The sequence below is a fragment of the Polypterus senegalus genome, chromosome 1 (assembly GCF_016835505.1).
Source record: "Polypterus senegalus isolate Bchr_013 chromosome 1, ASM1683550v1, whole genome shotgun sequence".
Taxonomy (NCBI): Eukaryota; Metazoa; Chordata; class Cladistia; order Polypteriformes; family Polypteridae; genus Polypterus; species Polypterus senegalus.
In genome coordinates, this window is record NC_053154.1 from 188,045,645 (window position 1) to 188,117,733 (window position 72,089).

General features: G+C 39.9%; 1 protein-coding gene and 1 pseudogene across 2 annotated transcripts; one reads left to right on the forward strand and one right to left on the reverse strand.

Moving 5' to 3' along the window:
• Positions 1 to 19,730: 19,730 nt before the first annotated feature.
• Positions 19,731 to 59,490, reverse strand: hykk.2 (hydroxylysine kinase, tandem duplicate 2). 2 transcript variants are annotated; one of them, XM_039764605.1, is made up of 5 exons: positions 59,388 to 59,490; positions 21,124 to 21,432; positions 20,773 to 20,915; positions 20,487 to 20,667; positions 19,731 to 20,336 (listed from the first exon to the last, which is right to left on the reverse strand). In XM_039764605.1, exons 1-5 carry the CDS (start codon positions 59,407 to 59,409, stop codon positions 19,891 to 19,893), a joined length of 1,101 nt encoding a protein of 366 aa, XP_039620539.1. In that variant the 5' UTR covers positions 59,410 to 59,490; the 3' UTR covers positions 19,731 to 19,890. The 2 variants fall into 2 exon arrangements, with proteins under 2 accessions (XP_039620539.1, XP_039620547.1); XM_039764613.1 differs by lacking the exon at positions 59,388 to 59,490 and adding an exon at positions 41,686 to 42,678.
• Positions 23,655 to 23,783, forward strand: LOC120520032 (annotated as a pseudogene).
• Positions 59,491 to 72,089: the final 12,599 nt, after the last annotated feature.

Genomic DNA, 72,089 nt, shown 5'->3' on the forward strand with positions numbered 1-72,089 from the left:
CTGCTAGTGATCTCTAAAGTCATTTCCTTTTTTTACAGCCCCTCATCACCCTGTGTTGCTGCCTTATCCAATGATTTCCTATCTCCACCACTCCAGTAAATTATCCTAAGCCCCATCTATCTCATACTGCTGCACTCTGCTGCCTTTACTGCTGCCTCCATCCACTGACTCGTGCTTTTCCCCTATGCTAGGATTCTCCAAATGTTACCCCACTCCCCTACCCTGTGCCACCCTCACATACTTGTTACCCTATTGCTCTTAATGCTGTGTCACTTCACTCTGCCACCCTGATGGTACTGCTGGAGCCTTCCATTGCCTTCTGCTCTTCCCTTACTCTATCGTGGCCCCACTGCCTCATCCTGCTGTTTCACTAGGTGACCCCTACAGTCTCATCCCTTTCTCCTTCTGATAAATTTTCTGTTGACTCACTCCATTCCTTTATCCTATGCTCCTCTCCACACACTACTGTACCACACTGTCCTACTGATGTCCCTATCATGACTGATCGTTGGGATGATTAATTACCCTACACGTACTTTTTATGTCCATTCTGCTAGTACGAGGTGAGACACAAAAATAACCTGGAAAACCGTCTGGAGTTCGGCCGGATGTGAACCATAGAACTATATCCCATCCTACAAACCCTCTCAAACCGCAGACCGGCTAGGTATATCCTGTGAATGGCCCAGTCAATATTTGCACAACAGTCGCTACACGAGTTACCATGACAATGTTGGGTGAAAAAATCGAACAACAAATCAACATCAAATTTCTTGCGAATTTTCTCCTTTTCAGTAAAGCAGTTTTTGACTGCCGAAAACATTCCTGTCCTCGATCATCCTCCCTTTTCACCCGATTTAGCTCCCTATGATTTTTACTTTTTCCTGAAAATCAAAAGTGACCTAAAGGGAACTAATTTTTCTTCAATGGAAGAAGTGTAGAAAAAAACAGCAAGCCTGTTGAAGAGCCTCAAGCAAGAAGACTTTCAGCACTGTTTCAATCAATGGAAGATGCGTATGGAGCAGTGTAGAGATCGGGAGGGGGAGTAAATAGAAGATGACAATGTTTAGAATGCTATAATTCATAATACTTTTTTTTTTTTTACCAATCCAGTTATTTTTGTGTCTCACCTCGTATACTTGTTATTTTGAGTTTTACTGTTATGCTTTGTTTCATGGGCACCATAATTTTCAGTTGTTCTTTTCTGGTTGCAGCCATCTATTGATAGCAGTGACCTCTTGTTGCTAGTCACATGACCAGACATTAACAAACATGACATCATCAAGTCATCCTAACTGTTTGATTAAACAATTTTTTATCATTTTTAAAGAGAGCGAATAAGGGGAACAGCAGGGTAAGAAAACTGTCACATCAAAAAAAGAATAAAGTCCAATCGGCACCACCACCCTATTTGGAAATGGCTGGAAAAAAAATAGCTAGCAGCATACCCTATACATCCTAATTAGAACAAAATAAGTCATCCTCACTGAAGATGGCAGCATATACCTCTAAACATCCTCTTTTTGGTTATTTTACCAAATTTCTACAATCTCTTTATTTTTAATCCTTAATGCTAGAGGAAGTCAAAAACTGATTCCAAGAAGACTTTAGCATAAGGACTTTCTGCTTGTACCTTCAGACTTTATTTTGAGCTCTTGCATATACAATACAATACAATACAGTTTATTTTTGTATAGCCCAAAATCACACAGGAAGTGCCGCAATGGGCTTTAACAGGCCCTGCCTCTTGACAGCCCCCAGCCTTGACTCTCTGAGAAGACAAGGAAAAACTCCCAAAAAACCTTGTAGGAAAATGGAAGAAACCTCGGGAAAGGCAGTTCAAAGAGAGACCCCTTTCCAGGTAGGTTGGGCGTGCAGTGGGTGTCAAAAGAAGGGGGTCATTAAAATACAATACTCAGAACAGAACAAATCTTTAATACAGCATAATAATAAAAATTTTAGAAGTATGGAGCAGAATTTAACAGTAGATGATATCACATAATAAGATTTGGATATTTTTAGAGTCCCGGAGACCTCATCCATCAAGCTGCCTCCCCATTTGGCCATTCCACGGCTGAAACGATGCTCGGCCAGCCAATCCGATGAAAGGACCCCTTTTCCCCATGATTCCTGTGATCCTCCATCAGGGATGACTTTACCATAGGCATGCAAACAACTTGTCAGGTGGGCCGTGGCACCAATTGCCACATTTGAGTACCGAGAACAGAAACAGAATAGGTGAGGGTTAGTAACAAATTATAACAATCATGTTACTTATGTTTTAGTGCTAATGACTAACAGAGATGCAGCTCTAGTCAGGATATGCTAGACTGAAGTAGTGAGTCTTCAGCCGAGATTTAAAAGCTGAGACTGAGGGGCATCTCTTATAGAAGCAGGAAGACCATTCCACAGTTTAGGGGCTCTGTAACTAAAAGCTCGACCTCCCACTGTTATTTTATTAATACTTGGAATCATAAGCAGACCGGCATCTTGAGATCTTAATGTGCGCTCAGGTTTGTAAGTCATGACAAGTTCAGACAAGTAAGCCAGACCTCGGCCATTTAATGCTTTATATGTTAAAAGGAGGATTTGGAAATCTGCCCTGAACTTAACCGGGAGCCAGTGTAAGGATTTAGGAACTGGAGTTATGTGTTCATATTTTCTTGTTCTTGTAATAATTCTTGCAGCTGCATTTTGCTGAAGGCTGTATAGAGAACAGTTTGGACAGCCAGTGAACACCGCATTGCAGTAGTCAATCCTACTAGAGATAAATGCATGAATTCATTTCTCAGAATCCTGTTTATTTAGAAAGCACCTTAATTTCCTAACATTTTTAAGATGGAAGAAACATGTTTTGGACAACTTTGTAATATGTGCTTTAAATGACATGCTAGAGTCAAAGATAACTCCTAGATTGTGGGCTGATTCAGTAAAATTAATTGGGATTCCAACTGAGTTAAATGATGACAAAATATTGCTGTGATCAGCGTCATTCCCTCCAACAATTAACATCTCTGTTTTATCTGTATTTAAAGACGAGTAGTTCTCATTCATCCATTCCTTTAATTCACTAACACAACTAATTAAAGACAACATCGGAGAAACTTCATTTTAGGATTAGTCATTTTTTTATTTAGTTTTCTTTGTCTTCAGATCTTTTTACCTTGGCCCCAAAGGTTTTGTTTCAGCTTTACGATGTACTCCTTCATCTCTGTGTCCTTTGAAATCTCTCCAGCCCTTCTCTCTTGAAAATCCCACCTCTGTGTTTCACCCTACTCTTTCACCTTGCCTCATCACCTTACCCATGCTACTCCATTTCCCAAGTGACCTTTCTCACTCCTTTTATCTCTTTACCCTCTCAACTCCATCTCACTCTCTTGTTTCACCCCATGACTCTGTGCGTTCCCAACTTCCTCATCTCCTCTAAGATAGCATTCAATGAGGGATTACAGACTTTCTTTATGTCAGTCCACTTTGAGCCTGCCTTCTTTGTCTACTGCTCAGGCTGGCAGAGCACCCTGTGCTGACCAGGCCTGCACATCTGCATCTTTGAAGCAAGTGAAAGTTGTGGACGAGTGAAGACAATGGCCTGCCTAGGTGTTACTGGCCCTTCTGTCCTGCACTGACCACAACACGCTCCCTCTGGGAGTGAAGGTCACCAGCAGCAGGAGACCCTCAGCTACTACCAGGGAGCCCATCTGCAGTCAGATACAATCTAGAGGTTGTAGGCTTCAAGAAACCCCATTAATCTCAGTGCTCAGTTTATTAGCTTCAGGCTCAGCTGTCCGTGAGGTTTCAACTCATCCTTTACCCTGGACCCTCACACTGCCATCCATCTCTAGGCTCTCTCTCCTCCTTGTTCCACCCCATGACCTCCTTCTCATGCCTCAGGCTACAATTTCCCAATGGCCCCACTGCATTCCCTTCCTCTGCAATTCCTCACCTCATCTGTCTCTTCTGCTGTCTCACCCAACAGCATCATGATCACCCCATGGACCCCCACCACTGCCTACCACGTGTTGCTTGTATAAGTAACTCACCTCTCTAGCTTCACGTTTCCAGTAGACACATTTTTTTTAATTTGTGGATTGAATAACATCCCAGACTTGATCCGCTCTCTGCATATTTCACAAGTACTTCAGGACGAGCAGCCCAGCTTGATCTGATATTCCTTCATGGCCACAGGCAAGGCCAAGTATCAGGTGTTTGCAGTGGATGCCTGTGCGCCAATGAGAGCCAGATGAAGGCCCCTCCAGAGCTCCTGTGCCAGTGATCCACAGTTCACCCTCTGCGTTCTTCTGCAGATTGCAACCTCTCCTTCTTCCTCCTCTGTTAACTGAGACTCTCTGACTGGAATTTATACTCCTTGCCCCAATTTTGAGAGTTCTGGTGATGGCAGGACAGGAACAGACATGGATATGCTCAATTGATACTCCTCCACCTTGGGCTGTAAAAGGACATTACTATTAAGTGTTGTTAGCCACCCTCCTGGCTCGTCTTCCCTTAGGTCAGTCAGTTAGAGCAGGTGATTATTTTCAGTGTTCGCTGACCGCACTTCAGACTGCACGCCTTGAAAGTCAAGTGAGGCATGCAGTTTCCCTCACAGCTCTTTTTCCTTCTTAATGGCACACAGACTTGTTCCAAGAGAGGAAGCCTGCATGGAGGCTTGGAGGAAGCTGTTGGTACTCATGACTTCCCTGCGTTGGAAATTTTCACCAAACAGTGCAACACTAGGTTCTGATTATAAGGAGCTATACAAATATTCAAAGAACAGACATGTCTGATTCTACATTACACATGTTCAGGGGATTGTGCATTCTGTGAAAGGTGCTATATAAAATAATAATCTTAATATCTCCTATCAGCACTCTGTAGATTTCTAGAGGGCTGCACTCACTATAAAAGGTTCTCAGTTAAAAAAGATGGCTTGAGAAGTCAGTCACACGTGTTCACTCAGACTTTGGTTATAAATGATCTTTTTACATGGAGTATGTCTATTAAAGTTTCAGGTGAGGCTGATCCTCTTGTATTATTGTATTTTAAAGGTATTATAATTGCCTCAGTGACAGTTGCATGCCATTCAAGAACAAATTAATTTAAATAGCGCCACCTGCAGGGGACTTGGGAGGTAAACGTCAACAAAGTTGGAGTAGGCTCTGCTACCAAGTTGTGTTTTGCATTTTTGTATATATCAGTTTACAGTCAATTAAAAGTCATTATTGTCTAAACTTTTAATAATCATTATTGTCAAAAATTGCTTCAGCTTCATGTGTTTTTTTGCTGTTGTCCCTGGTCTTTGAGAGAAGCCTTTACATGATTTGTGCTTTTTTGGGAAATAGGTGGGAAAGAAATATAGTTAGTAGTCTGCACTTCAAGCACCTCTAAGCACCCAGATGCTCAGATGCCTCACCAGTAGTGTTCATTCGAGGAGGCTGTGCCTGTCCACTTACTCCGCTAGGCTGCATCAAGCTTGGAGATAATGTGTTCCAGGTGCTTCCGCTACAGGACAGAAAGAGGAAGGTTGGTAGCTTGTGACCGTGCCGGCTTCTGTCTCCAAGACCTCTTTGTGCCTCCAATATTGAGTCAGAGTGAAGGAATGGGAAAGTAAAGCCATTCATGCTACTAACTTCCAGTCTATGTTCATCTGTGCACCCACTTCCAGCAAAGTTTTCCAAACTTACAGTAACCAAATGCATCCAAGTAAAAACCCTGAAAGGTGGGCACTGCCCTCACTCTCTGACCAACAGTGCCCACTCCAGAGTGCAGTTTCTAAATGCACAGCCACCATTGGCATTTACCAGACCCTTCAACACTCAGGATGACCTCACCTGAGGGTCTCCTCAGCTATATAACAAAACATTGGATCAGACATGCCTCCTTTAGCTGTTGCCATGGCGATGCCCTTCTGCCACCTTTCATTCCTCTGAATTCTGATCACCCACAACCCAGCTTTCTTACTTTCCTGTCTTTTGCTCAAAGCACCAGGATTCCCTTGGGCACAAGTGCCACATATATATATATATATATATATATATATATATATATATATATATATATATATATATATATATATATATATATATATATATATATATATTCTATTCTATATATTCTATTGTATAAATGGGATCTGACAGCAAGTCATTTACCTTGTAAAAAGTAATAGTTCCATTATGCTAAAATCAGACAACTGATAAATTGTCAATGCTCTTATTACTCATCAGTCCAGACCAATCTGATCATTAAAACATACCTAAATACAAAAAAGATTAAAGTCACACTAACATGAAAAAGACTCAATCGCTTATTTTATATCTTCTTACAAACACACTTACAAGTTACTTAACCTGAGCATAAAGCTCATACAATCTATTGTCATGGCACTATACAAGCATATGCTTTTGCAATTGCATAACTCCCATCAGCCATCAGACCTTTCCTTTCTTTTTCAGCAGTATACATATTGCAAACATTCTTTATTAAGACACTTGCATAGCCCAGCAATGTCAAACTACTGGCAAACGCAAAATCAATCTCAAAGCTAGCCTTTCCATTTGGGGCTCTGCATTCCTGTTTCAGATTAAATCTTCAGATTTTATTCACCTATAAGCGGTATCTCAAAAGTTCTATATTCTTAAATCAACACAGCACAAAAATATAAATATTATGCATCTCATTTCCACAAAATGTAAAAAGCATTAGAACATGTGTCTGCTGCAAATGGGCTAATAAACATGCAACATGTCTTCACCAGGTATATATATCGTGATGGGTGGCCATTACCCAGCCGGGATGCTAACTAGATGGAAGGACCAGGGCAGAGAGCATCCACAAGGCACTACTTTCCCCAAGGTCACTAGAGGACAGCCCTCCGGGGCAGGTGTGGCGCCACAGATTCCCGCATAGCACTCTGGGAGTTGGAGTCTGGCACAACCTTGTTGGGGTCCATGAGGGGTGCCAGGGGTAGTTGTAGAACCCTATTTTGGGTTTCCATCACACCTGGGAATAGTTCCAGTTAATCCTGAAGAGCCACTTGGAGTACTCCCAGGTGTAACATATTTGTAACATAAAAGGAGTCACCTCACTCCATTCGTGGAGCCAGCATCGGGTGGAAGAGCGTGTCCCTGAAGACGACACAGGAGTGCTTAAAGAGGCTTGGTGCAGGACTCTCCACCCACGCAGTGACAGCTGTAAGGTGAGTGTTACCTGCACCATAAATAAACCTCTAGCCAATTGACCTCGGATGGTTCTGAACAGAGTTGAGTAGCAGGGATTCCAACAGTTGATCGTGGTATGATGACCAATTGTGCGGTGGGGGCAGAAACAACTAGGGTGCATGAAAGGGACAAGATTGTATGTGCCGGCGCCCAGAGTCTAAAAGGGTGCAGACAGCATGAGATCTCTCTGTATACTACAGAGGGGGCAGAGAGACAAGCCAACCTCAGTTGGGCGTGAGGTGGAGCAGGGCTTCCCACACTGCTTCCATGACCACAGGGCGTGGACATGAGGAGAGGAGTAACAGTAATACAAGTGTCACCATCTGGGACATGGGTGGAAGCGTTGTCCCAGTAAGATGCCAACAGATGCCTGGAGATGGCGTCAGTGCAGCACCTCCCAGTCCCTTTCTTGTCTTTTCATTTCAGGAATGAGCTGTGGACCAGACAAGATTGACCCGCCATCCTAAAGAACAGCAACTCTCGTAGGACAGGACGCTTCACCCTATAAGGCTCAGCTGAGGGAAGGGCACTGTGACAAGCAGCCATGGCCATTACCCAGCTGGGACACCGGCTGGATGGAAGGACCAAGGAAGAGAGCATCCACAAGGCACTACCTTTCCAGGGACACTAGTGGGCAACTGTGGCACCACAGATTCCCACAGGGCACGCTGGCAGTTGGAGTTTGGAACAGCCCTGTTAGGTTCTGTGGGGGCCACCAGGGGGAGCTATAAAACCCTACTCTGGGTTTCCATCACACCTGGAACTACTCCCAGGTGTGAAATAAAAGAAGCCGCCTCGCTCCATTCATGGAGCCAGAGTCGGGAGAAAAAGGGACAAAGCTTGACCGTGCAGAAGTGGAGGCAAAAAGAAGAGGAAAAGAAGACAGAAAGGACTGTATATTTGGTGTTCTTTGTACTGTGCTGTTGTGGGTTGTGAGGGAAAAGCACTACCTCACTTGTAAATAAACATGTGCTGTGCTGGAACTCATGTCTCTGCCTGTCTGTGTCAGGGTTGGGGCAGCAGGGGCACCCCTGGTTTCCACAATATATATAAACTGTATATTTAGAAATCCACAAAGAGAGAAAATGAATTATATATCTTAAAACGGTCTTTTATTTCTGAGCTTTCAACACCTATCAGGTATCATCATTAGAGAAATATGATTACATACAAAGGAATCAAAGGTAATATATAGCAACTGAGGAAGGGCGTAAGTGGGTGTAAGAGAGGTGGATTAGTAAGGTTGGGTTCAGAGGTTCTTGGTCTTAAAGTATTTTTTATCATTTGGATGTTCTTCTTTTTAAGCCCGCATATACTGGGTTCATATCCAAGTGTTTGTTAATGGGGTTTTCATTTGACAGCCACAATTCAGCAGCTCTCTGGCTCTCTTAGTAATTGCCCTGAATCTTACCATTTCACAGTTAAATATGTGTCAAAAGGGCAGAGAAGATGGAGTTCCTGCAATCTCAGTGAAATAACTAGAGAGCAGCCTTGATAGGCAGTGTCTTTATTTGCTAGAACACCAGAGGGCAATGTTTTTGTTTGTACTCGTGCCATCAAGTGCTGTTTAATTTTGTTTTTTCAAGTAAACGGTAAAGCCAGATTGCCATCCCAACACTCATCTTGCCCTTCAACCCGTCATTCCTTCATACGACTGCAATATAAATGTGATCTGAAGCAGACATGCCACGCTTTTACAAATCTGAGGTGCCCTCTTTAGTCAAAGCTACACATTCCCTCTGCTGAGAAGCAACTGGTTACCATTAGTCTGATGGGCCAAACTTTTTGGAATCTAAACTACCAGATTAACAGTTTTCTGTGACAGAACTGCCAGGCTTTGTGAATTCAAGGTGCCAGTTTCTAATTAGTGTGAGGGCATCAATTCCCAGTACACACCACGCACTATGAAAGTGACTTGTTTACTCGCCATAGAGAGAAACGCCAGGCTCCTCTAAGTTCTAGGGTCTATGGTTGTTAAAGGTCAGGTTTTCATTGGCCTGAGACGGGCTCCAGGCTTAAGTGTCATGTTTGTGTGTTTAGTTACTAAAAGTATGAGAGGCCACATTTACACCAGAATTTCTTCATATAAATGGCGATAAGTTTCATACCAAAAATTATAAGTAGAAGAGTAACAAAGTGTGAGTGAGAGTGGATCAGAAAGGAGAAAAGAAAAAATAAAAGACTAGAATGTCATTGTTTAGGTAGAGTAATTGCCCAGGTTTATGTTTTTTGTTTTTTTTTTTATATTTGTGTTGTCTTTCAATTATTATTTCTCATGTGTTTCACATTTATATATATATATTTATATATATATATATATATATATATATATATATATATATATATATATATATATATATATATATATATATATATAGTTATTACTGTGTTATTTAAATGTTGTTTATGTTATGTGTTTACATGTGTTTGTGTTTTATTGTTATTTTTGAATCATTACTATTATTGGCATATTTTTATGCATTTTCTGCAATTATGTACATACATTTCTTGTGCTTTTTGGATGGATCCGAGGAGGCAGGGCCTCTGCAACATCACCACTCCTGATCCATTCCCCATCCCCGCAACCCAAATCCCCCACCCCTACCCCTTCCCCGACGATTTAACCAGAGCAGTCCTGGCTCAGAAGCCAAACACTGTGAAGGTGCTTTGTAAGTATTGCTGTTTATGTTGGGTTGTCCAGTCCTCTTTCATTTCATTTTACTTCTGTCCTTCATTTTCTCTTCTGGATTGTGGATTTGGACCTGTTTGCTTAGGACTGCCTTTTAGGCAATTCCTCTTTGCATTTTTTCCTCTTTTGAGCATTTTACTCATATTTTTGAGTTTATTCTAATAAATCCTTAATTTCCAAAGCTTGTTGGCCCTGTTCAAACAAAACTGATGGTTTATTGTCATTCTTCTTCTGGTGGGGCTTTTGTTATATTTTGGGACTTTACTGGTTATTTCATTCTGCGTCCAATTTGTGAAGTCTGTGAGGCCAGAAGAATACAGGTAGCAGTTTTGAGGTTAGTTGCGTTTAGGGTGTTTTCTTGGGCAGGTTGTTTAGGTTTTGGTGCTGCCTTTATGGTCCTTTAAGGCGGCCTCACTTCCATTTATTATGTTTGGGACTCCTAATCATAACAGTTTAATTATTTCCTATGTCATTTCATTTGAGTGTATTCCATGTATTTTGTGGATGGAACACCAAGACACAGGGTCTTCCTTATGTCATTACTGAAGTACCACCCTCATCCTTCATATTCTTACGCTTGGAAGTTGTTCCTTCACTGGTTCCTTGAAGCTCATAGAGCTCATTTTCTGTGGTGCACGTGGCAACATGCTGTATTAGTGCATGTTCCCAACCTACCTTACAACCTTTCACTTCTCTTCTTGTTTTGATTATTGGGTTACATATTGGGACTTGTTTGCTCTGGATTACCCTTTTAGGCAAATACTTTTAGCCTTTTACAGTTCCTCTCCCTTGAAGAGTATTCATAATATATTTTGGGATATTTAAGTTGTTTTGTAAAGTCAGGGACCCATTTTAGGCCTGTACAGGTCAAAGTTTGCCTGTGAACTGTGGGGCCTGGTTTCCTGGGGTGAGGCCTAGTTGTGGGTCTTTTACAGCCTCCGCAAATATATTTGGAGTGCACTCCAGTCTCAACAGGGACACCTGCCTGCTAACAATATTGAGAATAATCACAATATGTGAGGACAACACGGTACAGCGAGCATTGCTGTTTTGTAATTTTAATGTTTTTACTCTTTATCGTTACTTTGCCATTTTTGCTGCTATTTTGTGTGATAGCTGGCACACTTATGGTTCCTAATGTGTTGTGTTTCCATGATACATCACATGTAACATATTTGCATTCCCGTTATAAAACATAGTTGAGGTCTTGTCTGAATTTCTGAATATTTTTAAGCTGCATCTTAGCAAGACTAGATACAAGTTTTATTTTTCTTATTTCTTTGGTTTAGGAAAAATCTGAACTTGTTCTCATTAGATTGTTCTTTTTGGGAAATCCCTTTTTGCTGTTTTGAACATTTTGTCATATCTTTTTATTGTGTTCTTATCTGGAGATACGAAAATGACAAAAGTGGGGTGTAAAGCCTCCTAAAGATCTATGAAGCAGGCCTGGCCTAGAAGATACTCAGCTCAGCCATCCCTTTACTGCTAACTACAGGTGTAAAAAATGAGGAGAAGTAAGGCAGAAAGGACTTGCCTAAAAGTCAATCTGTTGAACAAACCCCACAGGCACAGGCATAAAACAGTCTATGAAAAACAAGGAAAAAAATCAACAAATAACAATACTTACTTTTAAACTCCAAAATTAAAATCAATAGTCCACTTGTGGGTCTCCTCCTCCTCCACCACCTGGGGCACCACCCACAAAGCACATGGGATGACAGCACATTTAAAGATATAGAATGCAAATTCTAAACAAATCTAACAAACAAAACACAAAAAAAGCAATTTGAAATTAAAACAAACAAACAGAAAACAGAACATAAATAGAAACCAAGGAAAAACACAAAAAGTGTACCATGTGATAGGCTGGAACCTTGATTCCCATCTTGTGCCCAGTGCTGCCAGGATAAGTTGTTGCCCACTAAGACCCTGAATTGGATTACGAGAATGTTATGAGATTAGGGTAATTTGTATATAGAGAATAAGACAAAAGAGAAGATGGAGAAGACCATCCGATTCTGTCAGTATTTTAGTGGTGAGATGGAAGCCAAGGGAGAGCTGAAGTGCACTAAGAATAAAGAGGATACTGATAAGAAAACAGTAGAAATGCTTAATTCTTACTCTTCTGAAAAAATCACTCTAGAAAAGGTGGGGGACATAACCAAAGTTGAAGAGAATCTTTGGGTTATATTAACTTCTGATAGTAGCACAGGACACTCAATTGTCCATAATTTATTGAACAAGTTTCATCCTGTTTGGGGTCTGGACGCAGAGCATATCTTAGCAACATCAGGTGTAGTGTGCTAAGCATTCCTGACCAGAATTCCAGTTCATATCCTGGCACATCCACAACCGGCGAGTTTGCCGTCTTAAGGATGTCAGAGTACCTGAAAGAAGACCCACGTGGATAGAGGGAGAATTTGTAAAGACCAATCTGACAAATACTGGGCCAGGATTTGAATCCAGGACTTTGAAGCTGTGAAACAGCAGTGCCAATCTCTGTGCCACCCAAGCATTTATCATGATATTAATAACGCTTTTGATAAGAGATGTAACCATCAGAAGTGAAGAAACAAGGATTCAGGGTGCAGTGGGCAGATGGGAGAAGAACTGCCTTCAACACAGAAAAATAAAATGCTGTGGTGGGAGGAATGTTTTCTGAATTCTGTATTCTAAAAATAAGACCTTGCAAAGTACAGAGCCGGGCGGCTGCTCTTTATAGTTTATAGAAAAAATGTAATTAACAAGTTGATTAAATCTGAAGATAACAGTGAAGTAGCAGTAGAATCACGGGACACAATTCAGATAAGGCTAGGCTCATGTTAGATGTGTTTTAATTCAAATAAATGTAAATTTGATGTAAGTAATTTAATGTAAATGCAAATGTATTGTGAATAAATGGAAATTCGTACTTGTAGGCAGTTCAAGCATGAAGCCTTATTGGAACTTCAGAATTTGACTTCATGAGAAGACCTCAGGAGTTATAGCAGACTCGTCCCCATCCACCTCCAAGTGATGTGCAGAGAGGATATCAGGTTACAAGGCTCACTGTAAATGCTGGCTATGTGTCAGACACACACCTTGAATATTAGTTGCAGTTTGGTCTGCACATTACAAAAGTGATACAACAGTGCTAGAGAAGTCTAAGGAAGAGTGACTAGACTGATTCTAGGACTGCGAGATATGAGCAAAGACTGAAGGAGTTCCTCATGTCTAGAAGACCAAGAAGACCTGATAGAAGAGTTCCAAATAACATTAGCTGTTCAAATCTGTGAGTTGTGAAAGCACTGGGCACAAGGCACGAAGCAGCTTCACAGGGCTCACTCACACACACACACACACACACACACACACTGCCAGTTTGGAATTGCTAATCAGCCAAACACCACATTTTTGGAACCATGGAAAAAAAATCCACAGAGAGCATACAGAGAGAACATTCAAACTCTACACGAACAACTAGATGCAGGATTTCAACACAGAACAATAGGTCTGTGAAGTAGCAATGCTGGCCACTGTACCATGCAGAGGTATTTAAAATTATGAAGGAAATAATTAGGATTTATTGCTGCTATTACTTTTAAAGAAATTCTTCAGCTAGAACATGGGCAAAAATACCGTAGAAACCGAATGAGAGTAAATTTTGTACCAATGTTAGAAAGATTTTTTTTTGCTTGGAGAACCACAGATACACAGGATAAGATGCCAGGGAGCATAGTAGGTAGAAGTACTTTTGGGACCTTCAGGTCTAAACTTGATGATAGCTTGATGAAAATTTAAGATAAGTAGTGCTGTGAAAAAGTATTTAACCACCCCCCCCAACCCCCCCCAAATTCCTCTGTCATATTGTAAGAGTGCAAATAAATGAGGTTTATATTGAGCAGTGCTGGCTGTAATCAAGCCAGTCCATGTTCAAATATAACATTCATTTGACTAGGGTGTGTTTTCTTTTTCACAAAGTGCTATATAATTTTGTTCACTCGACAGAAAACATAAGTTAAAACTTGATTTGATTTAGGTGCCCTTCCTCTAATATTTGATTTTGCTTAAAGACCTGAAAACAGTTACAATCAATAAGGGGGTTCGTTTTGTAGCTCATCAGTCCCCATTCATCTAGCACTTCATGCTCATTCCTGCCTTGCCTTCAGTGCTTCCAGGGTAGGCTTTGGCTCACACAGTTCTACCACAGGGCCTTACCACCTACTAGGTGCTGCTTGCCAAATTCACATAGGAATCTGTTCTTCCTGTGTAAAGAAAACCTTTCTGAAGTGAGTGTGAAATTCATCTTCTTACTGGTTCAATTTGTGCCCATGTTCTAGCTAACTAATTTATTTTAAAGTAAAAGCTTCTATCAATCCGGCCTTGATAATTCCAATTGCTTCTGGGGGGCACGGTGGGTAGCACTGCCACCTCTCAGATACAGTGTTCTTGTTCAAATGCCATGTTCAGTTGTTGTCTGTATGGAGTTTGCATGTCTCCCCAAATGTGGATGACTGGCAATTCTAAATAAACCCAGTGTGTGCATCAGAGAACCCTGCAAAAGCCTGGCACCCTATCTGGTGTTGTTTCCTACCTTATGCCTAGCACAGATTCTTCCTTGTGGCACTGAAAGCTTTGCTGATTGGCCTGTTCTGTTCATATTTTTAATGCACTAGATGTTAGCATCCCGTGTTACTCTAACATGCAAGGCTCCTAACTGTTGAGATTCTCATCTCGCGCTGTTCTGAAGTTCCACATTCCTACCAGTTTGAGGTGCCAGGTTCCCAATGATTTGAAGAGACATATTAGCACTGGTTTGATGTGCCAGGCCCTAACTAGTGGGCTGTGCCAGTTTGCTAATGTTCAAGGGAGCTAGGCTGCCAGTAGTTTGAGGTGCCAAGTTCCCACTCATCTAAGGTGCCAGACACTCACTACTTTGCCAGCCTACCACTAGTTTTAGGTTTCCGTCTCACAGTAGCCCGAAGCACCAAGTGCTCAGCAGTTTGACTAGCAGTTCTATAAATCTGAAGTGCCATCTTCCCTTGAGCCCAGTGTGCCAAACCCCATATGTGAGATGAAGAGGCGCCAGGTTGCCTGCAGCGTGAGAATGTGCCGCCTCAGTGCACACACTCCTCCAAAAAAGCAGATGACACTTGGATTCTGAATGTTTATAAGAAGTTGAAGAAAAACAGAGGGCCTGACAGAAATATGGAGTGTAGCTCAGAATCCAGGCCGACTTTAGCACTGAGATGTTGTAAGCATCCAAGATCAACTAGTGAAAATGCAATAATCAGAGTAGACACCAATCAGTGCAGACTCGGAACTGGGGTCCGTGAAGTGCCAACTGAAATTGGGATATAGGGTCAATGGCAACCCTTTTCAGTCTTTCTCAACTGATCCACTCCCATCTATCTAACCTTTTATTTTTTTCCACTAGACTCAACATGCAAGGTCAATTGTCAAGCCATTAGGACCAAGCTAGCTGATGAGAGAATTAGCACACACCTCATACTGCCTGATCTATTAGACTGCAATTTATTGATTTCCTATTTGACTGATGCCTTTATATATGCTGACTTACAACATTGGAGATACAGGTTGCATTTCTTTTGTTTATTCCTCCAAATGGAGCACAGGCAGATGAAGTGATTTGCTCGTGGTCACACAGGATCAGTAGCCACATTTGAACCCACAACCTCAGGGGCTGAAGTTCAATGCCTGAACCACTAGCATGCATTTCAATAGTGTAATCTTTCATTTTTTTTCTTTTACATCTGCAGTTGTCTGACCTAGACCCCCACTGAGAAAAAAAAACAGAGGCTGGCACCCCAGGCTGTTGAAGCTAACCCATCCAAACCCTTTAGCCCCTTTCTGGATTCATCCTTTCCTTATTTTTCCATGAAGAACACCATTTGTGAATTCCTGAATGTTTTTAACCGACACCAACATGGCTCCTGTCATGACACAGGCATCTATGACTGCCAGAGCCTTGGCTTCCTGCCACCGCTCAGCCTATGATGGTAGTCACAGTGATTGGTATCAAGTGACCGATTGGAAGACAGCTCTCAGGAAGCACTTGGCGTTCTCCCCTGATGTGATGACCCCTGGAATCTCGGACCATTGTCTCAGGCTGCTTCCTCCTTCCGGGCAAACGGCTCATTAGAATTTATTAGGTGATGAAAACGGCCAGAGGACGAGAGAGACAGCTCTGAGCACACTGGGTCGTCAGCAGCTTTAAGGAGTTGAGCAAACAAAACTGCTGTCCCCTGGGAGGGAAGGGGAGGGGTGGCGCTAAAGAGAGACAAATGTGTGGGGCCGCTGCTGTTCAGACTGGACAGCAGCACTTCTGCGACTCACCATGTTGGACATGGCAGCAGCTGAGATTGTGGTGGGGGAAGACATGACATGGTGTTCTGTAAGCCATTGGCCCCTTCTTTCCTTTAGTGGAGTCACTCTATTCAGCCATTGTTTTTCGTTGGGACAGCAGAGTCATGGGGATACTGAACCTATCCAAGCAGGACTAGGATCCAGTCCGTTACAGGGAGCAGGCTTTTCAACTGTCATTCTTACCAGGCCACTTCAGAATCGCCAATCGTCAAACCCCAAATGTCTTTGTGAAGTCAACATGGGTGGGATGGGGGGTGCACACCATACATACTAGTCAGGACCATTAAAAGAATTTGATTCAGCGACAGTGTAAAATACTTGGCTATCATAACACCCCCCCATGTCATACTGGGTATATTTCAGGTGCAGAAGCACTGTTATTCTAGACGTCTCAAGAGGGGTCACTCTGGGCTTTTCTGAGTATCTGTTATGGCGTCCGACACCCACGGAGTTGTCACGCTGGCTTTCTGTATATCTGTCGGCCTCTCTCAAGTTTCATTCACCATAACTGTTCGGGGCCTGTGATCCCTGCCAAACAGACTCTCTTTGTATCAATTGATGCCAACGGGATTTTCCTGCTCTCACTGTCAGGCTTGTTTGCCATCCAAATGAGGGGCTCAGCAGGGGCAGCATCACAGCAGAGTGTCTGCCGTACTGGCACAGTGCCCAGCCAGCAGCGTCTTCACCTTGAGCGGCAGATTCATTCATAAGCCGGCAAGAGAAAATCCTGCTCCTTGTAAAGTGCCGCCCGGGAATTATCTCTGTAGAAGATGGCTACATCCGTAAAAGGCTACCAGAATGTGGAAGGGTCAGAGGCCTTTCAGTTGTCATCTGTGTGAACTGCCAGCTGGACAAGAGCCTGCCCAGCTCTGGAGAAGTGTGAAACTCAATTCCAATGAAACTGGGACAAGACAATACAGAAGGACTTCACATGAACTTGGTCTCGAGACTTTGGGGGTGGGGGGTTATATTAACGGGATCTGTGTCTGAACAAAACATCCACTCAGACAAGGCCAAGATCCACCATGACCCCTGATGGGCGTGGGCACTTCTGTCCTGGCAACTCATACTTTGATGAAAGATGAACCCACAGTACAACAGGCGCCAAACAAAGAGGGTTTCCGGGAGTCAGCCAGGGTCACCCAACAGATTGTAGCAAAGGCCAGACAACACCAATCCCCTTGAAAGCAGACTCGGGATATGAAATCACTTAATATCTGCCTGCCCCCAAGCTAAAAGGGGACCTTATTGCACGTTCCCAAATACTGTACAAAACAGTACCCCACAATGCTGGTGGGCTATTTATACAAAGTCTCCAAAAACAAGGCCACAAATACAAAAATGCTAACCCCAGCAGTTTCAGCCCCACCATCCCAGGGTCTTTTTTGGATTTGTACCCCCCAGGGTAAAACACATCACTAAGGAGTCCCGTACAATAAAAAGGCTTTATTCAAAGGGTCCTCATGCCAATAGTAGCACTGCAGGACCTAAAATCTAAATGTCTGCTTACCTGGTGCTTTGGCATTTCCTCTGACCACCTAGCATTCAGGTTTTTTTTTGGAATTTCCCCTGTGTCACTGCTATAATTTGTCTTTAGGTACGCCCACATTAGACCACCACTGTGTGCACTTTTCTAGGCTATGTCATATCTAGATGGAATCCCACAATTTTGTTTTTGGGGTCTTCTTCATCTGGCTGGTATTCCATCCTTAACAAAGTGACAGATTTATTCTTTTGTTTAGCTTGTAATTACATTAAGGGCTTCGTGCTTCTTAGAAAGCAGGAAGAGAGGCATTGTTCTGATGGAACTCCAGTGACCCCTTGTGGAGTCAAGCAGTTTTGCAGGCTCAGATCCTGCAAAGAAACAACAGACCTAAAAGTTACAAAAATAAAAGCAACATGAAGGAGATGCCTTCCATGTGTAGAACAGATACCACATGTATATCAATGTATACCACATTGACTGCCAGTACTGAGCTTAGCTAACACTCCCACACATACAGGAGACAACCCCCAATATATTGAACAGGCTGCCTGTCAGATTACTAAGTACTGGTATACAGGTTAGAGCCACCAGTGCAGAGGCCAAATCTCAGTGAGGAGCCCCTCCCTGCAGACCACACCGAGAGTATGCCGCTTCAAATTTCAGCATGCATGGTTGGTGGGGAGGATGGGGTAAAATGCAATACTCCTCTCTCCTGCAGGAATCTGGGGATCCTAGGCAAGACATAAGTCAGAGACAGGCTATGGACATAGAGATCCTGGGACAGGACACTGTCTGTCACTCAGCTTTGGTTTATTGTACTGCCACATATTCGCCTTAAGACTCCTTAGCATGACACTACACATCTCCTTCATGTACAGCCTCACAACAATGCTGAAGTGGGAGCTGCTTCACTACAATCTGTTATTCTCAGCTTCTTTTCCTCTGGAAGCTCAAAGCGTTGTCAGACATGTCACCTCTATGGACTGTTTCTCTTCTATCTGTCTACCACAGTGCTCACTAATGAAATGGGCAATCCAAGCTGAAAAATGCCAGGAGCCACGTGACTCATTTTTTGAGCTGCTGCCTAGATTCCATTAGCAGTGCTGCCATTGGGGGTCCATAGCAACAGCTGCTGCCTTAATGAAGGCCCACTTCCTAAAAACAACGGGCATGTGGGCGCCAGGAAGCTTAACAAGCTACCACCTGCTTCAGCTGACAGCAACTAAGACTTGTCACGTAAGTAGCAAGGTTTGCCCACAAAAGTGACCTCTTATTGGGCCTTTGTTCCTCGCCTTTCCATAATACCCTGTCATTGTCCACCATCATATCACACCTAACCATTAAATATGTGACTGAGTTCCTCATGAGCTCATCCATCTCCTTTACCACTTGAGGTCATTTACATGATAAGTGATATCATATGTGTTCCATGCGATGGTGTCACCATCAGAGGATACCCATCTGTTGTGTTGGATATCTTGTGGACACTGATCCATTCTGATCAATGAACAGCTCTATGTGATGATGCTTGAACAGTGACCTGTTCAGAAAGATAACTCCCAAGGATGATTTCATGCTCAATGATGGCACCCTTCACCCGTTAAGCAACGTGACCCATGAAGACAACAAGTAGCAATGAGAAATGATGCCACCTACTGTATGTGTACACTCATCAGTCGAGTGGTGATATTATCTCTCAATGACAGTGACCTGTCCGGAGTGATTTACTTGCACAATCACTCAGATCAGATCTGTGTCCTCAATAGTTGCCTTTTGTTGCTGTAAGAATGTAGACACATTTTGTAAGTTTATGCCCTCAGGCAGTGATGTCATCTCACTGGGCAGATGATATCATAATTTAAACACTTAAATGTCAACACCTGAAGCTGCTGACTTGCCCAGAGTCATATCACTTCGTCAGGACATTGAGTGGTGTCACCCCTCAGGATGCTATTGTGCTTAATAAGAGCCCTCACAATATTAAGACTAAGTAACTGGCTTCCCAAGAATGTAAATCGGGACACATTTTATAACTCCTTATTTTATCTGGAATTACCAGGAAAGACAGCCATTAGCTAAAATCGGGAGCAAGAGATTCAGATGTGTTTCAGGTATTTTGGAAGGCTGTCCATTCAGATGTCTGCCTTATGTGGCCGAAACCACAACTCCTCTGCAGCCTCCTTTCCCATTTTCCAAAGTTGCAACAGGAGTCTCCAGCCCGAGCGAGCAGTAATCATCAGATACTCCTCATTTTCTGGATGTAGAACCACATTGTAGCTGGCCATCACTAAGGACTGACAGAAGCGGCAAAGAACCAGAAGGTATAAGGCATCCCTCTCAGCAGCATTCAGTGGTATCATACTCTCATAGCCTGCAAGAACAGGACTTCCAACATTTAGGGGCTCTGGACTCTCAATCATCATGTACATGATAACTATGGCAACCTCAAACACATAGAAACCATAGCTCATGTCACCAAAGTCCAGGATCCCTGAGATTTTATACACAGGCTTATCTAAACCATCCTCCTCAGGCATCACTAAGATGTTGTGGTCATTCAGGTCCCCATGATTGACACCTGCAACAATAAATAAATAAAACAGCATGGTCAGTACTAGTGTAAAGGCACTAGTGGGTCATGTTATAGTGCAACGCGTCCAGCCTGATCTTGGGAGAAAATCTCCCACATATCTGCTGTAGTCCAAATCTCAAAGCCTCAGTGCCTCACATTTACGAAAACCTGGCAAATTAGGCTCTATCCTCTCCTTAAATTGCTGGATAACAGCGGCCACCACCTCCCTCAATGTGTTGTCCTTGATGTGCCACAGGTATTGCTCCAGCAGTGGGACATTGGTGAGGTTCCAAATGAAATCATTACGGCTCAGGGCCTTCACATAAGAGCTGTCCAGCTGGTGAGAGAAAGAGACTGAATTGGTAGTATGTAGTTCTGCCCTGAACAATAACCAGCTTGACACCACAAAAAAACAGCAACAAGAAACCAGGGAGGTCTGTACCTCTGTCAGGACACTGTCCACTCTTGCTGCCATCCTTCCAATTTCATACAAGAGCTGAGGGCTAGACTTGATCTTTGCAATGGGTGTTCCTTGCAGGTATGTAAGCATTACCACCATGTGCTGATGAGAGTTAGAGCTGTACTCTGCCAGAAGAGAGTTGGACCAAAGGTTAGTTGAAATGCAGGGACACAGTAACATTTGACTAAAAGCCCAGGCCAACCAGCAAATTCTATCAGCATAAAACCCACTGGACATGACATATAGAGACAATCCAAGTAGACATGTCACTGTCTGCCATTTCAATGACGGAGAAGGAAAGACAGGTTCGGCCAATTCCTGACCTTGACATACCAATGGACTCCACAGAGACACGCTTCCCATCCAAGGAGGTCTGGGGGACTGGAGTGGGCAGCCCTTTCTCATTTAGCTTCATCATGGCACTCAGCATGCCTTCAAGCACCTCTGGATTACGACCCTCCAAATAGTTAATGATCTTCAGCACAAAGTCTCCTAAGCCAGCAACCTCCAGGTGGAAATTCTGATCCAAATAGCTGGGCAAGGGCTTGACCGTAGATGGGACAAGGCCATAAACACGCTTCACCAGCTCCACTACCTGAGCATCACTGGAATAGGGACAGTTCACCACACTCGACATGTCACCTAGAAGACAGCAAGGAGAGGGTTATACTGATCTAACCAGCAACTTCTAGGCTGTGCCCACTTGCACACTCATTGTATCCTGCGCTCCAATGGGCATGCACACACAAACACAGAGTCAGTTCTGTTTTGATTCAAATTAGTTGATTTTCCTGACTAATTTTCTCAAAGTTACTGTATTCTACACTACATGACAGTGCAGGCAAGTTTGACCAATGACTCCAAACTGTGCTGATACAACATGGTGTTGTATGCAAATAAGTGTGCCTGCAATGGATTGGGGTACAGTCACAGTGTTGTTCCCTTCCTTGCTCCAAATAGGCTCCTAAATTGGAATAAACAGACTTGATGGATATACTCATCACAGGATAATATAATAAATATAATAATATAACAAAATGGAGAGACACACAAGCATCCTTAAACATGAGCACAGCTTCAAAACAACATTTGTTTATATAAATGCGTTCAAGTACAACACTGTTCTCAGAAAATAGCCTTAGGACTCCTAAAAAATTCCAGAGGTACAAAAAGAACAAAATACAAAATCAGACATTTAAATGGATAAACTTACATGCCTAATTAAATAGATAATAATAACTACCCATCCAACCATGTTCAAACTTGCTTAATCCAACTTAGGACTGCAAGTGTGGACAACTTACACAGTAGCATTATAAGTAAATTAGGAATCTCCCCTGGAAGGGATGCCAGTCCATCAAAGGGCACTCTGACACACACCCTTTCTCATTCTCTTGGGGACTATTTAGTGTTCCCATTTAAATAAACCTGAGCATCTTTGGGACTTGGGAGAAAAGCCATATCTATGCCAACATGCAAACCATGTATATTAAGAGATTAAAAATATTTATAAATATTGTTTGCAATGCTCCAAAAATGTGCAATTTAGGAAATATTAGTCTAGTAAATGAAGCAAAATTTAGGGATATAACAGAAATGATATTCTAGGAAGACCTGGCCTTTATACATTGGCTCCAACACCACAGACGATCACATGCCTACACACAAGTGCCTCCCTGTAGCCATTTGGGTAAATTTAGGTATACATGTAGCACTCTGTGCCACTCTCTACATGCCTACATGTGCCTTATATTACACTACTTCCCAAATTCTGTCCAGGAGCAATGCTGTGCCAATCAATTTATCAATGATGATTTTCTACTGCAGCCCATAACTGAACATCCATGTAGTTTCTACAGTAAATATGCCAATACAGAAACCCTTTACTTAATATATGTAAATTGGTATTAACCTGATTAAGCTTGCAGACAACTCTAAACTTGATGGAAGTAGATAACCCAGCATCTGTAAAATACAGGTAGCCCTGGGCAGAATTCAGACTTGAGCAGATAAGTGGCAGATCAGTTTTATGCAACATCTTGCATCTAGGAAGTGAAATAATCATTACACAATGGGGTGTCTGACACTTTTAAATACACTCTACGAGAAGGACTAAAGAGTTGTGCAGAACATTTCACTGTCCACATCCAAGTGGGCATAAGAAACTAAGAGGGCAAATAGAATGTTACAGAGCTGCTATGTTCAGAACAAATCAATGGGGTGTTCTTAGCTGTATAACACTCTTTTGAAGACACATCTGGAAAACTGAGTGTAGTTATGGTGTTCATATTATTAAAAAAAGATATCGTCAAACTTGAGAAAGTCCAGAGAAGAGCAATTAGAGTAATTAGGCTGATTCTAGGGCTGAGGGATATGAGCTATGAGGAAAGATGGAAAGGGTTGAATTTTTTCCACCTAAGCAAGCAGAAATTAGGAGCAGACTGCACAGAGTTATGATGGGTTTTAGTGAAGAAGATGTCAGCTGTTACTATAAAATGAATTCTTCATCTTTGTTTTTCAAACTGAGAATTATGAATTTTATGAGACTAAGTAACAGCATGTTGGAGACCATCAAATATCAGCTCTGTTATATTCTGCCATATGTCAGATGAATAGTAAACATGAAACTACACTGGCGAAATAGTATGTTCTCATCTGAACATTTATAAACAGAGGTTGGGAGCATGTGCTGAAAGTGCGTTCCCCCACCCAGTGAACCACCTGGATTGGGACCCGAGTGCAGTGGGTGACACCTCAGCACCACACTGCAAAAGTGTGAGGGTGTTTATAGGGTGGCTGTAGTGCCAATCCTGACACCAGTTCCTAAGTTTTCCCTGTACGTTGGACATGCTTGCATATATTATAGCTTTGCACAGTGACAGTATCATAGCCAATTAGGTTTATCCAAGGGACGATTATCGCTAATTGAAAACTTTACCCAAAAAACATTTATACAGCTTTAAAAAAAAATAATTCATTATGGAATTTAAGTTACAAAATTTTCGCATTTAGGCATGTTTTGAATTTTGCATGTTAAAGTTAGCTTAGAATTCATGAGGCTTCACAAGTAGACTAAAGAGCAGAGTTCTTGAGCACCTAGGCTAAATTAGCACTGCACAGGACTTGTATAAATAGTGAGAAGGATGGCATCAGACAATCTCATTGCAGAATGGTATCAGACAAGTAACAAAGACAGTAACACAGCTGAAAGTCAGTAGCAGAGATCAGAAAAGCGGTCAGGACATTGGAGGGCTGACATGATCATTGCGCTTAGACTATGTGTGAACTTTGGCAGCAGCTTTTTGAATCTGTGATCTAATGATACTCCCTAAAGACTGGTCATTCAAAATAATTTAAAATAATACACATGAAATAGGACGAAGGTGGGACATTGTGGTTCTATATTGGAGGATGACTGTTTACATAGGTAGGAAAAATATGTTTCAATTGCTATAGCTGATGCAGGTATCAAGTTGAATCCCACTGAAACAGATAACCACTGACAATTGGCAAATGTGTGTATGGAATGAGATCTACTGAGGATTCAAGTTTCTCTAACTGACCTGGATATTTGACAATACCAAGTTCAGTTGTGTTCACATTCATGTGTAGTAATTTGCCAGATATCCACACACTGATGCCACTGAAGTAAGTACTGACATTGAATAAGACTAGAGTAATCTTCACAAAGAGCTTAGCATCATCAATGAGACATGTGAAGCAGGGGACTCAGTGTCAGCCTGCTGGCCACTGTGCTCAGCATAATGTCTACTTCAGCCTAGGGTACACATGTGGATCACCAAAGTCCAAAAACGAGGCAAGGGGTAGCAAGGTGCTAGTCAAGAATTGGTCTACCAAATGAAATCAAAGGACTGGAACCAAATTAAAAATAAATGCAGACGGGCATTCTGAGAGAAGCACTGGGTAACCTCTTGAACTTGCTTGCTACAGTATTTTGTTTAACTCACATGATCTATCTAAAAATAGGAAAGTCACAGCAGGACAGAATGAGGATAAGCAATTCTGGAAAAAAACGCATTACTTAGAGAAGGGAATGTAAAGCAATATGTATAAAGAAACAAATTGTTACCAAAGGCATTGATGTGTTTTAACAGAATTGAAATAGCATCCCTACACATACTTGATCCAGGGATGTGCACAAAGGGGTGGTCATGGTGGCTCAAGCCCCTGCTCAATCCCCTCATTGGCCCAAGTGTCCTTCTTTCTCATTAGGAATAATTTCTCGCTTTAAGAAATACAAGAAATCTGTGAACGTTCCTTGGTCAGCAGGCCTTCATACACATCATCATTAATTAGTTCCTGAAGGAAACTACCAATCGTTGATACTAAATGTATCTGATTGGCTGTTCTTGTAAATTAATGATTGAAATGCTTTCAATTTGGGGTCTGAACTCCTAGAAGCTCAGTGGATTTGTAAAGGACACAGCTGTTGAAATTGTTCAAGTAAGGTTAGTGTATTGCTGCTTTTTTAATTTATAAAACTACATTTTGTAATTTGTAAGTAATCCTCTTTTCAGCTGGGACTCTCGGAGTGGCAGTCAGTGGGCTATGGCTGGACTGGAAAGACGTGCACTGTGGACAGGAATCTGGAGAAATCCTATTCTTTTAGTTTTAAATAGTGAGATGGCTGAAAATTAAAAAGTAGATTAGACAAATGCCAAAATTTGGTTTAGAAGTTGAAGCACAAGAAGAAGCCCTTCATTTGTGATACACTAACATATTGACTGGTTCACTGGTGCTAAAACTGTGACACTGTGCGGGCATGCCTGGTGATAAAGCCGAGATGTAGTGGCAGTTTCATGGGGCCAAGAGCTGGTTTGGCACCCTTGAACATGTTTAATAAAGACATCAAAATTCAAAGGAACATTTAAGAGGAGTGGTGTTCATGTGAGTCTCGCTGTGATAAATACACGGCTAAGCAGCCATATTTATTATGAAACTGATGTTAAAACAGGGTGATCTTTCCTTCCTTTTTTTTAGTTTGAATTCTATCAACATTAAAGAGAGCCATCCTTTTCGGAGCCATGAGTTTTTTCGAGACATTAAAAACAAAAAAGATTTTCCTTTCTTAAAAGGATGAAAAAACACCTAATTTAAGTGAATGTGTACTACTGAGAATATCTGGCAGGGTAAGAGTGGTTCACATCGAAGTTGTAAGATGTCAAGTGGCAAAACACAATGAAAAGAGAAAGAACAGGGCTGTCCTCCGATGTCAACTATATGAAACATCAGGAATCTGAGACCAGAGGACATGATGAGAGTGGAAATTCTGACCATTAATGCAACTCTATAGAAGTGTTTTCAAAGTCTGCTCATATCTTGACAGCTCATTTTATCTGCGTTGTCCAAAATTCTGGGATGTCACAGTCCTCACAATATGATTTTTGTGTTGCTACTAAAGCTGAAGTTCTGTAGGAGATCAAGGGTAAGGTCCTTTTGTTTTTGTTTTTTTATTTTTTGCTTGGCAAGTAGATGAAACAACAGGCAATTCATAATGTGCACGGCTGTCCATTACGACGAATTATGTGGATATTGTTGACTTAGTTCAGGAGCTTTTTATTGATTTCTTTTAGGAATCAGGACAGTGAGATGCAAAGACTCTGGCATGCTGACAAGACTATAAAAGTTCTTGTTAATATAAAGCAGTAAAGTATAATTACAGATGAGGCCTGCTATTACTTATGATATTTTCTTTCCATTAATGATAGTCAGACACACGCAGCTTGGACTTAGAGAACTAGTAGACATATTTGATAAAGTTCATAGCGACAGAAGACTCGTCTTGGCTTAACTGTTTAATATATAATGCACTTCTAAAATTCCACGAATAAAGAACAAATGTGGCAACAGAAAATTGTTCATTCTGTAGAACTACAAAAAGGTGGTGTTCCCACACATTATGTTTACTCTGCCTTAAAGTTAAAAATCCTATAGCATAAAATTAAAGTATTTATGTTGTAACAAAAAGGCGCTATATAGGTGCCTGACCCAACACAGATTGGACACGGGAGTCATGTATAAAAATAAATAAAGTTTTATTTTCTTCAGCTGGAGGACACGTTTTCCCTGTGTCCTGCAGCCACAACACAGTCCCAAGCACAAACTCAAAGCACAGAAGGTATAGAACCACACTCCTCACTTCTACCACCATTCCTCCACAAGCTTAGTCCTCCTCCTCCTGACTCTGGCCCTTGAGTGGTGGTTGCTGGCTCCTTTTATGGCCCACCCGGAAGTGCTCCAGGTGCTTAATCACCTGTTTCTGGTTGCACTCCTGGGTGGGGCTGAAGATTCATCCAGGTGGGCTCAGGGACCCATACCGTGCTACCTGGCAGCCACCCCAGATCCCATCAGGGCAGAGGAGAACTCCATCTCCCATGAAGCCCTGCGAGAGACTAAGGCACTGCTTCAAACCAGGGGGGGGTGGCCATCCAGTGTCCAGGGAGAGGTACTGCACCATCCAGGGCTGCTCCCCCTGCATACACATCAAAGGGGCATCCCGGCCGGGCACTGGACCCGGCCATCCACCACAATGCATAGCATTTCAGTGATATGCTATGATATGAACTATTGCTTTAAGGTCCATTTGGTATTTCATGCAGCTATATCTCAGTTCCTTTATTTTCTCTTTCATCTTTATATTTAAAAAAATAAAGTATATGTGCAGTAAAGCAGGTGTAGGTACTTTTCTGATAATCTGGTATAATCAGCAGTCACAGACAAATATTTTGCCAAGACTGTAATTATCAAAATGCCCTTGATGTTGTATCCAAATTTCTAATGACATTAATAACACAGAAATAAAGGTAAGCACTAATTTTTCCCTGGAATTTAAAATGTAAAAAATCCTATCTCATAATGTGCCCCTTCTCCCCTTTGTGAACCACTGCCCACCAAAAAGTCTGTGCACGTCACTGACTTGATCGAATGATAGATCATAGCAAACCAAAGCCTGCCCCGTGGCACTGGGCACAGGGCAAGAAGAAATCCTGGAAGGGGCACCGGAAAATTACATGCCCAACACACACACACACACTTCGTATCACTCACACACAGAGCCACTTTAGATTTCTTATTAGTAAATAATGAGTTTTACTTAGGGATGACTTGCATAATACAGGATGTTCTCACTAATGTTACAAGCAATTTCCACTCAAAAGGCTAACAGAGTTGAACAGCACATATTGATGCAAATGTATTAAATGACAAAATTGTTCAGTGAAAATATCTGCTAAGAGATCCAAAGGCACAGCATAAATAAAAGATTAACTATTCAATAAAAGAGGAAAAGAGAACATACCCTCCATGTCTGTGCTGAGAACCTGAGAACTGAGAAAAACATTTTTAATAGCTCACAAGCGACTGATAGTGTGAGGAGAAACACTTTTTCATCCTTCTTTTTAATTGAATACATAATATTTAGGGTACTTTACCTTATTCTATATACTCGTGTAATTACATACTTCAATAGTGTAATCGGCCAAGGGCTTTAATAAACAAAAGAAAGAAATTTTCAATAGTATTGTATCCTAAAATTCTCTCTGCTCTCAAGAATCATCTGGGTGTTGTGTCATTGTGGGGCTAGTAGGGTTTAAGGGTCACTTTTAGGCATCGTTGGTAAATGAACCCTTAGAACCTGCCACTGAGAATTGGGCCAGGGAACAAGGACACCAGAGGTGAGACTTATGGGTCATAATGCTGATTCTTTGTCCCTAATCCTATTTCCAGGCTCTCCTTAAAATACATTATATGTAATATATGGGAAGTACTACTGTATGTGTTGTGGCCCATAGAGACTTGTACATTCATAACATATTGGCATCACTTGAATAACTTCATCATAAATATAATTGTCATGAAAACACTTTTTCCTTTATATGCAAGCCAGAGACATCCGATTTCTATACAGGCAATTCTCCTCACTTTCCTAACCTCTCTCCCTTATCTATTCTGGAGGCTCTAATATATACTATTAATATTGATAAAGGAAGCTATCTTGAGACTATAATACATCACTAAACAATAACAAACTGCACTACAGGGTGGACTTTTCAATTAGATTCTCAGACAATGGATGAAAGTTAGCCCTAGATGGAACACATTAGACATGATTACATCCAGCTTAAAACTGTTCATCTCACGCATGAGTCCTTAGACTAAGATTGTGAAAAATTTCCTGCAGACTACAGCCAACTTGGAAGAAATACTTTCAGGCACTGTCTCGCACAGCAACATGTTATGACTGTGTACTCTATTTAAACCCAGCTGGGCTAAAATTTTCCCCTACGAGATTTTCTTAAGTTCACCAAAGCTGGTCCCAAGCCCAGTTGTGCAGTTGTGAAAGGACAAGAAGGTTTGGCACATGGGGCCAACACTACCATCCCTAAAAATAATATTGCTGCAGGAACAACAAGAAGCCAAAATCTAAACCCACACCAGCAACGAGGGAAAGGCACATCACACAATGTACATATGGCAGGGCCAGGTGGAGGCCATCAATAGGAATGGGAGGAACTAACTAATTAGATGGTCTCAAGATTACTATAAATCTTCATTCAGCCTTAGCAACATAAAGAAGCCTTAACTGGAAGAATTCACAGCCTAACTAACCGCAGAGTAAAAATGACATCCTACAATACTTTAAAAAAGAGGAAATTTCACCTATAGTACATTATATTTATTATCTCTAAAATGTTTTCAGCATATGTCATTCTCCATTAGCTTTCTTTACAGCAACTGGTGAACATGCTCAGCTACTTGAAGGCCTTTCAAATTTTCTATTAGGGCATTAGCCAAAGTTCATGAGAAGGCGTAAACATATAATGGTCAATCTTATTAAGACTTTTCACTTTTTACTTTGTGCTGTTTTCACTTTCTTTATCCATTATTCTCCATAATATCACCATATCATTTATATATATATATATAAATATGTATATACTAGGTAATAGAGAGGACAGGCATCCTGGCCAGGATAAAGGAGGGAGGGCCAAGAGACCACAACAGAAAGACAGAGAGAACGGATATACCGGGAGCAGTTTAATCACCCACATGACAGATGACAGTGTTCCTCAGGGCTAAACCAGGACACCCACAGGGTGGCATGAGAGTTGGAGTCTGGAGACACAGCCCTAACAGGGTCTTTAGGGACTGCCAGACACAGCAGCCAGAGGAGAACTGCTCTGGTTTCCACACAACTCAAAAGTGCTCCAGACTAGTTGGACAGGAGATCAGAAGCAGATCCCAGGTTAACTTTAAAAGAAAGCCCACCACCAGGAGTAGGGAGGCAGTGGGCAATGCACTCTTGGAGGAGGAAGGAGAACTGTGAATAGTGTATTTTGGTGTTGTCCTTGTGAAGTAGGTGTTTTATCAAATATAAATCATTTATTTGAACGTGGAATTGTGTTGGGTGCTGCTGTGACTGTGGTTTGGGGCTCAATGGCACCCCCATGTGGCTACTATATATATATAATCGAACCTCGGACTTCAGAGCTAGAGGCAAAGCCTCTTGCGTTGTGCCACGGCGTGTGGTTCATTTATTTGACAGTATGTAGATAACTACCCCGATCTAGGTACTGTCAAAGAAATAAACCACATGCCGTGACGCAACGCAAGAGGTTTCGATGCTGACGTCCGAGGTTCGATCCCTGAGTGGGGGTCTAGCGAGTGTGTATGCCTGATGAGCCCAGAATTAGAGCGAAACATGTGTCCCGTACTCTTTGCATTATTTGGCAGTAAAACTATTCAACCATACATATATATATATATATATATATATATACAGTATATACTGTATATATATATATATATATATATATATATATATATATATATATACTGTATATATATATATATACTAGCAAAATACCAAGGCTTGCAGTGGAGAAGTAGTGTGTTAAAGAAGCAATGAAAAGAAAAGGAAACATTTTGAAAATAACGTAACATGATTGTCAATGTAATTGTTTTGTCACTGTTGTGAGTGATGAGTGTTGTTGTCATATATATATATATATATATATATATATATTTTACACACACACACATAAACATATATATATACATATCTATACATATACACATATATACATACATATATATCTACATATATACACATACATATACATACACACATACATACATACACACACATATATACACACAAATACATATATATATATACATACACACACACATATATAAACATATATATACATATACATACATATCTACATATATACACACACAGCTATTTCAGATCAGTGCAATACGCTGCTTGTTAAAACGGATAACTCCGCTCTTACGTGCAAGTCTGCGTGGATATTATGAACTATCGATTTGTTCAAGTTCTATTTAAATTTTAAATAGAAGGAATTTTTATTTAGTCGACAGAAATATCTTTGGTAGGAATGGTAAAAACAGACAGGAATATTATTCTGAATAAATCAACTCAAACCTTAAACAACTTATAATATTTTGCTCTCCATAAAAATATATCCTGTCTAAATTATACAAGTTAGAAATAAAGTAAAAATTTAAAAGAACAAACATTCAAATTTCTTTACTCTTATGTAATTTTATATAAAAAATAAACTTAGATTTTAAATATCCCAAAAGATTTTGCTCTCCATAAAAATATATCCTGTCAAAATTATACAAATTCAAATATGAACATGCTGCATAACAAAACCTGGAAATATAAATAAAATGTGTTCCTTTCAGCAATAACAAATCAAATCATTCAGTTGTCTTTGCTCATATGTCATTTTAGAGCTGGACGCCTGGCATCTTTTTTGGCACAAGTTCGTTTCTGTTTGGTGTGAGGTTCTGTGTTGTGGAGATTCTCAGGATGGATTGCAGGTGCTCATCAGTGAGGCGACTCCTGTGTGCTGTTTTGTTAGTCTTTATCACTGAGAAGAGCTTCTCACACAGATATGTGCTACCAAACATGCACAAGGTTCGAGCGGCATGTAGACGGACTTTTTTTGTTCTTCAAAGTCACCAAAGCGCCGTGCAAACTCAGTGCGCTCAGTTTATCAGCAAAGTGCGATTTGGGAACACCGTAGTGACGACTTGGTTTAACATTACTTGGCAACAGGGAAAGTGGGGCAAGGTGCACTGGTGCATTTGTGTCTCCCATAAAAGCAGCTTCACTTGAAATCACTTTGTGATTGTGCACGGTAAAACGTCCGCTGAAGTGTCAGATTCTTATTTAATTCTTCTGCTTTCTGTATCTTCTGCATTGCATTCAGGGTTACCCTGATGTTTTGTCTCATAGTGCCGTCTTAGATTAAATTCTGTAATTACAGCCACATTAGCTCCACAAATGAGACACACGGGTTCAGTAAACATATACTCAGCCTCCCATCGGTTTTAAAGGCTCTATTTTCAGAATCAACTTTTCTCTCAGCATCGTGTGAGCTAGCTTCGCAATAACTTGCAGCATCATAAGCTAGACTTGATTAACGCGTAAGTGTTCGGCAAGGCAGCTGAAGCGCTGCATTATGGGATCTGTAGTTTATTGTGTTACCAGCGCTTCATATACCCGGGCCATTAATAACAATAATACAGTATATAAAATGATCTCGGGCGGATATAATTACACGGGTCGGATGTGGCCCGTGGCCCTTGAGTTTGACAAATATGGACTAAATAGAACTTGAAAAGATATATTTTTGAAATGTGATCGCGCAATTCAGATAGAGTTGACGCCAGCACTACAGCCTGCATCCTCCCTCGTTCTTACTTTTTACCGTTCATCTAATGAATACACTGAGTATGGCTTTACCAAAACAATCATTGATGGCGAATAAAGTATCCATTATTCGAGTATGTAGATCGGGATATATATATACATATATATATACCAGCGTATCATAGCGAGAAGTAGTGTGTTAAAAAGCTAGAAAAGAAAAGGGAACATTTTAAAAATAACGTAACATGACTGTCAATATACAGTATTTGTTTTGTGAGTGTTACTGAGTGTTGCTGTCATCAAGGATTTGATTATCATTATTTCTTTCAATCAGGTTCGTATTTGTAGGATGTGTTGTGTTCAAGTTACATTCCGTGTTTGTCAATCGTTGTAAAGATGACAGGTTTCTTTCATCGATTCGTTTCTTACTGCATCAATAAACAGCTCGTCTTCTTCTTTATCTGAGACCTGACACACTGCATGCACGGGTTTTTTTACACTGTCTTCCTTTAGCGGGACATTGACTTTTTCCACCGTGTGCTTTGTTTCCGCAGTAGTTGGATTTATGAATATGCTTATCAGGCGCTTCATATTTTTGCTGCCTTTTCAATTGTGTAATTCGGTTTTTGTTCAGCGCTCTTTGGAACTGTTGCCTTTTATCTGTGCACTGCGTCAGTTCACGTGAGCCACTCGGTGTACATGCATCGAAGGTTCCCAGCTGTGCTGGTGCCATCTCGTGCTATGTCCATGGCTGTATTTAATGTTACCTTAGTCCTGGCACTTAAAACTTTCTCTGCAGTTTCGCTGAGTTTGTGTCAAACACCACCCTGACCATCTCATCTTCCTCTCCATAAGCACAGTCCTTCACCCGTGAATATTTAGTGGCAGTTTGCTATTGGATTGCCGCTGACGGACGGCCTTATATGGGCAGGCACTAAATTACAAACGCCAGCGGCAGCCTGTCTATGAACTTAATTTAAAGTGTAGGTTTACATTGTGCTTTGTTTCCGAAGTAGCAGAACTCATGAATATGGTTGTATATGTCACTCGCTCGCTTCTTATTGTTTCGCTGCCTTCTCAATTATATAATGCATGTTTTCTTCAGCGCTTTTTGGAGCTCTTCCTGGTTTTCTATGTACTGCGTGATTACGTGGGAGGCGTGATGATGTCACACGAAACTCCGCCCCCACGGCGTTGAAGCTCATCTCCATTACAGTAAATGGAGAAAAACTGCTTCCAGTTATGACCATTACGCGTAGAATTTCGATATAAAACCTGCCCAACTTTTGTAAGGAAGCTGTAAGGAATGAACCTGCCAAATTTCAGCCTTCCACCCACACGGGAAGTTGGAGAATTAGTGATGAGTCAGTGAGTGAGTGAGTGAGTGAGTGAGTGAGTGAGTGAGTGAGTGAGTGAGTGAGTGAGTGAGGGCTTTGCCTTTTATTAGTATAGATATATAGTGGCATCCCCATGTGGCTACTATATATATATATATACATATATTGCCACGCACGCATAGGCCCAAAGACCCGAACTGCAGCACGAAAACTCATGCCAAAAGGGAAAAGCGGGGTACTAACCTCTCTCTCTTTGTTCCTACAGAAAGAAAGAAGCAGCTCTGCCATGAATCTAATCAGACTCCCTGACCACGTACTTCCACTTCCGTGTTCTTTCCCTTCCTTCTGTCTACCTCTGATGACATCATAACTCCCATCATCCTCCTCGGTTCCATCCCTGCCTTCCTCTTTGTCAATTCCGGTCCCACTCCATAAATGCTTCCCACTTCGCCATCTTGACTGTCTGATGTATATGGAAAATTACCTGATGCAATATTCAAAACTGTACAGTATAAGAGGCCGGAAAACCCCAAACCTTTATGCTGTTTTGTGCTTTATTTCTACAATATATATTGTGAAAGATAGGGGGCACTATCGCTCCCTTAAACCACTGTCCAAGACACCAGACACCAAATAAAAATACAAATGTTGACTTTATTAATTCTGCATAGTGCACAAAGCACCCTCTCCTCCACTATATTCATAAACAAATCATAATACTAACAATAAACTGATCCTCCACTCCCAGACGCGTTGCAACCCTTCCACCCAGCTCAGCTCACGATCTGGGAGTTCCCACAGTCCTTTTATACTCCCTGACCCGGAAGTGTTCCTAATCCCCAGTCCATGTGATTCTTTATTACTTCCGGGTCAGGTACAAGTCCTTTTCTTCACCCCGGAAGTACGTCACTTCTGCCGTCGCTCTCACTATGATGCTTTTGCAGCCCCTGTGGTATCCAGCAGGGCTGTGTATAAAAACTAAATTGTCCATGATTCTCTGCTGGTCTTCAGGGCACCTCCATACTGCAGGGAGGGCTCCACCTGGCGGCCTGGGGGTATTGGCCGGGATGACAAGTATGCAGTGGGTACGGAAAGTATTCGGACCCCCTTCAATTTTTCACTCTTTGTTATATTGCAGCCATTTGCTAAAATCATTTAAATTAATTTTTTTCCTCATTAATGTACACACAGCATCCCATATTGACAGACAAAAAAAAGAATTTCTGAAATTGTTGCAGATTTATTAAAAAAGAAAAACTGAAATATCACATGGTCCTAAGTATTCAGACCCTTTGCTTAGTATTTAGTAGAAGTACCCTTTTGAGCTAATACAGCCATGAGTCTTCTTGGGAAAGATGCAACAAGTTTTTCACACCTGGATTTGGGGATCCTCTGCCATTCCTCCTTGCAGATCCTCTCCAGTTTTGTCAGGTTGGATGGTAAACGTTGATGGGCAGCCATTTTAGGTCTCTCCAGAGATGCTCAATTGGGTTTAAGTCAGGGCTTTGGCTGGGCCATTCAAGAACAGTCACAGAGTTGTTGTGAAGCCACTCCTTCGTTATTTTAGCTGTGTGCTTAGGATCATTGTCTTGTTGGAAGGTAAACCTTCGGCCCAGTCTGAGGTCATTAGCACTCTGGAGAAGGTTTTTGTCCAGGATATCCCTGTACTTGGCCACATTTATCTTTCCCTCGATTGCAACCAGTCGTCCTGTCCCTGCAGCTGAAAAACACCCCCACAGCATGATGCTACCACCGCCATGCTTCACTGTGGGGACTGTATTGGACAAGTGATGAGCAGTGCCTGGTGAGTCATCCTGGCCAATACCCCCAGACCGCCAGGTGGAGCCATCCCTGCATCATGGAGGGGCCCCAAATTCCAGCAGGGATTCATGGGAATTGGAGTCTTCCAGTGCAACCCTGCTGGATAACGTGGGGGCCACCAGGAGACGCTGCTGGGAGGCATAGAGACATTGGGGTTTACTACAGTCCGGAAGTACATCATAGTCATTGGGACGGAAGGATGTACTTCCGGGATGAAGAAAAAAGGACTTTTTTATATAACCCAGAAGTGATGGGGAATCATGGGCTGAGGGATGAAGCACTTCCAGGTTGAACAGTATAAAAGGATTGTGGGAAACCCAGACGGGTGAGCTGAGTCAGTTAAAGAAGTAATGAAAAAGAAAAGGAAACATTTCAAAAAGAACGTAACATGATTGTCAATGTAATTGTTTTGTCACTGTTATGAGTGTTGCTGTCATATATATGTATATATACATATATACACACACACACACACATATAAACATATATATACATATACACATATACATATGTACATATACATACATATCTACATATATACATATACACATATATATATACATATATATATACACATACATCCACATATATATACATATATATGTATACATACCTACATATATACACACATACATATACATACATATATATATATATATTGTCATAAAAACGAGTCCAAGACATTATAAAGGTTTGGGGCAGCCACCCATATATTGTTCTTCCCAGCTGCAAAATGGGTTTCTTTATCAAACAAACGATGTGCATATCACAGAGTCCAAAACAGAACTGGCTATAGTAGCCTAAGATGGAGACTTTAAAGGTCTTGAGAGGAAGTGATGTCATCAAAGGGACCGGAACCAGAAGTGATGTCATCAAAGGGTCCGGCTTCAGAAGTGACATCATCAAAGGGATGTCGGAAGTGACATCTTCAGAGGCGCCGGAACTTTGCAGGATTTCCTGGGGAAGGTCTGTAGGGAACTGAGAAAGATAGTCAGTGTACTAACCCCCTGGTCAGATGTTTTATTACAATTACTCGAGCCCTTTAGCTGCCTCCTACTCGCACGTGCGTGACAGTATATATAGTGAGCATGGTTCCAATCACCATCAGACTAACACCAGCACTTTACCAAAAACACACGTTTATTAAGACAAATAAGTCCCACGCAGCACACATTGCTCCCAGCACCAATCGCCCTATCCACGGGTCTCTCTTCCAGTGTCTGTGGGCCGCCTTTCCTCTCCTCACGGGAGCTTCATCCTGCTCCTGCTCCTGACTCTAGCTCCCTGATTGGAGTGAGGCAGCCCCTTTAATTCCCACCCGGATGTGCTCCAGGTTCCTGATGATGCTCTTCTGGCAGCACTTCCTGGTGTGGTGGAATTTCTGCCCTTGCACTCGGAAGCAGGGTGTACTTGAAGGTCCTTCCTCCACCTTCCTAGGTGTGGTGGAAGTGTCAATCTCCCTGGCTCCTTGACGCTCAAGGCGCCTCCTGGTGGTGGCCACGGGTCCCAGTGGGCTTCAGCCTCCTTGCTCCTTCCCTGTGGTCCCCTCAACATCCAAGGTGGTTGCCCCCTCGTGGCCAGGGGGGATGTATAGATCACCTCCCGGTCCTTTATGTCGTCCCGGCTGGGTCTGACCCTCAGCCTCCTGTGACAATATACCGGGACGGTCCCCAAAACTTTGTTTTTGTGGAGCTTCTTTTTTCTTTATATTCCACAATAAATACAGACACACATACAGTCCCAATAAAAATATTAGCCACTGTGAAAGTTTTCACTTTTTATTGTTTCAAAACATTGAAACACAGTGGATTTAACTTTTTTGACAATGATCTACAGAAAAAGACTCTTTTAATTTCAAAGTGAAAACAAATCTCTGCAAAGTGTTGTAAATTAGTTACAGTTTTAAAATAAAACAATTGATCACATAAGTATTTACTTATTCTTCAATGAGAAAATTAAAAATATAAGATCCCAGATCTCATCATCACAGTACAAACCAAATACTAGCTTAGCAGACCCTGCCTCACATTGCATTCAGCACTTTGGTAATTTTAATCCTGTAACTGAGCAGCAAGTCTTAAATTTAATTTCTAAAATGAAGCCCACTACTTGTTCCCTAGATCCAGCGCCAACAAAACTAGTAAAAAGTGCAATGGATGTTCTTGCAGCGCCTATTCTAACCGTTATCAATAGTTCATTATTGCATGGCACAGTACCTAATGCACTAAAAGTGCCAGCCATTAAACCATTACTTAAAAAGTCAGACCTAGACCTACACATACTAAATAATTATAGGCCTATTTCAAATTTACCCTTTCACTCTAAAATACTAGAAAAAGTAGTCACCAATCAGCTTCATTCACAACTTACGCATTAAAATTTATTTGAGAAATTACAGTCTGGTTTCCGCGCTGGTCATAGTACAGAAATGGCACTAACGCGGGTTGTAAACGACATTCTGATATCATCTGATGAAGGAAACTCCACTGTAATTATGTTGTTGAACTTAAGTGCAGAATTTGACACCATTGACCATTCTATTTTATTGCACAGGCTAGAAAATAATGTTGGGCTTACAGGCACTGGGCTGACTTGGTTTAGTTCTTATTTATCAAATCAATTTCAATATGTACAGAAATGTGCTGACAGTACTCCATCATTATACACAGAAGCGCAGGGCTCAGTACTGGGACCATTACTGTTTTAACTTTACATGCTTCCACTGGGATCTATCATTAGGAAACATAATGTTAATTTTCACTCGTATACAGATGACACCCAGTATACCTTTCATTTAGATCAAATGAAGTTTCTCAAATGTTGTATTTAATTAGTTGTGTTAGTGAATTAAAGGAGTGGATGGATGAGAACTATTTGCCTTTAAACACAGATAAAACAGATGTTAATTGTTGGAGGAAATGACGCTGATCACAACAATATTCTGTCATTGTTTAACACAGTTGGAATCACCATTAATTTTACTGAATCAGCCCGAAATCTAGGAGTTATCTTCGACTCTAACATGTCATTTAAAGCACACATTACAAAGTTGTCCAAATCATGTTTCTTCCATCTTAAATATGTTGGGAAATTAAATAAACAGGATTCTGAGAAATTAATTCATGCATTTATTTCTAGTAGGATTGACTACTGCAAAGCAGTGTTCATTGGATGTTCAAACTGTTCTTTATACGGCCTCCAGTTAATCCAAAATGTTGCTGCAAAAAATTATTACAAAAACAAGAAAAAACGAACACATAACTCCAGTTCTTATTCTTCAACACACATCAGTTTAGGAATATCAAAAATGCAAGTTTACAGGGGGATATTATAGTCATGGGGGACTTTAATTATCCAGATATTAACTGGGATAACCTTGCAGATGGAGGAGCACAAGAGCAGAAGTTTTTAGAAGTAATCAGCGACTGTTTTTTAACAAAGCATGTTAGAGCATCAACACGGGGTGAAGCCTGTGGAAATGTTGGAAACTTGTTAAGGGTAAATTTCGCACAAACATTAGGAAGTTTTTCTTTACACAAAGAATGATAGACACTTGGAATAAGCTACCAAGTAGTGTGGTAGACAGTAAGACATTAGGGACTTTCAAAACTCGACTTGATGTTTTCTTGGAGGAAATAAGTGGATAGGATTGGCGAGCTTTGTTGAGCTGAATGGCCTGTTCTCGTCTGGAGTGTTCTAATATTCTAATGTTCTAAATCCTTACACTGGCTCCCGGTTAAGTTTAGGGCAGATTTCAAAATCCTCCCTTTAACATATAAAGCATTAAATGGCCAAGGTCCGGCTTACTTGTCTGAACTTATCATGACTTACAAACCTGAGCGCACATTAAGATCTCAAGATGCCGGTCTGCTTATGATTCCAAGGATTAATAAAATAACAGTGGGAGGTTGAGCTTTTAGTTACAGGGCCCCTAAACTGTGGAATGGTCTTTCTGCTACTATAAGAGATGCCCCTTTGGTCTCAGCTTTTAAATCCTGGCAGAAGACTCACTACTTCAGTTTAGCATATCCTGACTAGAGCTGCTAATTAAATGTACAGACTTCATCACTGTTGTTAGTCATTATCACTAAAACATAAGTAACATCTATCCATTATCCAACCCGCTATATCATGATAGTTATAATTTGTTACTAACCCTCACCTATTCTGTTTCTCTTCTCGGTATTCAAATGTGACACTTGGTGCCACAGCCCACCTGCCCACCATCAGATTGGCTGGCCCAGCTCTGTTTCAGCTGTGAAATGGCCAAATGGGGGAGGCAGCTTGATGGCTGAGGTATCCAGGACTCTAAACAAATCCAAATCATATTATGTGATATGGGTGGCATGGTGGCGCAGTGGGTAGCACAGCTTCCTTGCAGTTAGGAGACCCAGGTTCACTTCCCAGGTCCTCCCTGCATAGAGTTTGCATGTTCTCCCCGTGTCTGCATGGGTTTCCTCCCACAGTCCAAAGACATGCAGGTTAGGTGCATTGGCGATTCTAAATTGCCTCTAGTGTGTGCTTGGCATGTGTGTGTGTGCACCCTGCGGTGGGCTGGCGCCCTGCCCAGGGTTTGTTTCCTGCCCTGCGCCCTGTGTTGGCTGGGATTGGCTCCAGCACACCCCCGTGACCCTGTAGTTAGGATATAGCGGATTGGATGATGGATGGATTATGTGATATTATCTACTGTTAAATTCTGCTCTGTACTTGTAACATTTTAATTTTTATACTGTATTGAGTATTTGTTCTGTTCTGTGTAGTGTATTGTATTGACCCCCTTCTTTTTGACACCCACTGCATGCCCAACCTATCTGGAAAGAGGTCTCTTTTTGAATTGCCTTTCCCATGGTTTCTTCCAATTTTTTTATTTTTTTCTCCCTACAAGGGTTTTTTTTTTTGGAAGTTTTTCCTTGTCTTCTTAGAGAGTCAAGGCTGGGGGGCTGTCAAGAGGCAGGGCCTGTTAAAGCTCATTTCTTGTGTGATTTTGGGCTATGTATATGTATAAATTGGATTGGATTGGATTGTATTTACCCCCTTCATGTCAGAATTTAGTAGATGTACCACTGGCAGCCTTGAGTCTCTGTGCATAGGTTTCTATCAGCTTTGCACATCTGGACACTGCTTTCCTGCTCAAGTTCTGCCACGCTGAGATTATGAGTGAAAAGCTTTTTTCAAGCCCAGACACAAAGTAGGGACCTGTTTTTACTTTCACATTAAAGAGTCTTTTCTTTTCATCAATCTCACAAAGCCAAGTTAAATCTACTTTGGTTCAATGTTGTGTAACAATAAAACGTGTAAACTTGTAAGTCTGGGGGGGTACCCTTTCCGTAGGTGTACATACACACACATTATGCATATACAATGTATACAGTATATACACAAATATATATATATATATATATATATATATATATATATATATATATATATATATATATATATATATATATATATATATATATATATAAGTTATAAATATGTAAATTACGCCGAAATTTGCGTACGTAAGGTTACATAAATATTATTTTTTGTTAGTTTTTTTTTTTTTTTGGTTCCGACTTTTTTCTTTCTTTTGCCTGCACATATTTTCATGCTTGAATCTACGCAACGTTTTATAAACAAGGGCCTAGGTCTTCTCTTAAAGATGCTGATCGTAGTGCCATGTTCCAGTGTATTCTACAAGTCCTTTTTGCAAGTGTTTCAATTAGCCATTTCATTTTGGCAGTTTACGATACTTTCTCACTGGCACCAGAGACCACGTTAAGCCTGCTTTCAGTCAATTTTTACTATTTTTTTTTTTCAAATATTCCTTGAAACACGCTGTTACATTTGTGACTCCTTTCTTCTCACGAGAGTTGAGGATCTCTCGGTATACGAAGACATGACACAGGCAAATAGAAATGAAAAAAAAAAATACGCACTATACTGAATGTAAAGCAATACTGTAAAAACATAATACTTTGAAACAATAGAATAAAATAAAACTACAAAACACAACAATCAACCCACTTAATAAGTTGTTCTCACCTACGATGTAAATATACCACAGAAAATCAGAACGTTATCACTGTGGAATAGAATCGTCTGCAAACTCCATGATGAAGTCACACATACCGCGACGACTGCTGTAGCAGTTCGTCACGGAAGTGTGGACTCGCGGTGTTAAGCTTCTAAAGTGCAGACGTTTTCGATCGCTCAGAAATACGTAAGTTACTTATGTTGCTGTGGCTCTGCAAGTGGATACTCTTGTGGCCCACACATTGTCAGCACGTCACTGATAGCAGTGCTTCGTAGCTTCTTGTCCCGTGACACATTTCGTGCGTGCGCGCCGCTGTCCCGTACGTTCGAAACTCTGGCTCGGCACAACATAACAGTACAGTCCACTCCCTGCTCAAACTGCTGCCGTAGAACTGCGTCCGAGACAGCCACGTCAGCATTACAAACTCTCAGCAGGCTTCAAAGTGGTCCAAGTGCATTCAAATTTGAGGCGTTGTGTGGGGGTTGAGAGGGAGATACAGATATTTATAAGCTAAACTTTACAAACAGTGATACTAGGCGAGTTTGGCATCGGAGTTCCAGTATTTCCACTTCTAATTGTCATCAAAAATAGGATGCGTAAGCAATTTACAGTAACTAATGGCTTCATCATTTGAGGTATTTACGTCTTACAGTTACAAAGGCACGCCAGTCCCACTGCAACTCATACTGGACTGTCTAAGCAAGGTATATATTAATAACCATATTATCACATTTTTCCAGATATCCCAGTGGCTAGTAGTAAACCTTAGCGAAACTTTGTCATTTAATAATGCTTGGGGTCGCACTCCTTTTCCCTGGCAATTTACTCCAGGTCTTGATGGATAACTGACTAGGACAGTATGAGAGCGCCAGGTTGTTAGTTCATTTTAGAATTTGTCTTCGAAACTGATGGATTTGGTAATCTCAATCACGTCAAGGAAGACAGGAGACACCTCACATTAGAGTTACGTGTCACGAGCAGCGCCAGGACCTACAAGGCCCCCGAAATTAATCAAAGATGTATGAAAGAAGGCGCCTATACATGCAGCACTCCGTCCCGTTATCCGTGATATGGCTCGTCAACCGCTAGTCGCACAAACACCGCCATCCCCTAGTTTACGCTTCTGCGGTGAACTACAGGGCGGCTGGTGGGCAGCATTAGCTGCAGGTGTCAGAAATACAATGCACGAAGAAGGAAGAGATTTGTCATATTATAAAAACGACACTGCGGTGGGTTGGCATCCTGCCCGGGATTGGTTCCTGCCTTGTGCACTGTGTTGGCTGGGATTGGCTCCAGCAGACCCCCGTGACCCTGTATTCGGATTCAGCGGGTTGGAAAATGGATGGATGGATAAAAACGACAGTTTATCTGCAAATGCAAGTGACCAGTGTTATAGATTCGAGATCTGGTGACCGTGAGGCAGACGAATGGGATGATTCTGCAGAAACACCACGTAGGCTATGCCTGTGCGTGGTGCGTGCAGCAAGAGCTTTTGGAAACTTTTAAAGTTGCAGCGCAGCACTGATCTACAATCTACAATTGAGCCCTTACAGAATTTCAGCCTGTTAATAGAGGCATATTAGGTGTAATTGTGCCAGTCGCGAGAAAACGTTTTTGAAAATAAAATCGTTTTCTACACTTTACTACATACCTGAGCAGGATGTTGTTGTCAAATCCCACGGTTTGGAGATGTTGTTTCACAGTGAGGCGATACAGGGGCACGTCGGAAAACCGCTGACAGTTTTGTATATCTTATTCAATCATTGTCTTTTTCATTTTTTTCCTGTTTTTAACTTACAGCTGAAGATACCCGGTATTGTGAAACTAACTAGGTGCCAGAATTTTAAAATATTTTTCTGCCTCTCTCCCTTTTTCAAAATAGACAGTTGAAGGGTCATTCTCTTTTAGTTTTTAATATTTGACATGGCTTACTGGGCTCAGATGGCTATCCAGTACGATTTGAGTAGAGAAGAGTTTATGTTTTAAAATGGTGGTCCAGCAAGCATTCTTTCCATCTCTATCACTCATAATCTCATGATGTGATGTTTTTGATGCTGCACATAAAACTATTTCAAAAGCAAAGACCCCTTCCCGGAATGAAATGGTTCCTTGTCAAGAAATGGCTTTATGAGGAACTATGCCCAACCCAGTAAAATGCCATTAAAGAAACATTATTTTGAAAAATAAAGGTGCCAGAGTGGTTCTTCAGAGTGATGCCATAGGGCAGGGTTTCTCAAAATCAGTCCTGAGGACTCTCTTTACCCGCAGGCTGTTGTTCCAGCCAGATTCTTAATCAGTGATAATAATTGATCTCATTTAATTAGCTGGTCTTTTTCCTCTTCACTTATTCTACATTCAGAAATGCACAATAGTATAATTTTTACATTTATATAATATTTAGAAGTGTTTCTGTTTTTTCAATATCTTTAAATGTTTCACTCATATTTTTTCTATTATTTTGACCTTTTTCTGTGTGTCTGCTCCTTTCGTTGTATCCTAACAATGAAAATTAAAAAGAAGCAGAGCAGACACCTGAGATGACAACACTGAATGATGAAAGGCTGCAACTACTTTACCAACAGGCCCATAAATTAGTAAATAATGGATAAAATAACCAGAAAACCAAGAAAAAAACAACGAAAATCAGGATGAAAATATTGTTAAAAAGTAACAAATACATTTCCCATATACAGTAACTGCTTTTTACATTGACTCCAAAACACAGAAACTGGGTAATAACAGATCACTTCATTAGGCTAACAGTCCAATTTAAAAAAAAAGCTGGGTTGAACAAAAACTTGCAGCCACAGAGGGTCCCCAGGACTGGGAATGAGAACAACTGCCATAGGGGAACTATTTTTGGTTCTCAAACGACACTTCCACATGAAGGTTACAGAAAGAACTTTTATTTATTTAGATCCATAACTGGCTCTAACGCTGAAAAAAGGGAAATGGAAGGTTGTTACATTTACAAAAATGTGTTTACTTTATACTACATGTATTGTTATGTTAATGTTCCACTTTTGAACATTTTTATGTTTAATTTATTGAATCTTGTGCGATATACAATATACAAATTTCAGTCGTTTAGGCAGAAGTCAAGATAGTTATATTTAGTCCTCACCGGAAATTAATGCGCCTGCACCAAATGGATTTATCGTCAGCGGAGGATGGATAACTTGGCGGTAAAGTCACGTGACTTTAAAACTTTTAAATTAAAAGAAGCAACAGGTTGTGGGGTTTGAGTTGTTGTCGCCGGTTAAGCGCAAAAGGTTAGTGAAATAAAAGTTAAAAACACACACGTGAGATATTCCGATATTCATTTAAAACAATAACACTAACGTTACTCCGTTTTGGGGTTTTCCTTGTATTCTCTTTTAATGCTCTCTAACTACCGTCACAAGTCAGTAAATGTACTATTAAGTTGTTTAGATGTACTTGCTTAGTACAGCTACGTTTAAGTACATAAAAAAGCTCCAAAACTTCTGACTCGTTACGGGTCAACTACTTTCAGCATTGCTTTTCATTAGTATTATCATAACATTGCTCAACCAGATACAGACAAATAAATAATAAACCTGAATACAATACAATGCAGTTGCCGAATTTGCTGGTTTGAAAATAAAAAATAAAAAAAGAAATTATTTTGTAAAAGAAGGTGCCAAGCAGCAATTTTTGCACTTAATATTTTACTAATATTTAACATTTATTCTATAATATATACAGTTACACAAATATAAATACATGTATTTTATAATACTGTATAACACTCTATCCAATGTGCATTTTGTGTTCATATGGTATACATTACATTTGGCACAGCCAAAGAAGCGGTGTTTTTGTACAGCTGTTGTACATTTCAGCTTTTGAATACAAATCTTTTGTATTTTTGTTGATTTGTATTATTTTTATCAAATGAAACTAGTTTTGGTATAAGCAAAGCTGTACATTTCTTATTAATAACTTTGAAAACTAACTATAGAATGAAAGTGGAAAAAGTATAATTGATAACCTAAAAAGCTAAGTAACTTGGTGAGGTGCATTTTTTAGAAAATTTATAAAACAATTGTTAAAATGTTATGCTTTATTGACATCTTCATTTAACATAAATTAATTAATTTAACAGAGAATGACAAAGTTTCATTTCATTTTATATAAAAATATGTTGTTTTGGGATCTATTAATTTAGTGCATTAAGCATAATTAAATTGTTTTTGATAAAAGCAATTTTATTATATGCAACCGATGTGCATATTTTTTTATTTTAATCTGACATGCCATTTTTTTCAGTAAAATAGTAAATAATCATGAATATAACAGATTTGTGTATACATGATTTAAAAAAGGACTCGCTGCATACAAGGACACAGGTCATCTTAATCTGTTAGAGTCCGACACGGTAGTCTTACATTAAATATTTGTTTTTTTCTATAGATGAGGACGATTTTTAAATCACAAAGAACCATATGCAGAGATCCCTTTCCAGAATGAAACAGTGCTTTGTCAAGAAAAGGTTCAACAAGGAACCATACAACCCAGTAAAGAACCATAAAGTGCCAATAAAGGACCAGGGGCCTCATGTATAAATTCACACTATAACATGGCGTACAGACATAAGTGGAAATGTGCGTACGCACAAAAAAATCCAGATGGATAAATCTATGTGTATGCCAACTTCCACATTCTTCCGCTAAATAAATTCCGATCAGTGTGAAAAGTAATGCACGTGCACGCGCCTGCTGTCCCGCCCCAACTCCTCCCAGAATTACACCTCTTTGAATATGCAAATCAATATAAATAGCCCTTAAGCACAGCCTTCTGTGAAAAGGCAATGGCAAAAGCAAGAGGGAAAATAGAAGAATTTCAGCAAATACCAAGTGGAGACAAAAAAAAACGTACTATTTGTTGGTTTATAAAGTGGTATTAACAACAAAAGGAAGTTGATCGAGTGACATAGTGTGTCGGAGAAACGCGAAAGCTCACGTTGACAAAGTCGCACAGCGTCAGAAATAAAAAAGAAGTTGTCAGATATCAAAGTCTCCATGAAAAGGCGAGTCTTAGCCCACAATCTGAGTGTCATATGAAAGCTTATTAGGGTACAGAGGAAAAAAAAGGCACACAGTGGGGAAAAAGCATGAAATGTCAACTTTAATCTCTAAATTTCCATTTTAATCATGTAGTTTATTTTGGGCGGCACGGTGGCGCAGTGGTAGCGCTGCTGCCTCGCAGTTAGGAGCCCCGGGTTCGCTTCCCGGGTCCTCCCTGCGTGGAGTTTGCATGTTCTCCCGTGTCTGCGTGGGTTTCCTCCGGGCGCTCCGGTTTCCTCCCACAGTCCAAAGACATGCCGGTTAGGTGGATTGGCGATTCTAAATTGGCCCTAGTGTGTGCTTGATGTGTGGGTGTGTTTGTGTGTGTCCTGCGGTGGGTTGGCACCCTGCCCAGGATTGGTTCCTGCCTTGTGCCCTGTGTTGGCTGGGATTGGCTCCAGCAGACCCCCGTGACCCTATTCGGATTCAGCGGGTTAGAAAATGGATGGATGGATAGTTTATTTTGTCATTAAAGCAGAACATCATAAACTTAATCTTAAAATCGTTTAATTTACTAGTTTCTCAATCCCATCGTAACTAGAGTAGCACGTTAAATGCTTTGTTTTGTATTTGATCTCCTATGTGCTCTATGTGTGTGAATCACTACGTGCTTCTTAAACCGGCTTTCTCTTCCTCCAACAGGACACAGAATCCATTACATTCATGATATTACAGCTCTCTGAATAATTAAAATACTGAGATGTATACGTGATATAATTTTCATGATGATAGGAGTTAAAGCATGTTATTAAGCATGGGAACACGGTGGAGCAATGATTGTTCATGTCTCAGGCAAGATCCTTGCTGTGCCGTGTGCTATACCTTCAATGAAATAATTTATTGTAGCAGTACTGTCTCTTTCAAACGTACTAACCTCCATCCAAATACCCAATCACCACACAATCAGCTCTGTAATAGACGTTAAGCCATCTGTAAGCTTAGAATGCAGATTCTTCAAAACTTTTAAGGAACATTGAAATATCTTCATAGTATGTATTTAATTATTCTATCCATCTATCCTTCCAGTGACGCGTCAGCACCAGCAGGAATACAGCGTGAGGCAAGAACAATACGTGAACGGAGCATCAGCAGCCTGCTAGCGCTGCAGCACCGTGTAGTTAAAGTTAAACTTTTATTTGTATAATATAATAAACATATTTTGCTGCATTTCATCTTAAAAATGATATCATCATCATATGTAAATTACATGCTTTATAAAGTTACTCAGGTTGTGCAATATTATAAGTGTAGTGCAAGTTTACAGTGAGGTGATTGTACTAATAAGTACAAACAGTTCTACAAGGAGCTCTTGATGGACTGATTGAGTGCATTTAGAGTTCTTGGGATGAAACTGTTTCTGAACTACGAGGTCAGTACAGGAAAGGCTCTGAAGAATTTGTCATATGAGAGCAATTCAATAGACAGCATGGCTGAGGCAGCGTCTGCTTGATGCTGTATACCGATAATTCTCTTTCCAATCAGCTGCTGTACAGCTGTGATTCACACTCAGATACAGTGATATGAATACTCTGAGTGGTGCAGTGAGAATAATATGGAAAAGGATGATCCGATGTGGGATCCTAGGTGTAGTGAGAGTAACAACACTAAAGCAGTTATGGTATTTGGAATAGTTTGACCATTCTCCATTATATTGTTACAGGTTAATTACAATCAGATGCATTAAACTAATAAACAATATGCGGTTAATTTCAGTGTATTTATAAAGCCACATCAGGGATGTGGATCTAAATAAGAAAGGATAACCACACAGGAAGAGTAGCACTGCTTTGACGCTGGGTGCTGCCAGTCTGCAAAACCGAGCGCAGAACTTGCATATGACAGGTATGAGCTACCGTGGAAATGTGCGTGGCTTTACGCCAAGTTTAGGTTTTATACATCGTGATTTGAATGTGGAAACGTTCTTAGGCAACATTTTTGTGCATACGCACCGTTTCTACATGAGGCCCCAGGAATATATAGGAATGTATGGGTGAAAAGGGTACCCCACCAATTTATACCAATGTAAACATGAAGAGCCACTCCGTTTGATGATACAAAGATCACATGTATAACTCCATCTGCACTTACCAGATCTGTCTTTGCATCAATCAGCTTCGTATGAAATTATTTTTGCAAAATTTAGGAGGTGATAAGTTTAAACAAAAGTCTTTTTCATCATTAAGAAAACCAAAAGCTGAAAGGCTATCTTTCCTATCCAGTCTAAGTTAAATAATCCCATTCCAGTCACTGGCACACTTACCGTTTCCCCCTGCCTCTTGACAATCATGTCGTCCAAGTCATTACATATTAAACCTGATTCACTTAATGCAAGATAAAATGAATTCCCTTACAGTCTAATCGTTACTTGTTAGCTACAAAAATTGTGAACTTCGTTTAAAACATCTTCCTCTTTAATATACCCATGAAACAAGACACATTTTCTTTAAGTACGGTATACATTAATAATAATAATAATAATAATAATAATAATAATAATAATAATAATAATAATAATAATAATAATAATAACAGCAGTGTCTGTAATGAAATGGAAAATTTAGAATATTCATGAGATTGGCCATTAAGGTGAGCGCATTGAATTGTTTCATATCACTCTCGTTTTTCGTATGATGTATGCCACCCGTCGACATTAGTAATAAATCTTTTTGTTGCTGTTGTTTTATTTCTCGATAGCAAGAATCGGACAAAGGCACCACGTCAGAGGCGCAAAGCGAGCAGCGACTTTCCGGGTCTGTGTCTCAGTGATTGAAAGCACTGTCAGAGGCTGTAGTGTTACTACAAATGGCCAGGAGATGTCACTAGAGAGACGGCTGATAAGCACTTGGAGACCTCGAACCATCAGAAGGCAGAAGGCCACACAGTAAGAGAGAATGAGTGGGGCACAAAAACAGGAGGAACTGATTAAGAAATTGAAATTATGAGAGAATACCTCAGCCGTCGGCATTCAAATAGTAAACAAAATAGGGAAATTGTAGCTACGCAGGCTGGAAAGGTGAACTGAGTGACAGTTCCAGTTATAGTGCAAGGTTTAAAAGAAACCATGAATCAATGTGATAAGAAGAAGAAAGAGAAGAACCAATGAGCTCATTAAGATTAAGAGATTTAGAAGAAAAGAAAGAAGAAGGTGAGTAGAGAGAGGTTTATGTTTTAGATGGGCAGGGGTTAATTTGCCGTGTGCTTATACAAAACAAGCAGCAGCAAGTTCATTCAAAGGAAGCATACATGAGTTGTTTGAATGCTATATATCTAGTAAATGGCATGGATTTTTTTTAAAAAAATGCACTGTTAAACTTATACCTAAACTCTCCTAAAATTATTACAGAACTGGCCACCCTCCATCAGGTGATATTTGCTATATGTGATACAAGTTAAAGAAATCCCATTTAGAAATAAATATTTTGGGCATATCAGCAATTACCAGGCTAGAAACCTGCTGATATAAAACACAGAAATGGGACAGCCTAGATTTACAAAAAAACAGTCAACCAAATTATTGACCTGCAGCAACTGATTCAAATGACCAAACTGCACTCACAGATAGGAACAGGGCCGGCTCTACCATTTGGTCAAACTAGGCAATTACCAAGCGCAGCAAAATTTAGGAAGTGGCATTTTTTTAAAACAATACAGGGTCGAGGCTGAGTTACAAACTCTCTGACCCAATACAACTGTCCGATTCTCATTTATCTGATTATATTGTTTTAAATTATGATGTTTGGTCTTAACGTCTGACAACCTACACAAGCCTTCACTATTACAGGTGGGCTTTGAAATCCTGTTGTGTGTTGGGGGGTAGTGCAAAAGTCATACACTACAACCTACGTAATATTCATCATCATCAAAAGACACACATCATCATCAAACTGGCATAGTATCTACTGTAGGAGACACAAGCAGCAAAAAAATGCAGACATTCAAAATTACATCAGGGTGGCAGCTTATGAATATATTGATAAAGACTGATTGAATTCAGACTATAATCATCTCCCAAATGGGCTTACTTACATTAAAACCTGGCAAATATTGTGCTTTGTTGCTCACCACCATCTATGATATTCGCTCTTTGTATGCTGAAAAAGTGTTCTCTAAAGCCCATTTCTCACGGGAAGAACACTCTGAGAATGTGCACTGGCTAAATATTAAATAGTTATGTTGCATTATTTGCATACAATATCGAGGAAGTAGTAAAAAGGACTCATACATAAATATTTAAGTCTAATTTTATTTCAATTTCATTGAATTTTCTGGTTATATTAAACTTATCGATTGATTTCAGTTATCTAAATGAGATATATATGTGTATGGAACAATGGATAAGATTTTGTCTAAATTGTCACCATCCTTGTAAGCTACCTGGTAGTCTGGTGCTTTACATAGAGAGCTACAAGAAATGACACTAATTTAAACTATTTGATTATATTAGTCAAGTGGCTTTGTTTTCCTAGAAAACCATCAAATGCAACAAATGAAAGCAATTTTTTTCCAGAAATTGTTTTCTTTTTCTCTCAAGCATGCATTTATTTGAGACAAGCTTATTGGCAGAGATTACTATAAGAAAGCAAGTGCCACCCTCGACATTCAAAAAATTCTAAATTCTAAACAAGCGCAAGTGGCTAAATTATGCTAAAACTGGGATTTAAATGATGGTACATGTAAGAATCATTTGCTAGTTATTTAATTTATATTAAATGTTTGCATATATATTAGTACATATTCTATGGGAGGTTCTTATAACCTCCACAAGTTGAATTGAACTGGTATATTCTAATTATTTCTTGTCCCTCTGACTACAGATTAGTCTCAGTTAGTGACCTGCCTTGCTGAGAATAAGACATGGAGGGCACAAGGTTGTAAACTGTGCCTTAATATGCCCAATAGTAGATAACATAACGTGCTGTATAGAATGTGCACTGCTGTACGTTTAGAGTATACTGAAGGTGAAGTAAAGCATCTTTAAGTACAGAAATGACAGTAGTTTGACAACAAAAGTTAAGTTTAGAGAAAAGATATTTTTTCCAATTTTTTTGCCTTTTATTCTACATGTGTAACAACCCTTTTCTTTACTCTTGTGTGGACTATTTGCTCTGAATTTTCACTAAATCTTTTAAAACAAACTTTTGGACTGGGATTTCAAGCACATGTTTGACCCATGTTTGATCCTGCCTTACTTACCAGAGCTACAGTACATATCCTGCTGATATTTCTATTCAGGCAATGTAAGATCTGATTAATCAAATATGCATATCCTGTTAGGTGCAACCATCACATGAGTACAACGTACTCAGAAAATGTCTCCCTTTATACCATTCATCATTCTTTGCATTTTTCAGTCTGCTTAATCTAGTTCAGGTTTACGGGAGCTGAAACCTATTTGAGGAGCTCTGGACACAATGCCAGAAACATTCCTGAATGAATGGAAGGCAATGCATAAACTCACAAACACCTAAAATCTGCATAAACCAGAGGTGTCAAACTTTATTTTTGAGGTCCATAAATAACATTTTATACATCCCATGTAGACCAGAACATTTCAACAAAAAACTTCTGCTGCATTTTCTTTACAAATAAGGTAACATGGATACAATCTTAATAATAAAGATGCCAACACAGTTCTTCAAAGCAATGCCATAAGGGAACCATTTTTTATTCCCAAAAAGACCATCCATATGAAGGTTCCAGAAAGAACCTTTTATTTAGATCCATAATAAATAGCCATGCATAGATGATAAAAGATTTGTGGAAATCCCAATGGGTTCCTTATCTTAAAAGGCCTCTTACTGCAGACAATAACACATTCTAAGTTCAGATTTTCTTGATCTCTTAGTATCCTACTAGTTAGTTCACTTAACATTAAAGATTTCCGCTTTGTTTACATATTTGGAACTTTACAAAATTAAATGGTTCTTTGTCAACCACGCAACCCAGTAAAGTCCCAATATGTTTAAGAGTGTACTTATCCTTAGTTTTCTTTTCTTAGACATGGCAGTGGGCTAGGAAAGTTTCCAGCAGCCACATATCCATCAGCACTGAGTGAAAAAATGACATCAGTGCATAATGTCTGGTCAGAGATGAGTCCAGGCACAGGCAAGAATTTGCAGCTAAGGCAATGTACATCCATTTACACTTGCATTAACGTGCATCACTATCAGATGGCGCTTGACCACATTAAAAAACGGTGCTGGTAATACATCACATAAATGACATTTGGAGTTGGTCAGAAACAGATAGCAATAACATTTGATACAAGTGGAAATGCAAATATGCTTTCTGTCCACATACAAAAGAATCATGTAAGATGACGGCAACAGTCAGGGAGTCTGCTCTGCCAGCCCTGATGCCTGTGCAGCTTTTAAAAAGTGAGCGTGCGTGATATTGACCTACCATCTTCTTCATGACACTGTCTCATCTTTGGAATCATGCTAAAACTATAATGTTCTTTATTGTTGCCTTCTTTTCACTTTTTCTTTTTAGGTCAGTTTTCATTCCAATTGCACGTTAGTCGCCGTATGGCAAGGAAATGTAAATTACGTGCAGTGTAATGAATGGCATGCAGGACAGGATGAACTCCCTTTCCTTACCTTGGCAGGAGGCCCCAGTGGAAAGTGGGAAAGAAGAGTGGCAGGGTGTTCCATGCCTTAGTCATGAGGCTGGCAGAATATGTCAGTATCAAAGTGGGTATACTGGTGTCCCAGCCAGGTTGAACAAGGAACATTACATGGCCCGGGAGGCCAGCGTGATGGAAAAAAGGAGGAAACAACCTGTAAGGGTTACATGTTCCCCTAACATGTTAGCTGGCAGCATCCCTGGGCAGTGCTACCAGTACAGACACCCACAAAGCATGCTGGAAACTGTAGTCCCAAAAGGCAACCTTGTTGGGTTCTGTGGGTGCTGCCAGAGGGTGCTGCAGTGATCTGTGATCCCTACTTTTTGGTGCTTCCTCATGACCCGACAGCACTTCCTATTGGCCATGTTCTGGTGTTTTATCTTGGTAGAGTTCTATATTACTCTACTTTGCCATTTTGTTTTCTTTAGTGTGTAGTCTTTGTCAGAATCCCTCAAATCTCTTAGACTTACCACTGCTTATGAGGTATTGTACTATATACAGTAACTTTTCCCACCTTCCCTTCTACATTTATAACTTCAGGGAATTGGGTATAGTAAAAGACAAGCAGGAGTTAGGTTACACTTTAAATAATGTATTATTGATAATTTTCATAAATAATAACAATAAACAAAGTACAAGTGAATATTGGCAACCATACAACTTGATAAATATTGATATATATTTCAGGTGGCACACAGACTTATTTTTTACTTAAAATGTCTTTAGTTAAGGCATCATTTGTGGCCCATTTTCTTCAGAACAGGCTAAATGCCTGTCTCAATATAGCTGCTGAATTGTGCTCCTCATGTCAATGGTGTGACAGAGAGATGTTTCTTCATGCCAGTGGTGTAAGAGAGATAGGGAGGGGTAAAGCAAACAAATTTATAAATTCTCTGTCCAAACCCTACAGCCCAAAAGGGAGTTGTAGTATTTAATGCCTTCTGTTTTAAAACCAAACAGGCAACTTTAGACCAATAGAATTCTGGTGTGACACAATGGTGGTGGATTGAGAGAGTCTTGCAGAAAATCACTTGCCAAACTGGTTTTAGGCACCCCCCATCCCTGTCATAAAATTACAAAGACTCAGTCCTAAGGGAGGGGAATAAAACCATTGCTGTTCTTATCAATGGTATAAAACTAATATTACATTGCTTTACAGTATGTAAGTTTCAAATAAAGACATACAAAATATTTATCAACTTATATACAAAATTTCACACCACAACATCTGGCACCAGAAGTACCACACCCAGGTGAGTTGGAGTCGGGTGGAAGAAGGACAAAGCTTCTCTGTGAGGTGTCGAGGAAGAAAAGAAAAGAGAGGCAAAGTATATGGTGCTTGAGAAACCTGCTGCAGGTATTTTTGGTAAATAAAGTATTATTTGAATGCAGAAATTGTGTCAGTGAAGTTGTGTCTGGGGTTTGGGGTGCTGCAACACCCCCTACAGGTCACAACGGATATGATATACGTGGAACACACATTAGAGGGGGTCTTTGAGAAACCTAACAGTCATGGAGAGCTGTATATAACCTTTGGAATATTGATGATGTGAAACGCTTAAAAAGATCCATGGGCTAAATGTGTCCCACAGGCAACTAGTTTGACATTGCAGCATACAGAAAAACAAACATTATTTTTTAGAGCACCTTTCTATATCAAAACCAAGCTCAGATACTTATTACATTTGTTGTTGTTGTTGTTAGTTGCAGTCCAAAAATGGTTAAGCATTTAGCTTAAGCATCACTTAGTGCACCTATATGGCATGAAATAGTCCAGCAGCTCTTTGTGTGAGAGTCCAGTTTCCTAGCAATTATTCCACATAGTTTATAAGACAAATGCCTGGCTGTGTGCCTTTACCTCATATGTATGCAACTCAGTGACTGCTATGTGCCAGACAAAACACAGGCAGGCTTAAACTGGCTGCCACCTGATGAAAATGTTTTTAGTGGGGCAGGGGCAAAACTCTTGGGAACATTCTGGAAATTTAACTAAAGTCTATACTAAAACCATTTTTGGACTACAACGTAATCATGCATCCTTCAACATCTGCAATAAGATGCTGCAGATGTTCTACCACACGGTTGTTGCAAGTGCCCTCTTCTACGCGGTGGTGTGCTGGGGAGGCAGCATAAAGATGAAAGACGCCTCACGCCTGGACAAACTTGTCAAGAAGGCACGCTCTATTGTAGGAGTAAAGTTGGACAGTTTAACATCTGTGGCAGAGCGACGGGCATTAAGCAAACTCCTGTCAATCACGAAGAATCCACTGCATCCACTGAACAGTGTCATCTCCAGGCAGAGGAGTAGCTTCAGTGACAGACTTTTGTCATTGTCTTGCTCCACTGACAGACTGAGGAGATCGTTCCTCCCCCACACTATGCAACTCTTCAGTTCCACCCGGGGGAGTAAATGCTAACATTATTCAAAGTTATTGTCTGCTTTTACATGCATTTTTATTACTATTTAATTTAATATTGTTTTTTGTATCAGTATACTGCTGCTGGATTACGTGAATTTCCCCTTGGGATTAATAAAGTATCTATCTATCTATCTATCTATCTATCTATCTATCTATCTATCTATCTATCTATCTATCTATCTATCTATCTATCTATCTATTCATTCTGGTCATTGTAGTAACCAGTCTTTGAAATTAATATTAATGAGCTAATGCAAAACTCTTGATATGGAAATGTTTATTCTTGCTTTTCAAGGCATTAAAAATAATATTTTTTGAAAACCTAAAAGCTTGTCTCTAACTAAAAAGAAAAATATTTATAAGGTTACAAAATATAAAGCAAATTGTTGCATATCCTTTGTAATAGTATACGAGACAGATAAAGTTTCTTTTACATTTTTAACATGTTTCTGGATTTATAAGAAGATTCTCCTCAAAGTCACCTGTTTGAATATGTCAATAAGTTTAGATTGCTCTTTGACGAGGTCTTTTTCAGTGGATAGGAGGAAGTCTCCCTCATCACAGTTACTCCATAGTTTTGATTTCAAACGTTTCAATTTTGAAAGTAAGCACTCAGTTGAGGCTCTTCTGACAGATAATGTGGTATGTATGCATTTTGAGGAGTTCACTCAAACATTGAAAGGCTGTTTCAGCTTCATTCTGCTCTAACGTTGTCAGCAGGGTTTGTCCATTAGGTAAGACAAGTAAGGATTCGAACACTCTGAGCTCAGCTTGTGCTTGGTCTAGTCTGAAAACACAGTGCGTGAGTGTCATGGTTATTATGATGCAAAGAAGGTTTTTTTGTGTTTAAAGTGTGTTCATTTAAACTGATTATACAGATTTGCACTTTGTGGTGTTCAGGTTATTCTTTCTAGAGAGCATGTGGTTAATTTATAATTATTGCAGTGTTCTAAAGAGTGGGTATTTGTCACGTGTTCTGCATATTGTTTGCACTATTCCATTGGTTGGGATTGGACTAAACCATGCAGTCTACGAAGTAAAAAGGCTCTGAGACAGAACTGGGGATGTTAGGTTGCCGGAGCTAATGGACAATAAATGGTCATTGAGCCATGAAAGAGATTGGACTGGCTGCAGGACAACTAACAACTTGAACCCGACTTCCGGAGATGTGTTCCTGGTGAGAACTGTGAGCTGCAATATAACATCAATCACAAAACGTCTTTTGAGTCAGATAACCATGCCACAACCCTATTCTTAACCATAGTGTAACGGGGCCCCAGTGTTAACCGTAGTTTAATATGATGGCCGTTTCGTGATGTTGGGGCGTTGCATGACTGACCTCATAGACACTGTGGTATGCAGTTACATTCTGTTGAAGGGACTACAATCTGCGTTGATTTTTTGTTGGAAGAAAGAGGCCGCCACTACAAAAGTTAAACATCCTTGAAGCTGGAAGGCGAACCAATGAAATCTGCACTGCCTCTTTGCGAAAACGACGTTCCCAATCGGTCCTCAGGATGAGTGGCTAAAGACGGCGGGGGAAGTTAATGCCACAATTAATGAAATGTAATTTTGAAATCCATCTAGAAAACAGTACCTGCAAGTTCAAAGAGTTTTAGAAGTTTACTATACAAACTGTTGTTGGTGCTTGTTTTGCTTTTAGTGTTTTATACTTCTCTTAAATCTTGTAAACGACCTTCAAAAAGCAACAATTTTCGAGTTACTTATTATGTTTCTCTAAAGTATGCCGTAAAATATGTGATAATAGTATCAGTGTGTATTTGCTGAAAATGTTATTTGATATAAAATATTAACTTGGAACATATGAATAATTCACATAACTGATGCAACTACCTTGTTCACAATTGTCAGTGACATGCTGAGGCTAAAAGATGCCCAGGGCAAACACCTTGATTGTATGTACCCCAAGGTGAGGTGCTATCAAAGTGAATGGTAAAGAAGGCATATGAATATGATAAAGAAAGACATGTTAAATAAGAAATAAACACTTTATTCCAATTAAATATTCATTTAAGTTCTTTTCCCCAAACTAGATCTCCTACCTGAAAACAATTGCACTACTTCATGTTTTACATTCTTTTTCAATGCTGATTAAAGCCAGGTTGGGCAGAAGGTCTTGTGACATGGAAGATCTCAGATGAGTTGTTATTAATTTCAATTTTGAAAATGATCGTTCACAACTTGTGATTGAAAATGCGATGGTAAGCAGTAAGCTGTACGTAATGCAACTCGTGGGAAGATATCCCTTCCAAACTGTACTAACCACTGGAGAGCATCCTTAGGATCAGAGGGACTTGTATTCCTCCCAGCTCGAAGGGACATCACAGAGTCAATAATTACATCATATAATTGAATTGCTGCCACCTCATTATTATAGTAATCTGCAAAGGCTACACTTTCCTTTTTTAAATCTCTGTCTTTCTTTTTCGTCTTCAATTGTGAGTGAATGCAAATCCAGAAGAAATGAAAATCGTTTTCGAAGTTCTTGAAGACGAACACTGCGGTGTTCAATTTCCGTTTTCAGTCGGCTCTTAATCTCTCTTTTCGCTGCGCGGGGCCCGGCGCGAGCACTTCTAGCACTTAGAAGTCATTGTGCTTCACTGACAGTGAGCTATTAAAATTATTTTCGAAACGGGGCTCTGCCGTCGCCTCTTCGCATTCCCCTCCTAACCTCCTCTGCACAACACTGCAACCTGTCCCAGTTAATCGTTAATCTTTCAGTAAGTACTATTTATTGAATTGGTTAAATTTAGTGTTGCCAGATATGCCATATTGTCTACACAATCCAATCACATTCAGCTTAGCTGGGGTGAAACAGCCCCATTATGGCAACACTCATCTATCATTGGTTTAGCTATGTGTGCGTTACCCTGTCGTTATGCTTTTTTTTTCAGAAGACTATGGAAGTAGCGAAGTTACGATAACGGCAAATTGGAAAATAAAAGCATATGAATATATATGCTCTCAATAGAGCATGTGTTTACATTTAACGAAAAAGGTATGGGCAATTTTCCCTGCCGACCCGATGCTGCGCACGCCAGTGCCATGGAGTAATCCTCTATGCAAACACACGTATATAGATATAAACTCTAATCGTGCCAACTGCCAAGCACACTGCACACTGTGCGGGCAAACACTCACACAACTGCGTTATTTTCCATGTGCAGAGATGCGTACACACAATACTGCATGCATACACTCCTCTAGTAAATTGCTCAGTATTGCCGCAACATATCCTCTGTGGATATGGTGGTATTGAACTTCAGATGCATAGAATGCTCTCTACTTAATCTTTGAGAATAGCCCCTTACTATGAATAAATTCAAACACAGCGAGTTTTTAAGTGTATCACAAGTACAACTGTAAGTAGACGTTTACGGCTTCGACCAAATAAATGACCGCAGCGTTTCTTGAGTCTCACTTTCACTTTCGGGCTGCGAATTTACATTAGGCTACTTACATTAGCACCATACAAGACCCTCTGTGCCCAGTGTCTTTACCAACACGACTTTAACCGTGCCCTTCCTCGTACACATAGACATACGCAATACACTTACCCCGATTCTGTAATGCCTGCATGCTTCCAAAAGATAATCTGTTGGATCCGCCGGGTCCAAAGATTCCGCCGCGAAGCCCCGGTGGCCCCGCCCCCGCTAGTGTTCTTAATACCCCAGAGCGCAATCGGCCCCACCCGCTTCACAGCTTGGACTTGGCCCACAAACTTCTGACTTTGCATTTTAATGGGTAATAAAGTGGTGTCAATTTAGGACATCGACAAAGCGTCACGGCCCTATATACTACTATGTAGTTGCGGTGTCGTCTGCACGGTGGTGTTTGAATGGCACAGTAAAGGGTTCAAAAGCGTTGGGCCACCCCAATTGTCACACTTTTGTAAAGAGACAGATGCCTAGTCTTGCCCAATGCAAGAGAGGTGGTAGAGTTTTTTTTTTTTAATACAGTGACTTAACTCAAAACATACTGTACGCTGCATTTTTCACAAACAGCACTTTAGTTGTAGATTAACATTTTCGTGGTTTATAAATGTTTCACTTAAAAATAATATATATTGTTTATGTGTGTGCGTGTGTGTGTGACATCAACACTTTATTTTATTTCGCGTGATTAATGATGTGAAAACAGTCCGACAGAGAGAAATGGCTCCATATCTTTAGAGCTGTGAAAAGTGAATGTAAAAAAGGCTGTAAACTCTATTCCCTTTGTTTTTTTTATCATCACAATCTTGCTGACTTCTAACTGTGTAACTGCATCATAGTATCTTTATGCTCCATTTCTAGTACTGATGGTTTACATGTTTTTCCTATAAATAATTCTTTGTTTTTTGTGCATCCAATGACTTGCACTTTCCACGTCCTTCAGCACTGAAGATTCCTGTGCAACTATTATAAGAAATACTTGTTCAGATATAGAAGGTTGGAGAATATTTTACTTATTGTGCAATTTCAGTTTAGATATGTATTTTGTTAATATAATTTTGTTAATTAGAGTAATTAAACATGCATGACTGTTTGAAAATGTTTTAGGAGTTAACCTGTATGATGTCAACTGAAATGTCATTTAGACATACAGTATATGAGAAGCATGTGTCCCATTCTGACTCCTAGTTTTAGAACATCCTTCAGTAGTTCAGGTGTAGAAACCACATCTCCACTTCTAGGCAGTGGCACGGAGAAGGGTGGGCCTAGGCAATCCGTAACATTTTGTAATCGATTGGAAATTTTTTATTTTGTCTTTCCTTTGGTTTTAAAGTGGTAGTTCAAGTCCCATTGGTTTACTGAATTTTGAATAAGTAAATAAATGGGGCGGTGTTATGTTGTATGTGTAAACTGATTGGTAGTCATTAGACAGTTAACAGAACCATATGTTGCTTAATTGAGTATTTTTCAACGAACATCAAGAGATAGATTCTTATTTTGAGGGATTATTTCTGACATATATATCATAAATATCAAGGTTTTTCAAAAAGCCTTGCTTAGATGAATTTGAAATGTATGAGCCTAAATTAGACTCACAATATGTAACCGTGTGTGGCCGAGAAAATGACTGGAGCAAACATTTCAGTCGTGTCTTCATCTAAGAAGACTGGCTTTAGTGGCCCCAAAAGACAAGTATGCTGTGACACAACCAGCAATAGATTTTAGAGCCATCTGACGGAGGGCAGGTGCTCACACAGCTTTTGAGGTGACAGAGCGAGCTGATGCGGGTGCGTAAAGTGTGTGACATAGAAAGTGATTTACTGTGCCGCCTTTCTTTGCGCTTATTGTATATCAAGATGTAATTCAAACGGCTGAAATCAGAATGTGCTGGTCAACAAACGTTTACCATATGGACAGAAAAATCACGAGTGAGTAACGTTTCAGTGTATTTCTCAGGTGACTGCTTTTTGTTGACAGCAATTCACCTGCCACTTCGCACAGGAGAAATCATTTTTACTTTCTCATATACGAAGTATAGAGAAAGTATAGTAAGCATGAAAAAATTCGACCTCGATATTTTGGTGAATCTTGACGTTATAGACCTCCCAGAGTCCAAAAATACCGTTTTTTGGAATTGTGTGTGTGTGTATGTGTAAACACAATAACTCAAAAACGCAACTAGATAGATGGACGAAATTCGGCATGTGGTTGTTACACCACAATTGTAGAACTGTATTAACTTTTGGGCCAGATCCATCACCCGGAAGTGGTACTTCACCTGAACACATACTCGATTATTTTTTTTTTTATTCATGCAGCTGCAGAGTCCGATTTATTCAACTTTACTTTTATAATAATTGTTCTATATATTATTAATTTGATTTGATTTGTTGTTGATGGTTCCTTAATATACATATTATAAAAATATAATCATTGTCTTACAGTTTACTTCTCAAATATCTATCCCCTTATCTGAGTATTCAAGAAAGTCGAAGGGAGAGCACTCCCGGTTTTTGAAAATAAAACGGCACTGATCGAAAGACTGACAAGGTCCATCATACAAGATCAGTGTATTGTTGCTGACCAATCACTTTTGCTTTAAAAACATCGTTTAACAATGAAGTGATACAAACAAAGGTAGATAGGCGAAGAGAGTCTGCCAGGTGATGAAAAACTAAACATATACTAATGGGTTTTTGTATTTATTCTATATTTATTAATTTATCTTTTTTAGTTCATATTCACAACTCAAAATACCTGATATTGTGAAAGTAATCTATTAGCAGAATTATATTTTAAAAAATGTCTCCTTTTTTCAATGTTTTTCCCTCTCTCTCAAAATAGATAGTTGAAATATATTCTTTTTGTTCTTAACATCAGCCTTATCATACATATTGCATGCCAAGGATTTTTCCTGCCTTATATCCAAACCTGCTGTGGTAGTCTCCAGGTTTCCTGCGATCCTGCTCTGGATAAACAGGTTTAGATAATGTATATATTGTTCTTAATCTCAAATGCCATCTCTGTCTTTTTATGCCTGTCTGTACTCCTATTACCTGCTCTCGCTCTGCTCATTGTGGGTTTATTGTTCTTATGGTGGGCTACTCAAGTCTCACTGCCCCTAACCTTGACACTTCATGCTTGTTTCTCTTTGTTTCCCTCAATACAGCTAGGTGGGGTCTGCACACTGATTCAAGCCTAAGAGCCTTGTTCTTGCTAAGCCGCCATAATTTTCATGAGAAAATATTTTAAAAATTATAAAATTGTGTAAAATTGCTCATATTCAGTATCTAGTTTTGATTATGCTTGTTGTTATTAGACAAAAACAAAACCAGATAGTAAACCATGTCATGTAGTAAGCTTCCACTAACATTAAACTTGTATCCAAATCTGTTAAGTGTACAGTTCTGTCTGATTGTTACACAAAACTAAACTCTGTAGGAGCTCCATGCCATAATTACTAAAACTAAAACTAATAGATATAAAAATAAAATAGAAATGTCTTTGTGAAATAAAAACTAAACTAAAACTAAAAGTACACGATGAAGGAAAACTAAAACTAAACTGAATTTCCAAGTAAGGTCAGAAAAAATATACAAATAAAAACTAATATAAAAAGGCAAAACTATAATAAATTTGATTGGAAAGATACCAATACTTTGGCCACCTCTGTGTGTGATTCCCAGTCTGTGAATTTTTCCCCATAGGTTTGTCAGTGAGGCGCCATCTACGACTTAGATGCTTATCTCTGAATTCTGGAACAATTCAAATTATTTAAACAAAGTTCCCTGGTGTTAGTGGTTGTTGGCTTTAGACTTTACATGGACAGCTGCATGCATAGATATTTTTTCAACTTTCTTTGTCACATGGAATATTTTTCACAGTTTACAGAAAAAAAAGTTAAATAGGAAAATCAACTGCTTCTCTCTTGTTGTATTCCTTGAGTCCTCCTAAATGTTATGTTTTCAGACAACACCCTTTAAATAAGCAACATGGGGAGAAACATCAGACAATTATGTGTTGTGTTGCTTTGCACTTTATCTTCTACATTTTATGCTTAGATGTGTAGCTCAAAAAGTGGTAAAAATGTATAGTCAGAAAAATTTAGAAACTTGAGTTGAAAGGAAACATGAATACTTTGAATTGGTATTTAAGAAATAATTAGAACCTGAGTGCTTACTTGGCACATTGTACTTCAAAACCCAAGACAAAACCACCTCAAAACTTGATGCACTGGCAGTCCAGTCTTCAATGAGAAGAGAATTAGTGACAGATAAAGTATGTTAAGATTTTTAATAAGTGATTAAAAAGTTGTACCCGCTACGTAGTTTGGTTGCCTTATACACAGTTTTACTGTTTGTTAATGAGAAACAGAGTTAATGATAAATGATGAGTGCAGTCAATCCTGGTTTGGTCTGCCTGCCATTACATGTGTCAGAAGAGCCTTAGCCTGGTGTCAAACGCTCACATCAACAGAAACAGAAACAGGTAGCAGATTGGGTTTGGGACCACATGATATGATGGTCACCCTCTGTGACCAAATCATAAAAACAGCTTTTTCCTATTATTTGATCTGAATTTGCCATTGCTCCATCTACTCTCTATATATAAAATCATAAGCCTAAAAGTGCAATTATTTTGTGCAATGATTTTATGTCACATTTTCGTGTCATGTTTTTTGTCACCCTTTATATCTGGCTTATTTTAAAACCTGCATATACTGTATATGTTTGGTATCATTCTTTTCAGAATTTATTAAACTTTAATGTGATTTTGTTAGATTTTCAGATTTTTATTCCATTTTTAAATTCTAAACTAAAAAATATCAAGAACTCACATCCCACGAAACGAGACTTGGTGTCATGAGATTTAACCACACGGAAATAAAAGACAAAGAGTAGATGACAAAGACAGCTGCTATACAAGCTTTTAAATGTTTGAAGCACCTTGCAAGATATGGATCACAAGGCACGGCAGCAGCAGCAGCAATCCAGCAGTTGATCGAGCAAAGAGGAGGTAAAAAAAAACTGTATTTGTTTCCCATTGTATCACTGTTTAAGAGGGGGTTTCGGAGGAGCTACCGCATCTCCTTGGGGTGCGTTCAGCCCCCTTCTTCACAACGCGAGTGGCAGAGACGCGAAGTGGCTGGCACATAGCGCAGGCTGGGGGGGCTGGCACACGAAGCGAGCAGGGGTCAAACCTCATAAGATAATATGAAGATATTCAATAAGTTAAAATTTACAACAAACAGATAAACACCTCTTGTTTTATGCTTGGCTAACAATCATAGAGTGGAAAATTATACTTTTGATATGTGACCTTTTTTTACTCAGTTCACATCCTACTCTGGATACAAAATATGATTTGTTAAAGAGAAGGCAACAAGTACAAAACAAATACAAAAAATTCTTGTGAGTTGATAATATAAGATGTTCAAATGTACTGCATTTCATTTGTTCCTTGACACTGTGCAAGAAAACATATCGAATTCAAATATTTTATTAGAGGAAAAAGTCTACCTTCTCTCAAGAAAAACAACTAAAGATCATAGTGACAGTGGGCTTAAGGGGCTGTCAAGAGCTGTGGTGTTTCCAGCTGACACAAGTGTAATGAACAACGCACAGGGCAGCGCACCCTCACACTAGCATGCTGATGGTGTAAGTATCCCCTTGCAACTTACTCCACTATCACTTAAAAACAGCATGTTTAGGTCATACAAAGCACTAAGTAACTGGGCTAGGTAACAAGTAATGGAAAGACTTTAGGTGTTTGTCAGATATGCCATTTAGATTTTGATTAATAATATTCTGGTTTATGTAGGGCGGCACGGTTGTGCAGTGGGTAGCGCTGCTGCCTCGCACTTAGGAGACCCGGGTAAAGTTAGGAGACCTTCCAGTAGAGTTTGGGGTCAGACTGCCCGAGTTGAGGTCTGTTTCTGAATACATTAAGAAGGCACTGGCCTGGTCTTTTTGTTGGCCTCACACCCTTTTGCCATTTTGAATGCACTGAATCACAACATGGATTAGCCATCATTGTTTTGTTGACACTCCATCCAGGTTTTCTATTTTTTTCCTTGTTGCCTTTTTGTTGATTTATTTTTCTCTAAATTGTTTAATTGTTTTTGTTAACAATTCTGTTTTTGTAATTTTCTTTCACTCTTTTTATTATGCCTGTGTCATTCATCATTTAACCTGCTTTCTGTAGGTCAAGTCCAAGGTGGTAGGGCCTCCTGTATAGGCCTCTATAAGGGCCTTGCATGTTTCATTCCTATCCTGAGGAATTAACTCCTCCTTGTGTTTGGCTCCTCCTTTCTTGATTCCCTTTGTTTAAAATATTGTAAGGTTCATTTAGATTATTTGGTTTTTGAACATTCTGCCCCTTGTATTTGGATTTTTTTTTTTTTGGAATTTGGTGTTGCTTGCTTAGGGTTTCTGCTGAGTGGCAGTATTTTGTAGTTGACATTTCTGTTTTTAATATAATTTTTCTGTTTTGCACTTTTTGGATCTTTGGGGATTAGCTTTATATTCTATGAAATGTTAGATTTGTAGTGCCACAGCTTTTAACAATTCCCCTCTATTAGTCAGATTTATAATTTTTGATGAGTGCAGGCCCCAGGCTGCATTAGAGTTTCAGGGCCAGGCCTGTTTGGAGTTCTTAAGACTCCTGTTTTGAATTCAGGCCTTTTTTAGGTGTGTTCACATATAGCCATGTCTATCCTCATGAAACAAGCTAGCCCCCTGTGGAACAATTTTATTGAAACATGGCACAGTTATTCTTCAAAGCAATTTGTTGAGATGGTTCATTTTTCATTGTGATATCTAAAACAGATCACACTATGCAAAGTTTTGCAATTTGAAATCACCCATTGTAAAGCATTGGCAAATATGCAAACCTGTCTGACTCAAAACGGATAAACATTCTGTGCAACTTCAACTATGAATTAGTTTAGTGTCTTAGTTTTACCTTGAGTGTTGTTACTTCTGTTTGTATATTTTGCATATTTTCCTCTTTAACGTACCTGACAGCCACTTGGATCCCCAGTACAACTTATCCAGAACTGGAGGATCAGCAACTGAACAAGCTGCTCATAGAGAAACACACACAAGTAACCTGTCTAGATATAAAATGAAAAGAAATTCTGTAAGCTCTGCTCAATGAGCAGTGACTGAACTAACCATATTTATGTTAAAGTATTAACTGCCTCACAGCTGCATTGTCTGCACATTGTTATTGTAAAGAACTGAACTAATTAATTGCACATGAAGATGCAGCTCCTATAAATTGTCTAATGATAGCATAAGCTTACAAAGGGAGCTGCAGTTTACATACCCATAGAGGATCAGAACCGTGTGCCATATAACAAGGATCACACTTTGTGTCTACAGTGCACAAAGGGCTAAGTGCTGTGTAAGAAATAAACAAACAAGTGATCATACGGGTTAGTACACTGGATGATGAGTCCCGTACAACTGAAGTTAATGCAAAATGTTTTGTCAAAAAAATGTTGATGACATCTTTTCAAACGAGAGCCCTTTGCAAGACTGAAGACAAAATGGTAGCAGAGTGGTTATAATGCCACGTTCACAATAGGGGGATGTTCAGGTGATCGGAAACTGGAAGTGATGTCAGGCATCCTCACATCATCGATCCTCTGGTCTGCAGGCAAAAAGAGAGGAGGGGTATTAGGTGACAGTGCCAACCTTCAACTCAAGGTGGAATTACCATTAAACAAGCCCCAAAGTTGTCTTAATGGGTCAAGTGTGTGATACAGGCTGCCCCCTACTCAGACCAGCTCTATCAGGTCAGGTGGCATAAACCGAGAGGTCATGAATGCAAGAGAGATCATTGGCATTAGTGTGATGTGTGGACGAAGGTTTCAGACCAGACAGCAGGTGCGGTTATAAAGCAGCTTTATTTTTCAGCGTCACGGTGAGAAGAGTTTCAGAAAAGCAGACAATCAAATATACATGACAGCGTCAGGGCTCTTCTGAACCCTGTCTGTTGGGTGGGGTCCAGTTTTATACCCCTAGAATGCGTGATTTAATATCATTATAAAATGTAACAGTCAACACATTTATTATACACAAACCTTGAGCCCCTTTAACGTCCCTTGTAAAACTTGATTTCTTGGCTCCTTTTGTTATGGCGTTCAGATGTAAGCTAAGGGAAAACGTGATAAGGCAGACTCATGTGTGGAATGCTCAGACCTTGAGTCCTTTGCACAAACATTTTTCTGTTTGCTAAAACAAAGCATGCTGTTACTTGGTTTCGTAAAGCTTACTTCTCAGACATGAATTAGTACAAGGGAACGAAGAGAACATTCATCTTCCACAGATGAGAACCCCGAGAATGCAGAACATTAAAACTAATACCTAAAGGTCCAAAAAGCATTTGGTAGCACATGGATTTGATTCTTTTTACAAAGCCATTCACTGGAGAAGGAGCATGATTATTGACAAGAGTAAACCCACACCAGAGAAGGTAGCACCTCAGCTGTGTTGTGGTGTGGAATTTTGTATATAAGTTGATAAATATTTTGTATGTCTTTATTTGTAACTTAGGCAAAGCAATGTAATATTAGTATTTCTTTAGTGAGAAGCATTCATGTTTACCCCCTAGGACTAAGTCAGGATAGTAAATTTTATGACAGGGCTGGAGGAAGTGCCTCAAACAAGTTTAGCAAATGTTTCTCTGCAGGATTCTCTCAGTCAACCCCCGCAGGAAAGCCAGACTGCCTAGCTGGTAAACTTCACCTTAACAAATGGTTTTGGGGGCAGGTGTGAAGGTATTCTCTGCCCCATTGGTCTGAAGTATGGCTGTTTGGATTTGGCTTGTATCAGAAGCCTTTAAGTACCATGATGCCCTAGTGGCTCTAGGGGTTGGACAAAGAATCTATACAATTGCTTGCTTTACCCCTTTCTTTCTGTCTCTTACCAACTGATGAAAGACCATCTCACACCATGAACTGAAAAGGACAACTCAATGAAAAGCACAGCTCGGCAACTATATTGAGACGGGCATGTGGCCTGTTTTGAAGAAAGCTGACCAAATTTGAGGACTTAATTAGAGACATTTTAAGTAACTAACAAGTATGTGTGCCGCCTGAAACTACACATCAGCATTTATCAGGTTGTATGGTTGCCAATATTCAAATGTACTTTGCATATTGTTATTATTTATGAATATTATCAATAATGCATTATTTAAATTGTAACTTAACTCCTGCATGTCTTTTACTACACTTAATTGCCTGAGGTTATACATGTAGAAGGGAAGGTGGGGAGAAGTTATATGGTACAATACCTTATAAACAGTGGTAAGTCTGTGAGATTTGAGGCATGTTTGACAAAGGCTACATATTAATAATACAAAAGGGGAAAGTAGAGTAATATATCACTCTACCAAGACAAAACAAGCTGCTATTCAACCCACTAAATAGCCAGGGGTTTCCATTCCACAATAGCATACCTCATCTCCCGGTCCAACAGTTTCCAGCACAGGTACATCACAGGGTATTCAGCACCATCAACACTTTGCTCAGCATGGCACAAATACCGGGATCTGAAGCATTGGTCTGGAGGATAAAAGGTAAAAGAAAATCGGGATAACAACACAGGTGCTGACATAAGGGCTAGCTTAGGCTCACAGAATTCAGCTTCCATTTTATTATTCCACACCAACATATCAGGAGCACACTTTTTTGTGTGATTATTCCAGAAGTGTGGTATTAACAGACAGTATCATCCTGCTAAACCTAAGTAAGCTTCAAACTGTGTTTTGTTTAGAATAATATGGCTGTAAATTTGGAACACTGCTGCCTGACAGTTCCTCCTCCTACTACATCACCCAAATATTTGTCCTCAGTTAATCCAAAGAAACAGTTAGGTATTCTTCCCATGAGCCGGAATAGAGGGTAATGCAATTAAGGTAGGCAGCACTATAGGCATTGTGGACTCATAGCACTTTATCCACCAGACACTGGAAGGTGGTTAGCACCCTGTGCAAACCAGATTAGTGAACAAGGTATTGCCAGTATTCTTCAAGCGTACTAAACATGGTCTTTTGCTTGTCTGTTTATGTTAAAGGAGAACTCCACCCAAAGACAGTATTTTGCTGAAACATTACCTATCTTTATGCGCTTTTTAGTGACAGCCAAGAAAATTTTTTAAGCTCATGCAGAAAGTAGGCAAGAAATTTTATGATTCAATGCTCATGGTAGTGGACCAGTGAAGTACAACGGCAAACAATATCAAAACATCCATGAAAAAATGTCATGTAACTCGGGTTGTATAATCCAAGTGCCAAGTCACCCATTCAGTTGCTCACAACTTCCAAAACATGTCTTTTCACTAAAATATTTTTGAATAAACCACTTACAGAAAGCACTGTCATGGACAAAGGAGAAACGTGCACACACGCAAATGAGTTTTAACTGGTGAAGGAAATGTCTTTAGTACAAACAGACAGCATTGTGGGAATTACTTCTTTCTTGTTGACATTGAAACTCGCAGCTTTCAGGAAGTAACTTAATAATATTTTCACAAAAATGTACACAGTTACCAACACATTTGCATGTTTGTACCATGCCAATGGATTTTGAACATGGGAATTAGATAGATATCCTGGGGACCCCCTGTGGCTGCAGGTTTTTGTTCCAACCAGATTCCTAATCAGTGACAACACCTTATAGCACTGATCTCATTTAATTAGCTGGTAGTTTGTTTTCTTTTATTCATCATTCAGAAAAGCATAGCAGCATGGTTTTTACATTTATAAGACATTTATAAATATTTCTGCTTTTGCTCTAGATTTAAATGCTTAACTCTCTTTTGTTGATTTCATTTTACTTTGCCTTTCTCTGTGCAGTTTTTCCCCCCTTCATTGTATCTTAATAATGACAACTTAAAACGAGCAGAGCAGACACCCAGGCAAACAACACTGAATAATCAAAGGCTGCAGCTACTTTAGAGTCAGACTCACTAATTAGTAAATAATGGATTAATTAAACAATTAGAACACCTAGAAAAGTAGAATGAAAATCAAGATGAAAATACTGTTTAAAAGAAAAATTATACATTATTCCTATATAACTGCTTGGTACATTTTAATATATATATTTTTTTTTTAGCAAACTTAGTTTTCTAATTAATATATTGTTCCTTAAACACAGAACTTGGGAAATATCAGTTCACTTATTTAGCCCAGGAGTTCAATTAAAAACAGAAGCTGGTTGGAACAAAAACCTGCAGCGACCGGGGGTCCCCAGGACCGACGTTGAGAACCCCTGACTTACAGTATCGAATAGATGTCAAAAGAGGATGGCTGTCTCCAGCTCCTGTTCTTGATTGGGTGTCTAAATTAGAATCAAAATTAAGTTGTTTTTTTAAAAGTGATGAATGAATATTGTTCACTGGAGGGAGATTCAGGTTTCCATTGTTTCCACTGTTTCCACAGCTGCAAACAGATTCACCTGGTAAATCTTTTTGGCTAGTTGTCTATTTAGATGTTTCACCAAAAAGTCAAACCAAACTTTCATAAGGTCCTTACCAATGGGCTAGTAATTTGGAATGAAAAGTGGGGTTTGGAACCATAACTCATTCACCAGGTTTGAACTCAAAGAGGGTTGTGCCACAGTTATATAGACAGACTTGTGTTGGTTGAAGAAACATTATATTTTATTATAGAATAGGCCAAACTTTATCGAATCTATCATGTAACTGTGTGATATAATCCAGTATATTTGTGGGTGAGAATGCCTCATTTTTCCAACAGAACAATCCTTTAAAATAACCAATAAACCCCAAGGTTGTCTACCATATACTAACTAAAAAGATAAGAACCCCATGAAGGCTTGAGGGACTTTGTGGTATGCAAATAAGATGAGAGTGAGAAACTGATCCTACTTTCTTCCATTCTCATTGACCTCCTTTATGTAACACTTGTTTGAATGTTTGATTGAACTGCTCTAAAAAACCATCAGTTTGAAGATGGTATACTGAGGTTTAAAGGTGTTTAATTCTGAGTAACTTGTAAACTTCCCTGAACGTTAAAGACATTCATTGGTCTGTAAGGACTTCATTTGGTAATTGAATTTGTTTGTTGCAGTGGGATACGCCTGGGGTATCAAATTGCATAATCTAAGAAGACCAAAATGTATTTTTGTCCCCATGCAGTGGGTATGAGAAGTCCTGAGATATCTATGCCACTCCACTCAAAAGTTATGTCTATTAATGGCAGAGGAATGAGAGTAGCAAAACCCTTCCAAGGAATCCGTCAAAGTTGACATTCCAGGCAGGATCTACAAAAGCGACGGACCTCCTCAATTATCTCAAACCAAAAATAATTGATCCTGATCATCTCTAAAGTTTTATCAGACCCGAGACAAGCTTATGAAATGTGTGTGTGTGCCAACTCACAAACTTGCTGCTGGTAGGCTTTCGGGGCTGACAACAGTGACCTCACCTTTCCCTCATGTTCAGCCACCCAAAAAGAACAGATCATTCTTCAGAACAAAATTCACCCAACCCCTTGGCATGGGCTGCCCAGTGTGTTGTCTTCATTAAGGAAGACTGCATTTTTGGCAAACTTTAAGAAATCCTTGCTCCATTGTTCTGTTTTTAAAGAAGATGGTAAATGCCAGAACTGAAAATGAAGCTTGGTGAAAACATCCTACATGATGCCCTAGGGTGGGGTTACTATCTTCAATGTCTTTCCCAGCACCTCAGTGGAAGTGTCAGGGTGAGATGTCACAATGTCGCCCATATCATACTAGGTGGTCACATCATCATTCTGATTATCATGTGTTAAACACTGCATGGAGACAAC

Coding starts and splice junctions, on each gene's coding strand:
- hykk.2 (XM_039764605.1), bottom strand. CDS start 59,409: ATGCAGGCATTACAGAATCGGG. Junction 20,668..20,772: donor TGGACAGTGTCCTGACAGAG/GTACAGACCTCC, acceptor TTCTCTCACCAG/CTGGACAGCTCTTATGTGAA. Junction 20,337..20,486: donor TTTGCCAGGTTTTCGTAAAT/GTGAGGCACTGA, acceptor TTATTGTTGCAG/GTGTCAATCATGGGGACCTG.